The sequence below is a fragment of the Phoenix dactylifera genome, chromosome 13, assembly GCF_009389715.1.
Source record: "Phoenix dactylifera cultivar Barhee BC4 chromosome 13, palm_55x_up_171113_PBpolish2nd_filt_p, whole genome shotgun sequence".
NCBI classification, from domain to species: Eukaryota; Viridiplantae; Streptophyta; class Magnoliopsida; order Arecales; family Arecaceae; genus Phoenix; species Phoenix dactylifera.
Window position 1 is genome coordinate 3,913,303 of NC_052404.1, and position 72,089 is coordinate 3,985,391.

The window sequence follows — 72,089 nt, forward strand, 5'->3', positions numbered from 1 at the left end:
TCTATTGGGGAAGTCCTCACAACAGGGCTTCCTCCTCCCTCTATTGATTAAATCCCAAACTATGCATCAGAATCAGTGGGATCCTAGTACAATATACTTCAGATCTCCTCAGAAGTTTCTTTATAAAAGGTTTTATGAAAGAATTGCTTTTTCTTATGGTGTTAAAAGTAGAGATGTTCAAACAAATAATATGCCCCAAGTCCATCCTAGAGAGTGCTGACCACCATCTCAACAAGCTTCTGGCACCAAGGGAATCCGGAAGAATTCTTTGTGGGATATGATATTATATTTTTTATGATCAGACTCGTTGGCCCGGCAGAAAAGGAAGGATGATGATCAATAAAGTGATACCTCACAGTGTTTCTTCTACTGTAGCCAGTTTGGGTCAGGAACAAGCTTTTATAATTTTTCAAAGTTTTTTCATACATGATCTTCTGTACTCCATCCCTTCTCTTATTTTCTGTGTCAGAAACTAGTCCTAGATAAGTTAAGTTGCACTGAGGGTAGGGATAATTAGTAGCTAGAATGCTAAAAGGATACAATCCAAGGGATAATCATGAGACATGCTTCATGTCTCAACTCTCAACACATGGTTTGTAGAGCCTACAAGCATGATTTCAAAGGACCATCGTTCCATGCAGCAAGCGATTTGTGGATAGATTGCGAAGTGCAAGGGAGTAAAGTTTATAATTGATCGCATCTTAAAAAACTTGGATATCATATCACAAATGATCATATTGTTTCAATTTTATTAATTTTCTTGTTCTCGTTGCAATCTTCCATATTTGGACATTGTCACAACTAAGATCTTAGCTAAAAAAAGCTAGCCAGAAGATATCATTTAGATTCTTTGGCCCTATATAAGTACTCAAGATCTATCCAGTGCTTAGTTGATGCTGGTCTAGACACACGCCCGCATGAGTCCTTATATATATATAGATTGCTAGGCTAAAATCAATTACAAGCATCATGATCTACCCGTGGTCAGCCTTAATGGGCCCATGCTACAATATCTCTTAATCCACATAAGCTATAAACCAAGTTTGTTTTGATAGTCGGAAGGTATTTTTTAAGTTTTTTAGCCCTATAAAAATATCTAAGATTTTTTTAATATAGCCGATGTGGAACTAAACACACGCTCCTACGATTCTCACAGACATTCTTCATTGGAGACATGATTGAAGCCTTTGGATAACCCATTAGTCTGCCTTCCTTTTGCGTGGGTATGATCAAAGAAGACAAGCAAAAAGAATATGGTGGAAGAGGACTCGCAGACAGTTGTCTCCTGGATGCTTTTCAATGCTTAGCAATACTACTTGTTATCCTTGTTTGACGGATCTGATGACTCTTGGATGTTTACTAGTTCTCTGTGCTTATCATCCCTGTTTGTTGGCTGCGAAAGGTCTCAAAGGAGCCGGCTGACTAGCTTTAGTGCCTCATCTATGCGAAGAAATTAGCCTGCTGATTGTTTAGCAAGCCATGAAGTCTGGAAATTTTCCCCTTGGAATATTACTTTCCCTTCTGTCTTCCTTAAAGAAGAATAACTTGGGATATGGCAAGCTTCTTACAGCAACAGCTGTTTTATCCAAGCTAGACAATGCCATGATATGTTGGCCGAGCCATTACTACTGAGGATTCAACCCAAAACCTCCTTTTCTTGGCATTAGAGGGAAGTGTCAGATAGACGCCATATGCAATCATAAAAGTTTTCTCAAACTGATAGGTATAAGCTAAAGAGCCTGCAATTAAAAGTGATGAGATTAGCTAATGAGGAAATTAAATTGAAGGGAAGAATGGGAAAGACATAAACATTAGTAAGTCAGTATGCTATTCAAACTTCTGTATGCATGAAATTAACTCTACTATTCATGCTCCTCTCAGAAAAAAAAGAAAAGGAAAGAAAATAAAAAGAACACTATGATTTTACACCTAATTTTTTTAACACATACAAAACCTCTTCCACCATTTCTCCTTGCATTTGTTGCCATTGTTGTTGTTGCTTGCAGTTTATGTCTTAAGTCTTTCAATGATGCAAGGATCTGAAATTACAAAGTCTATCAGATTGCCCATAGATCGAATGTGTTCTAAATTTCAGCTGTCATAGTTACAATTCTTCTAGATTAGTTGGATTGTATTAGATTCCCACATTTGTACCTGTATTAACCCTGCTTGTAAAGGTTTTGACCTGACATCCATGGTGTGTGTACTGTCTGTGGAAGCATTTGTTTAAACTAGCCTAAAACCGTTCTTTAAGTTTGCATTGTGGAAGCTAAAAGTCTACGATGCACCGAGGGGCTGCAAATCATTGAAATTGAGCTTGGATTTAGATTGATCTTGTCGATCTATGTTGCTGTTATTTCTCTTTTATTTCTAATTTATATTCAATTTTACTGAGTCCAGAGTTTGTAGTGCCGAGATTCAATGATCTCAAAAGTCATATTAAGAGTTAAATAAACTAATGATGTGTTATCACTTGAATTAAAAGTCCTCATCAGCTAAACTAATTAAGTTCTCTTTTCCTTTGAGGGAGTTAATCTCCCTCTCTAGCTTACACGCTTGCATTCTCTTTTCCTTCTTATATCCCTTCTCCCTCAGATCTTCGGTCCACCGTGTTGTTCATTGCTACTGTTGTCAAGAGATGCCTATTGGCACTCTCTCTTTGTACCCCCATGGACTGCATTGCCACTCTATTTCCATCCAACAGGAATCAGTGTTAATGTAGAGATGTTCATTGCTACTGCAGGCTGCTTCTAATGCAAGTTTCTCGGTCATTTGGTGTGCACTGGAATTTCAGGGTAATTGTAAGGTCATTCCAGTCATGCTACAGAGCACTTGGAATATCTATCTACTCCAAAGCTGCTTCTGGGTATTTATGAATATAAACCTAATCCAGTTTGTAATTCTATGATTTTGCTGGCTGTATTGGTCCAACTTATGAATCTTATAGGATTTTCAACCCAATCATCTAAACAAGCCCTAAAAATGAATAGGGATGCACCAGTTGTAAAAATCAAGCTTGTTTGTGAGGTAAAAGGTTATTATGCTGGAAAAAAATGTGCAAAACCTTTGTAATTGGCAAAATGATTTCTCTAGTTATGCTTAGGTTTATAAATGATGTCATCAAAATTAGTTGATTGTTCATCAATATTATGATTTGTTTATAGTTTACTCATGACCTATTCAAGAAAGTTATTTGCTTACCCATGATATTTTATTTTTGAGTTCGGAGAAATTGAACATAGATATCAACACGCCAGACCAGTGGGCCTAATTTTCCAGCTTTGGATTGGGCATTTGGATTGGGCCTCTATTCTTCTGTTTTTAAGTGCATACCCAGACTTGGCCCATTGGCATCCATTGACCACTAGTGAATTATAGATCTGTAAATCATGTATATAGGTTTTGAACCAACCTAACCAGGAGAATTTGCATTCTGCACCATGTGCACCATGTCAATCAGACCGTCTCATTCGTGTAAACCTCATTCATCCTACGCTCATCTTGGTGATTTGGCCCATGAGATTTAGATGACCTAATTGGCACGGTGCACAACCACATTGGCATGCAATATAGGATATAATTTGCCTCTAACCAGAGGTGGAAGACAATATAGGCATAAAACGGCCTAATAAAAATGCTAAACCAAAATGATCAACAGTTCTCACAGAACCTTAAAGGGTAAACTAATCGGGGAATTTGGGGTGATCCTCTCATGTTCATTGAGTGATAATTGTCATATTATAATCAGTGTCTCTTTACTTTAAATTTTAATATAAAATAAAAATTAGATTTCCCTAGCCATACATTGAGGTTCCAACGTACTATATCCCAAAATTTCAATCGAAAAAAAAAAGATCAATGAAGAGGGTGAATCTTGCTTCAAGACATCTGGACGATGGTGAGAAAAGAAATGGTCTTTCAGATTAAATATATATTCAGAGAGACTAATGGAGTTGTGAATTAGGTGGCTGTTTATGTGGCCAGCCACTCTGAAAGCACTCTGTAAGTAAGTTAGAGAGGAAGAATTTTTTTGGACACTTTATAATTTATTATTTTTTAATTTTATTGGTTGTATTTATATTCATGTTGTATAGAATATTTGTATGATTAAATAAATAATAATAATAATAATAATAATAATAATAATAATAATAATAAAAGAGATGGAACCTTGCCGTGAACGAGGGCAACAAATTACTGTCGGTATTAAAGTAGTTATTAACTATCACAGTGTAAAGACGCCTGTCACGGTACTAAACAGCTCTTTTTCATATACAGTTCACCACCTTCTAGGTTCTTAGCATTAAATGGACCAAATGCCTCAAAAAATGCAACGATCTCTCCCTGTCGCAGTGAGTCAGACATTTTGTCGACCATTAATGTTTCATGCCTGCTGACGGGAAAAACCTCGCCCTTTCAGGGTGAGAGTATTTAACCCTAGCTTTTTGGTCAGAAAAACTTCGCCAGTTCTGTAATAAAGCAAAGCATGAAAACAATTTGTTGGTTCTCAAGGACCTATACACCCAAAAGTTAGCCACCGTCCCTCGTAATGATATGGTAACTCAGGAAGATATAGATTTTATGATTTTTTTTTTGATAAAGTCATATATGTCGTCATGCGGTCTACACCCTTATCAATTTTACTATATATATGTGCCACCTCTCTATGCCAGTAATTTAGATATGAAACTAAAGTGAACAAGTCCTACTTTTAATTCCTCTTGTATTTCAGCAAACTTTGAGTTTAAATTAAATGCTAACCGCTAAGAGTACTTGGGAGAGGAAATTAGGATCCCACCCTGTAGATTGTTTGTCATTTTACCTTAGCACTGACTAGGCATTATTATATCCTGGCCTTTGGTTTAGATGGTCATTTTAGTTCAGTCCATGGTTCGTCTATAAAAGACCAAATAACAAAAAGTCATTAAATTGTGTAATCAAACAGAGGGCCGAGTTTAGGTTTCTTTGCTTGGAATTGCTTGGTAGCCCTTATCTATATCTTATTAGAGAAGAAACTTGCCCTTAATAAGAAAAGTACAAATTAGGCTCTAGCAATTTTCTTCTCTATTGTCATTGCATTTAATATAATATATATATATATATATATATATATATATAAAACATATTTGATTTTTTTAGAATAATATATGCTCATTGCTTCCTTTGTAGTTGTTGAAAAATAAGAATAAGAGAAGAAAATTGTATTTTTGTGTGTGTGTCTTACAATGTACAGGAATAATCTTTATGTAATACTAGGAGGCTGACGAAGTTTGGTAAGCTCGACTAAGTTTGGCACAATCAATCATCAATTAATTAAGATGAAGTTTGGTAAGGCTGACTAAATTTGGCATAATCAGCCTTTATGAAGGCCGACTATATTTGGTACAATCAATCACCAATCAACCAATGGTCGTACAATGATTCTAACAGTGAAAAGCCTGACCTGTTTTTGTCACGATTAGTTACTCAGAAAAAAGAGTAAATTACGCTGACTCCCATCGAGGTTTGGGGTAACTATAGATTCCCATCCAATATTTTGAAAATATATATCCCACTGCCTAACTTTGGCTATATGCCTAACACATAATCTCATATGGTTATCTTTATGTTAAATAAGTTAACAAGCCTTGCTAATGTCATCATTGTCTAATCTCCTTGGGTCTTAAAATATCTTAGCTGATTTAGGGCAAAGTTAAAAAGGTTAGGTTAGTTTCAAAAAGACTAAGATTAAGTTAGTTGATTTGGGATACTTTAGGCTTTATAACCTTGTCGAAAATCAGCTAAGATATTTTAAGACTTAAATAAGTTTGAGAGCGGTGACTCTATTAGCTTATTGAATAGAAAGATAAGGGCAGCAGATTTTGTGCTGTACACAAAATAAAAGTTAGGTAGTGGAATGTATATTTCTGAAATGTTAGATGGAAATATTATAAGAGTATGTGGTTAGTTGTAGTCATCCTGAACACACTAGTGTATTGAAATCTATCATATGGACTTTTTGTGCCCATGGTCTTACAATTAGGAAACATGAGCATATGTTTATGCTCTCTTAATTAAGAAAGCTTTCTAAAACCCCATCTAATAGAGATAGCGATTGGACTCGGATCATCAGAGCCATGTGTGCAATGACTTGTTGCCTCATGAGCAAAATGCTCAATTCCGGCTTCAGCAAGTAATCAGATTTCTTTGTCCTTATTACGAGTTGGCAATAAAAACTATTGGTGACTTGATGCGCTGGGATATAAGGAGGCATAGCTTAATTTAAACTATTTTAGTTTAAAATTATTAATTTGAGTTGGACCAAAACTAGATGATGAAAATAGTTGGCTCATTAGATTTACTCAATATTCACGGCCTGTAACCTATGAGGAATTTGGGTGCCCTTGCCCTTGAACAATCTGGTAAAAATAGTTTTTTTTTTTTTTTGATACCTAGAAAATCCTCATAGTGCAAAAGCTTTGACAACTTCTATTAGAAGATTGCTAACTTGGTCATGATAGCTCCCCACTATGGATTTCTGTTCAAATTTTGTGACTTTTCAAACTAGGGACTATTGTTCTCATGGAGATAATGGTTATGCATATTTCGAGCATTCGCAATTCTATGATAACACGCCATTGCAGCTAAAAGCTTTGAGATTAGCGCAATTGAATGTACTGTCATATTCATTGGAAAATGAAGAACATCAAAGTATCTTTTGGCATGCTCAGCTTAACAAACTAATGAGTAATGCTAAATTTGTTTTGGAGCCGCATCAAAATTATAGATGTCATTCTAGCTAAAAATTTTGACATCAACGTAATTGAACATATCTATAGTCATCGAAAAATGAAGAACGCTAAAGTATTTTTTTGGCATACTTGATTTAACAACCTAATGCGTAATGCCAGATTTATTCTAGAGTCGCATTACGATTGTAGATGTCATTGGAGCTAAAAGCTTCGAGATTAGCGTAATCGAACATAATGTCATCATATTCATTGAAAAATGAAGAACACCGAAGGATCTTTTGGCATACTTGACTTAGCAAACTAATGAGCAGTGCTAGATTTGTGTTAGAGCCACATCACAATTATAGATATCATTGGAGCTAAAAGCTTCGAGATTAGCGTAATCGAACATAATGCCATCATATTCATTGAAAATGAAGAACACCAAAGTATCTTTTGGCATACTTGGCTTAGCAAACTAATGAGCAATGCTAGATTTGTTGTAGAGCCACATCAAAATTGCAGGAGGGTGACTCTTTCCTGTTGCTCAACAGTTACATCCCTAGCTCGACAAAGTACAGGCCATCCAGTCTCATCAAAAAAAAAAAAAAAAAAGATCCATCGCATGGCGAGGACCAGATGGAAAACGATGCTTCCATTCCGTCAATTGGCATGCACCGAGTGAAGTTCTCCATTCCAACACGAAGAGATGGACTCCTGTCATTATTCTATAAGAATAAGGTGGAAGGTGGTAGGAATTCTGCTATCTTAATTTTAATGCGGACATAAACCACTATATCTGCTAGAGGAAGTAATAAGATCTAGATGAAGTGAGTACTTTTGTAATCCACTATAATAGTTGATAACTTCCTGCATAGAGCTCTACCTTAGCTATTGCACAGTGCCCACCAATCATTATCATTTTAGTCTTTTCTTTTCTTTTCTTTTCTTTCTTTTTTTTTTCCTGCAGAGCCCATTACTGTATTATCTTGGATTTCGTGCTAATTTAGCAAATTTGATAATCTTCTTATTCAGTGATCATCTTTTGGTAACTTGAGACTGTTGATGCAATGCATCCCTGCTAGCAAAGAGGACATCGGGGTCGGATTTTACAAACTACATGTGGGAGAAGTCCTAGGGTTGGGGAGTTAGCTCGGGATGCTCCTGATATGGTGCAAATATTGACTTCGATACGCATCTTTTCATTAGATGTCCTTTTGTAAGAATCATTTGGTCGTCTTTGAAGATGCAACTCAAGTTCTCTAGGTTGCCATCCGATCTCGAAGATCTCAGACTTTATGACAATGGTGCCATAGAAAAATCAAAGCTCCTTCGAAAAGAGCTTGGCCTAGGGCCAGCATCGCTATTGCGATGCATAGATAGATTTGGTTAGAACGAAATGCTAGAATTCTTCTCGATAATAATAATAATAATAAAAATATCTCCTTCTACGGTCCTTCATAAGTCAATCCTTGCTTTCCAACTTTGAGGAAACCTTTGTAATGGCAAAGAAAAAAAGAATCATGATCAGTTTACGAGTGTCATTGCTCCATTATTCTCACACTCATCTTGATACGCTGAAACATCTGCTCTTTTCCTGTTGTACAGTCTTTTATTCTTTTCTTCATAAAGTTGAGAGGAAGCAATTGGCTTCCCCTCTTTACCCTCAAAAAAAGAGGACTAGGAAAGAGGAATGCGTTGTTAATACAAAATTCTAGCAAGGAAAGTTAGGTACCTTAAAGTCATGAAATTTTCTTATTGCTCCATAACATGACTAGATGTAAGGTTTCAATTGAAACAGGAGTAACAAGAAAAGTAGACATCAGATATTGAAGTTTTTTGTTTTTTAATGCTAAATTTCCATGATGCAGCAGTGCTTTTTAAGATAGAAGCACCATGAAGTAGGGGCCCTTCCAAAAAGCAATACACCGAGCCAAAATTGATAGGCACCATTCATCCTTCTCCTTTTTTTCTTCGTCTCTTCACTATCGTTCGTCCGTGAATGAGTGGGTGAAAAGGATGGTTGACAAAATGGATCGACACTAGATCTGATGTGCTGTTTGTTCCACCACCCTGAGAATGACATTGTCCACAATATACCACGCCTACATATAGTTAATCAAAATGCGATAGCAAGATACTTAGCTCAAGCAAATTTGCATTGAAATATAATTTGTCCAACATTGAACAATTCTTTTCATTTTATTAGTAGAATTTTTCAACACATTAAAGATATGTTTGCATGATTGGACTGAAAATTCTATAAGATTCATGAGCTCGGTCGGTACAACCAGCAAAATTATAGATGAGGTCTTTTCTTTTTCTTTTTATAGAATTCGAGCTGGCCTACTCTAATGCTATTTCTGAATATTTATGAATATGGACCTAGCCCATTCTATAATCTTATAATTTTGCTGTTTGTACTGATCCAACCCACGAATCTCATATAATTTTAAATTCAATCATCCATGCCCTAACAAATTTTCTATTTCGTGGGTTACAAGCCTGAACTTATAGCTCTAGAGGCGATGTGGCATGATCTCATGTCTCATGGTTTTGGATAAGAAGTATGGTGATATTGTAAGAAAATATAAAATATATAAATAAATCTACCTCATCTTATCAACTTAAACTTTTAGGATAAGTAATGATTTTAACATAGTATCAGAGTAGAGGTGCTGAGTTCAAACTCTATCTCCGGACTCTTTAACCCCACTTTATCTTTTGGTTTTAGGTGGTACACCAAGGGATGTAAGGAAGGGAGGGAGAGAGAGAGAGAGAGAGAGAGAGGGGGAAAAGAGACAGAGAAATGTAGGAAGGATGAGGGGGGGAAAATGGGTCTAGTTGCTTTAATACTTAGAGAGAGTAAAGAAAAGCAGGGTGCAAGGCCTTCACTTTTTTGAAGTTGAAACCAATTAATCACAATTGCTCTACAGTTGAGCTAGAACCCGTGAGCCAGCCAACATAGTTGTCCAATTCATTTCACCAAGTTCAGAATCTTGGCAGGGGATATGGTGATGATGGAGATAAAAAGAGCCTATTTCTTTCTTTCTTTTTTGAAAAAAATGAAAAGCACTTCAAGTTTAAATAATTAATGGTGTATAAATATTAATATATAGTTGCTGTAATGGTTCCGGCCACTTCATTAATGGTTATAATAGGGTCATCGCTTCAATACCCAACCCTGACCTAGACTCAATGAACTTTGCAAAGCGTAAATTGTTTTAGCTCCTCAAACTTCGTCAACATACAATATTAGATACTTGCGATCGGCAATTTCAACATATCCATACTTTTTTCCAAATTTTCTTGTCCTCCATCTCAAACGAGAGATCCAGCCCTTTGATCCGGAAGAATTAAATCGTTGACTCCTGCCATGTTTGAGCGCCGAAAAGTTCTCATCTAAAAAGCCGAAACAACGTTTTTTTTATCTTTTTTATTTTTTTTTACAACAGCCTCTCATACAGCTCCATAAGTGTAACCAATAATATCAAGAGAGTACTCACCCACGAGCTGTATAGGATGCCGTTGTATTAAAAAAAAAAAAGTGTCAAGAAAAAGGAGTTGACGTAGAAGTGAAAGAACAGCTACATGACATGTCCAAAAAAATCTCTTCCAAATACTGAGCAGCAAAAGAGGCAATTCAATCCACGGCTCTATTCGTCTCTCGGTATACATGAACATTCTGAAATAAGCCACAGTCTCTCAACAATCTAAGGCTGTCACTGAGCAGCAGATGTCCATCCCCATATCGATTTTTGTACCGTATCCATTTGTTCAGCATAGAATTTTTTTTTTTTGGGTGGTGGTTCGGCTGCTCAAACTGCCCTAACATGAGCATAGCCAGCTACATCACTAACAAGAATACTAGTAAAAGCAGAAGGAACTAAAGACTGCTGGGTCCATAGAAACTCTCCTGAATGTTGAGCAGCGAAGAAGACGACCCAATCAGCAGCTTGGTTCGCCTCCCGAAGGACGTGCCTGACCTGAATAGCCCAACATTCTCGTAGCATCCATCGCATGTCACACACAAGTGGGTGCTCCACCACCTCCTGTCTCTCCACCCGAAGGCGATCAATCAAGACAGCAGAGTCCCCCTCCAGAATGATCCCATCCGCCTCCAGCACATATCTCGCATGCGATAACTCCATCCATACAGCTCTAAGCTCTGTCCCGAATGTCGAGGCCTTAAAGAAACGACATCCCTCCACAGTAATCAGTCTAGCGTTGTGGTCTCTAATCACAAAAGTCACTCCTGCCCAATCTCTGCTAGCAGACATACTTCCATCGAAATTCATCTTAAGATGGCAAGGGAGTGGGAGTTCACAAGAGACAAGAATAAATCTAGACGCTATGGTAGCGAAGAGGGTTCAAGATATCCGAAAAAATTCTTTTCAAGGTAAATGTTTTCCTATCTTTTCAAAAGCATTTGTCTTCTATCGTCATCATCATTATTATCTGTTGCTGGAATTTGGACCCGGAGGCGGCCACTGGCTAAAAAAGGGGGAGCTCCGGTGCTTGTGGTACGTCGGCGGGCTGCGTCCTTCGGAGGACCTGCAAAAAGCCGGTGGCCGGGGGTTCCGGCGCCGGCCCTCCGATGCTTAAGTTAGAGGGAGGCTTAATTTGGAGAAGGAGATGAGCTGTATATCGGAGTCTAAAAGTCAAAATCCAGAAGAAGAAATCCCTCTTTAAAGATGAAGAAGTTTCTCTTTTATAGGATGGATACAGGGTTACCTGTGATGTGACCGGACGAATTAAATGAGTTACCGTCATGATTGAATGTGGTTATCTGAATTAATGCATTCCTGTGGAGGACGGAACTAAAGCCAATGAGTTGTTGGGGGTGACCGGACGTAGTTGAGTGAGTCAATGAGTTGCTATGGATAGCCAGAGATTTTGAGTAAGCCGGAGATCTGTGGAGACCATGTGCATTAATTGTTGACAGTCGTAGTAGGGTATGGCCCCTGGTTGATGTGTCATGACATGGCCGGCAAACAAAGCATGGTACGGTGAGACTGGTGCAGGGTGTGGCCGCAGCATGCAGACGACGAGCTCGATTTTCTGAGCTCGGCCTTCTGGGCTCGGTCTACATGAGCTCGATCTTCTGAGCTTGGCCTGCATGAGCTCGGCTTGCGTGAGCTCGGCCTGCATGAGCTCGGTCTTCGTGAGCTCGGCCTGCATGAGCTCGGTCTTCTGAGCTCGATCTGCATGAGCTCGGTCTTCTGAGCTCAGCCTGCATGAGCTCAGCCTTCTGGGCTCAGCCTGCATGAGCTTGGCCTGCGTGAGCTCGGCCTACATGAGCTCGGTCATCTGAGCTCGATCTGCATGAGCTCGGCCTGCATGAGCTCGGCCTGCATGAGCTCGATCTGCATGAGCTCGGCCTTCTGAGCTCGGTCTTCATGAGCTCGGCTTGCATGAGCTCGATCTGCATGAGCTCGATCTTCGTGAGCTCGGCCTGTATGAGCTCGGTCTGCATTAGCTCGATCTGCATGAGCTCGGCCTGCATGAGCTCGGCCTTCTGAGCTCGATCTTCGTGAGCTCGGCCTGCATAAGCTCGGCCTCTATGAGATCAGGCTTGCTATCGGATTTGGATGTTTTAATTGTACTTGTAGGATGATCCATTTTTTCCCCAACATTATCATTATTATATATATATATACATATATATATATATATATATATATACATATATATATATACATATATATATGTATATATATACATATATACATGTATATATATACATATATACATGTATATATATACATATATACATGTATATATATACATATATACATGTATATATATACATATATACATGTATATATATACATATATACATGTATATATATACATATATACATGTATATATACATATACATATATATACATATATATGTATATATATACATATATACATATATATACATATATATATGTATATATATACATATATACATATATACATATATATACATATATACATATATACATATATATACATATATATATATATATATATATATATATATATATATATATATATATATATATATATATATTACTTAGCCTTGGTTTCCGGTTTAAGGGATGGACAGACCGTGTCGGAAGTATCCAAAGTGCGGGGCCGAGTTCCTTTTGGTTGTTTTTGCTTTAAGAAACAACACCACCCACCGAACGAGGGCTGCTCTTGGCCAGCTCTTCCTCCTCCTTTCCCTCCCGTTGCTCGGCTCGAGGACGCCTGCCTCTCTAACTCCTCCCGCGTTCACCGTTCGATCGCCGCCACGAACACCACGGTCTTTTTCTCTCTTTTTTTTTTGTCTTTTTATTTCTTTTGGGATCCCCCACCCTCATTGTGTTATATACATTAATGTTGTTGGTACGTAACATTATATGATGATAAAAGGCAGCCGCTTTCCACTTTGGGCCCAGCAACCAGTAACCCTTCCGACTTTTCCCTCCGTACCCTTCTCACGTCCCCACCCTCTTATCTCCTCCTTTCCCTCGCCATTGCCTGTATTTCTCTCCTACTTTATTCCTCCTCAATCTTAATCAAGAGTTTATAAATATAACTTTGTTATAAGTCTTATAATTCTATTTTATTATAACAAATCTTTATTAAAACTGTTATAACTCAAGATCCAATTCATCTCGGCTCATGACAATCTTGGGATATTAGGCCTGTGAGAGGCCCTTTTTTTTTTTTTTTTTTTTGATACAACCGCGGTAGATTTGAGTACAACCAATAGAAATAGAGGTGAGAGGCTATTTGATCGTGTAAACAGGGCACCCCAATTTGTATTGTTAGCTCTAAATAGGAAAAACATATTTATAAACTCAATAGATTTTAAAAAATATTTATAAGAATATGTGTGACCATGGTAAACTCAAATCCTAAAATATTTTAATAAGATAATAAATAACAAAAAAAATATAAAAATAAAAATTTTGATATTCTAATGACCCATGCTAAATATTGGAACACCTAGTCCTTAACTGATGATGCCAGGTCTATCCAAACTTAAATAATTTAGAATTATTTAATATAGATCTAATGAATGTCATAATAATCATCATAGTGATATTGCATCACAAGATAACAAATAATATGCAAAAATAATATCATGGTTATCCAAAGAAGTTTTGACTCAGCAAAAATTATTTTGAAGTGGTTTGATCTGTAAAAAAAAAAAGTTTGAAATTTAAATTTTATAAAAAATATTATTTTATCTTGGCCAACAATGGGAACAACAAATAACAGGAAGACGATAATGGTCAAACAATGGGCACTTAATTAAATAATTGCTGTTTTTTAAACCATAACTTTTTAAGTTGCTATACAAGTTATGGTAGCTCTTATAGGGCTAAAATATGATCAGATATTAGCATATTCATATTCACATTTATTTTGTTTGACGAATATAGATATGTATATGTATGTTAGTCGAATGCAAAAAATTTATATTTGTATTTATTTTAAATGGATACTGGGGGGGGGGGGGGGGTAAAATGAATCGTCTAGTCCACAGCTAAAAGGATGCCTAGTTTTGGCCCAATAAACGCAAACACCGTCCAGTTGAATCCTCGGTTCGGCCCAAAATCAGCTCAGCCTCGGACTTCGGCAAAAGCTCTATCAGTCTCGGATATTCGCCGACTCTCCCGACCAAGTTCGGGGTGTCTCCGACCCACCCTGACCAAGCTCGGGGCGCCTACTTCAGTAATGCGCCTCGACCCTCGAGCTCGGGACGCTCCACCGAGCACACCTCGGAACTCGAGGAGCCGGAGCTGAGCTACCCTCAGCACCCATGTAGCCGACCTCGCCAAACGCATAACGCGACATCTCAATGGGCTCGGTCTTGCCAATAACCGCACCCATGTGTGTGCCTATGCCCTCCTACATGACTGTACATTACAACACCATCGTGCCACACTTTTATAGCTGGCGCTCGACAGTCAAAGGACGGCACCATGACTACTCCGGCCATACCCTGCTGTGACTGTCAACACCTTACCGTTCTCGAGAACGGACAACACCACACGCCACCAACCAACCTTAGCTACGCGCCATTCGGTTCAGAGCCACGCCCCCTCATGATGAAGGCGGACAATGCCTCTGCCACCTGGGCCTCTCCACCGGGACTATAAATAGCCCGGTCAGATAACTTTTAAAGAACTTTTTGGCTGGACTAAATTTATCCCACTCTAACTTGATCATTGGAGGGCTCTCACCGGAAACACCGGTGAGGCTTTGTGTAGGTCTGCCGCCGTCGCGCAGGAGGTGGCCTCCGTCTTCTTCTTCCAACCACCAGCGGCTCCCTCAACTCCTCTGTCGTGGTCACCCTCGGGCCAAATTTGAACCACAATAGATACGGATATAAATCGAATACCGAAAGTATGGATACCAATATGGATATAAATCGAATAATTAAACTTTATGACCATAGAATCAAAAATATTATCAAGTGAATGATAAATCAAGTTAATAGCATGTTAATATGGGAACTATATAAAATTAAATAGAGTTATAAATGAAATCAGATATCGGATAGTTGTCCATCCATATTTATATTTAATTTTTTTGACAATATAGATATAGACACGAATATTTTTTAGATGCTCAAATTTTTTATTTATATTTGAATATAAAAATAAATTTAAATGGGTATTGTCCCATCCAACTTTTATCTTAAGTGCCTTAGGAGGGTATGTACTTTGGGTACCATTGGGAATTTTTGCCATATTCTAGCTTACCTAGCAAGTATGAAGCAACGCTTATCTGTCTGTAAAAGAAAGTTTAACTGCTACACATGCTTGCCGTTTGAAGCACACAGGCAATGATGCATTAATGCCACAACACCATTCGAACCTCGTTGGCATGCAACCTCGTATTGTTCTTCCTATATAATTCTAAAAACTATTTATTTAAAATTAATTATGGAAAAAAATAAATTTTAGCATATTTATTTGGTCGAAAAATTACTCCTAAATATAGCACCAAAATAAATTATTATATTTAATTGAAAATAATCTTATATGGAAATATTACTAATTTTTTAATAATGCTCTTGAATAAATAATTCCAATTATTTTCTTTTTTCAATTCATTTGTTGGCTATTTGTAGCTCACTTACCTAAAGAGCGTCAATATATATAAAGCAATTCGAATATTAAAATATATTACAAGAGTTAATAAATATTTCTAAATTAATTATAAATATATTACAAAATATATTTTAGTAAATTTTTGGTATGTTAATAAATATATTAATCAAAAAATTTATAAATATATGTATTAATAAATAAAATGAGTTAATTATTAATAAATCTCATGTCAGATTTATTAATAATTCATAAATACTTATATTTATTTATTAACAATTCATATTTATGGATAACTATAAATATATTAGTTATGTTATTAATATAATAATTAATTATTTACTAATTAAATAAGCCATAAACATATTAGTTACAATAAATAATATAATATTTAATATTTTTATTAAAATACTATATTTACTAATATATTAATGATTAATCTATTTATTATTAAACTATAATTAATATGCTAATTACATATAGAAATAATTAATATAAATATATAATTAGAATATATGAATTATATACTATAAATATGTATATTATTAATATAAATAATATATTCAATCATATAAATATTTATTATAACTGATGTATATTAATATAATATGAATATAATAAAAATTAATTTACTATAAATAATATGCATATTAATATTATTTAATATAATACTAATTTAATATAAATAGGGGTATTTCAATCAAGAAAATTTTTATATTACCTACACTCGGTAATGTGGCGTGGAAAAAATACCACTTTTTTGGTGATATTTATTTTACCTTTCTCTTTCAATAAAATAGGTGTGGGATCTACCATTTATTTTATCATATCTTTTATTCTATTTTCATACCAAATATGACAATCTAACATGGAATTTATTTTCTCATACTAGATTACCCCCAATCAAACAAATCTCAAGGGTAGTCAACTAGCTCCCTTTCTAGGTATAACTAATTATTTGGACAGATACAATTGCATGTCTTATAATTTAACATAGAGAAGGTAGTCCACTTGATGCAGTTAAATGTGCTTGAAGTTACAATCCTCCAGCCTGAAACCTAGTTTGGAAATGGTATAATCAAAACTGGAATAAGTCATTGTTATCCTCCATATGTGTATGTAATTCTATGATAAGGTAAAATATGGTGGATAATTCTGTTTTTATCGTATTGAATAGATTTGGATGGAAAAACAAAATTATTCTTGATTTTGTAGCTACTTTTTTTAATTCCGATTAACTAACTGTTAGTGATCAGCAATTCTACGAGTTAAAATTTCTTGTTTGCCTATTATCTACCTCTTATAACTCTGTTATCCCACCTCTTATTCACTTGGCACACTTGGCGTCGGAGATTTGCAATACCAAATTGATTGCAATTGAATATATAAGTCGCTCAATATGGACAACCAAATTTTTGTTATCTCACCCCATTCTTTGTCGGGCTTCACTATACCTAGATTTCCTTGAAAAAAAATAAGTACATATTTTTTTATTTGTTAAACTTCCAATGATACGCCCAACTATGTTAGGTTATCCAAATTCTGATAAAAATCTAAAATATGCGACTAAGCTAGAATGATCGATGGCTCTAATACCAACTATAAATTATGTTATATGAATGGAGAAAATTTGACCTACATCCATCGAGGATCACTAATATCTCAGCGACGCTGATGACTGAGCGACTGGTGCTGAGATGCACGTAGATATTGATTAACTTGGTCAATATATCAAAAGCTGCCAATATAATCAAATCTACATTAACTATCATATTATGTATCACAGCAATAGCTATAGTTGGGAGGGGCAATGGACAAGAGAAAAAGTAAGAATGTGAGAGGAAGTATTAATGGTTGTGATTCTCTTTCTAATATTTTTTTTTTCATGTTTATTTGATGCATTTTCTAAGATAAAACTAAACCGGTAAAGCTATATATATATTTCTAAAATGAGGGTGTGCGTGTGTTAGAAGGCCTCTTGGATGATGAAGAACCATAGTAATATAAGAAACATTGCATAAAGTAAATTATTATTCTATAATTGACATAATAAAATAAAAAACAAAAATATTTTGATGACATGAAGGTTGGAAATTTTAACAACCAATATTGATGATTCTTTTGGAACAACTGTAAGAGTGAGATGATAATTAAATGAAAGCTATTATTCAAAGTATCCATTGCACATGCCTGTGATTGAGGCCAGATATATTGTTATCAGGCCCAAACCAAGTACGAATGTAGTGCAATTCATGGAGGATTTGCGAGAAAGGGATGGGCTTTTTTTTGGGAGTGGCTATTCGTTGGAATCGACCGCTCGGCTGATGGACCAATCCAACTGCGAAGCAACATGCATAATATGGAAGGAAAAGGAAAAGTATGTAATACATGCACAGTTTGTATGTGTTGCTTCACGGTTGCACAGGTGGACTTGGTCCAGCTAAAAATTACACTATTTTAGAAGAGCTACACTAGATAGATGACAATTCGATAAGGATGGTGTGTCCTTTAGGGTTTTCCTTCATAGAAAAGATATTGTTTTAGAAAATTATGTTTCATTCGGCAGTAAAAAGGTCAGGTTAATGAGGTTAAGCTGTGTAAAATAGAAGTTAAAAGTAGTTCACCTTTTCAAACGGTAAGTCACGAAGTAAATGACTTGGTGAAGAGAAAAAAGAAACATTTGTTTTTGATCAATTTTTCCAAGACGACTTATATTCTTGCAGAAAAGTCTTGATACTCAGTCGTTGTGTGTCGGGATCCTCTCTAGTTTGGAGTTGGTTTAGAGAGATGTAATCTATCATATCTCATAAGTTATGATTGTTGTAAATTTTATATAATAGAGGATGGGCCGTGGTGCAATAAGAAGATTGCTACGATATAATTTAGATATTATGAATTTGAAGCATGGAAATAATCTCTCGCACATGAAGGTAAGATCGTGTGCATCTGAACCTCGTGATTCATGGGCCACCCCTGTTTTCAATACAATACATTACCAACACGATTCAATAATGAACAGGATTAATGCCAAGTTGTCAAGTTGAAAAGAAAGACAAACCATTAAATAGTTGTTGTGCCAAATACAATAGAATAGATGGACTAAGATGATCTTACTCCACTTTCTTAACCTTGATTTCGTCTTGGAAGTATAGTGTGTTTGGAGGTGAGGAGACCATCATTCAAAGAAAGGCACCTGTTTTGAAGGCCATACAAAATTGTTCAACAAAATCAGGGGGCACAGATCATTCAGTTAACTTCTTATAATTATCCTTTTCCGTGTTATTATTTCTTCAATTAACTAGTCTTTGATGGTAGAATAAAAATTCTCCGTCACACACACTAGAGAATACCATATGAAGCGGTTTTCTATTCTGTCATGTTTTCTCTAATGTCTATCTTAAACAAAAAGGCCAAAAATCAAATCATGACAAGGTTCGTCCTACTGACAGAGTCCGTCAATTTTGTGACTTAAAAAAATAAAATAAAAAGAAAGAAATCGTGCATGCGAAGAGATGCAGTTAGGAGTGGCAAAATATAACCCGATCCGCCAACCCGACCCGTATTCGACCCGCCATAAATAGGTTTGGATTTGGCCTAAACAGGTTCGGATCGTAAACAGGTCGACCCGTTTAACCTGTTTATTAATTGGGTCGGATACGGATTTTAGATGTCTGACCCGTTTAAACCGTTTAACCCGTTTAACTGTTGGGCAGGTTAAACAGGTCTAAACAGGTTAAACGGGTTAAACAGGTTAAACGGGTTAAACAGAATAAACAGGTCTAAACAGGTTAAACGGGTCTAAACAGGTCTAAACAGGTCGGGTTGGGCAGGTTAAATAGGTTGGGTTGAACAGATTAAACAGGTCTAAACAGGTTAAACGGGTCAGGTTGGGCAAACAGGTTAAACAGGTCAGGTCGGATTGGGTAAACAGGTTACCTGTTTATTAAACAGGTTAAACGGGTCGGGTCGGATTACCTGTTTAATAAACAGGTCAGGTTCAGGTTTGCAATTCCTGACCCGTTTAATAAACAGGTCGGGTTCAGATTTATAGTTTTCTGATCCGACCTGTATTTGACCCAACCTGTTTATGCCTGACCCGACCCGATTGCCACCCCTAGATGCAGTCTTCCTGCATTCTCTCTTTCTCCTCTTGAGGTTTTTATTCTCATCCCCTAAGTTTTTTTCTCCTCCAACATATTTTTTTTCATAAAAGCATTAGAACATAGATGCTTTGCAAAATAGTCATCCAACATCCTATCATACATCTCTAGATAAATCGTTATGTAGTTTCGAGAACATTGTGTTCATTATTACATGTTACACAGCTATGTGATACACACCTACCAAAATAGTCATTTAGCATTCCAATACACATTTTTAAACAAATCAATATACAATTTTCAGAATATAATATTCATCAATATATATAGTATATGACTAGATCATGCATATTCATCGACTTCTTAGTATATATTATAAGTTTTTCTATATTAAAAAAAGAGAGAAATTTGGACAAGGGATTTAAAAAGAAAAGAGATAACTCCACGAGAAAAAGATGGATAGAAAGAAGGGAGGAGACGTGGGCGGGTGGCTTTTTTATTTTTTTGTTCTTTTTCATGTGTGCAATATTTTTTAATTTTTATTTCAAAGTCATGGGACGGAGGAAGATTCATCTGGAGAACAGGGGAGGCATGATTGATCCTTGCCACCCGTCACCCATTTGCATACATTACGTCTGTCTGACCCTCCCAAAGTTCCAGATCACCCACAAATTATTCCAATCTTCTCTCCCCCGGTTCGGTGCCTACCTCCCCCTTCCTCCTTGTCTTCTTTAATTCACACCGTCTTATTCCATTCCCCCTCGTTCACCACGCCAACAACACCTCATCACCTTTCTCGCTCTCTCTCTTGGAAGACTCTCTCAAATACTTGGGCTCTTCATCTATCTCGTTCTTTTCTTTTTGTTTTGGGTAAGAGGAAAGGGGTGGGCAATCCATCTCGTATTTTAGTGAGTGCTTTGCATGCGTTGCGTGCAGTGGGAAAGGACGGTGCCACACGGATTTGAGCACGAAATGGTCCCCCAATTCCGTTCACTTCGGCTGTTTGTGGCTTGTGAGCAGTCCACACACGCTTCCAAAGTAAAACAGCTGGCCTTCAATTTAATTACTTTGCCCACCTCGTAATGTGGCCATGGCTAATCATCCGTTTCACGAACACTGCTGTAGACTCTGACAATATTTTTAAGCCAGTGAAGGAGATCTTTCTCCTCCTCCTCCTCCTCCTCCTCCTCTTTCTTCTTCTGATGATCTGTCAAATAATAATAATAGTCGGTGTTGCTGTCTCAGGAAACCAGCTTGATTCCCGAGACAACAACGTGAACTTCTCTTCTTGCTCTTTTTCTGGTCTCCAACTACGCTTGCATGTCGATTTGTCTAATAATAGAGTTGGTATATTGTTGACCCAGGAATCCAGCTTTCCGAGGCAACAACGTGAACTTCTCCTCCTCTTTGCTTGTATCTTTGTTTCTCTCCTTTTTTTTTTTTTTTTGTGTGCGCGAGAGGAATCTTGCTTGTATCATTGTTATCCTGAATAATATATATGTTTTGAGGGATACAAGGTCACGTTCCAAGGTTTCCAAAGGTCAATATAAGCAGATCACTTGATTCCTTGAAAAATGTTTCCATTTCTCAGTTTTTGAGGTTAAAAAAATGCAAACAAAGCTATCGTCCCGTGCTCTAAAGAAGTTTGTGTACATCTGTTTGTAAAGTGATCGAGCTCCGAGAAGATATTACACGTGTCGTGTTTCCCAACACTTTGACTTCAACACGTGTAAGCTGATACAAGCATGAGCAATAACCATTAGTTATATTTTGGGTTTTTTTTTTTTTTTTGCATGAAGCCATGAACTCTCTCATAAATATTGAAGTTTGCATATATATTCTCGTAAAACACTTGTTTTGCTATTTTATCTTTTTTTTTATCCTTATATTTGCATATGTACCTACGCCATTTAACGCCAAAAAATTAATTATTTCAAATTCAAATGACTAAAATATTTTTAATGGATAGATGTGCAAAAAGAAATATTTATAAGGCAATCGTAATAAAGGATAAAATAATAATGTCAAAATTTTGTTTTATTTTTAATTAAAATAACTATAGTTTTTTATTAACGGTAGTAGAAGAACCGTTATACAAAAAATATTTATGCAAAAACAACATCTTATGAGTGTACATACATAAATATAAATTTTAAGAGAATATTCACACAAATTTAAATTTTGAAAAGGATATTCATGTAAAAAAAAACCTTATATTTTTAATGTAGACAAACATGATCTATCATTCACTTCAAATGTGGGAGATTCCAACTATATGGATAATGCTAAACCTCTCCAGAGATGAGAGGATCTAAATTTTTGCTGGATTTTGCTTATGCCATTTAGATAGTTTGATAACTTTGCTAAACATGAAAGAAAGTGAAAGATTGGTAGTTAATTGTGCCTCAAATTACTGAGCATCAGATTTTTGGAAAGAAGACTTTTTGCAGTACAGACTACAGAGAAATGTTCAAAAGAGTAAGAAGTCAGGAATCATAATTCATAACTGAATCACCTGAAAAATAAATCATGATAAAATTGCATCCAATTATGCCATAATTACGATAATGAGACATAATCTAGTATAAATTATAAAAATAAATTTGATTAAGCAATGTTGCACCATTTCTTATGCCAATTATCGTAAAAGAGAGAAAAACTGCTGCCTCAAAAGCAAGGAAGAAGAGAACCATCATCTTCTTTTAAGACAGAGAGGGGAAAACTCAAGGGAAATAAGTTTCAAAATATTGTGATCAGTGTCCCGATACACAGCCTATCACTCCATATTTATACGACTCTAATTTACAAAAAGTAGTAAAATGACCTAAAATTGGAAAATTCAACAAAATCGTTCCTACTTCTCAAATTACATCTCCTGATTCCCTGTTGAAATCAGATTCCCAAAACCTACCAAAATAAAAGTTTCCCTAAATGGCAAACATTAGCTTTGACAGACCAAAAATAGCAGGGGAATTTGATGCTTGACCAGATGGATGCTTTGATAGGGGTTGGCAATTGCATTTGGTCATAAGTTATTGTTGTTGTTTGCTAAAATTGATGGTTTAAATGCTTCTAGGATCACCAACATTGAACCTACTACTTGAAAGTTATGTTTGTTAATGTGAAGTCGGCACATTTTGACTCAGAACATCTGAACCAGCTTGCAACCAGTTCGATTTAGCTTCTCTAAGTAATCCAGAGCCACTTGATCTACATCGCAAACAATATATATTATAAATTATTTTGGTATTTCTGTGAAGACAAGTCTTTTATGATATCTGGCATGTATACATGGAATGCAATCAGGATAGTAGAAGGTACTTGGACTCAAGTTTTAGCACAAAATGTTTCATAGCTAATCTTTTCTTTTTTGTGCAGGTGCTAATCTTTTGTATTAAGCCCGAGTAAATCAAGACTCCATCCAATAACTTTGTTGCATTATAACTTTATTTGGAAGATGTAATAAAATTTAGTTACCAATTAAGATAGGTTAAATATAGTCTTGTATTTTTCACATTAAATCACATTGTTTTGATAATTTATTAAGCATTGCTTCAATGAAATTATCTTAGTCGATCCATACCAGGTAAAGAAAAGCAGATATAGAGGATTCTTGACTAAGCTTTACCCATTTATTAACAAAATTACATCAATTAGTAGCATGTCCCTTGCATGTGGAGTATTTTAACTGGTGAAATCTAAAGTATGGTCATTTTATCATTTGATAGCATGAGCGACATACAAGTCCACCCTGCTTTTACCCCGAACTTCATAATGGTACTAATATTTTCTTCACAAATATCGCCTAATGCAATGCAAATATTTAGAGTGACTGAAAGAAATCATGTGCATATGTTTCATAAATTCCAATTCTTTTCAGCTAGTTATAAAACTGAAAAAAAAAAAACAAATTTTGCTAATAATCACAAAATAGAAATGGAGTTTTAGATTGAAAAGCATTTGTTCACAGGTTTAGCTAGCACCTTGCAGGGCTAGTCATCATTTAGTTTTTAGCACTGATCCTACTGTTTTAATCTATATATAGGATACGTAGAAAATCTAATATGTTGTAGAACAGTTAATATATAAGTTCTGAAAAATCTTGAAGGTTGACCTGAGAGTCCACCAATATATTAGATATCTGTGAGTACCGATATAATCATGGCTTTAAATTGCTAAAAACTTAAATCCCACAAAGGAGCTTTTGACGTGAAGCCATGCCCATAAACATAGAGATAGGACCTGAAAAAATGTGGTTACTCTATTTCGTTTAGAGAAAAAAAATTAATGATTGAAGTAAAATTTCATAAAAAGTCATCTTAACTTATGTGTTTGCATGCATGCATGCGTGCAGCATTAGCAATAATATATTTAAGATTAAGATCCCATTGTTAAGTATTTGCGAACACTTATATAAATCCTCCAACACTTGAAAGGGAGATACCCAAAACTCAGTGAAGCTTCGCTTTCAGGTGCTTCGTGGTTATTCTATCCTTTCACTTATTTAAAATTTATTTTAGTATCTATCATTTTGATTTTGTGGTTGCTATCATGGCTAAAGCAACAGAATCAAGCTTTTAAAGAAAGGACATGCGTGTCTTCATCGAGAAACATGCATAATAAATTACGGGACAAAAGAGCATTTTGCAATCCCAACATAATAAATTTCAAGAAAGGCACCAACGCTTGATTTGAGGAATCTTATCTAATGAATTGTTACTTGGAAAGCTAGAGATGCCACCTTTCATACAAGTAAAAGAACCTCCATTCTTGCTTCATTTGGTTCTTTACCATCAAAATGTAATTCTTGGTAGTGCTCATGCCACCTTCTGTGCTTCACTTTAAAAGGAAAGGAATCTAGAGATAAAAGTGGACCAAATAATATCTATATAGATTTATTTTTGTATCTGGATATAGTTAGAATTTGAGTTTCTAACCAATATTTGTATCTGCATTCATAAAAAAAAAAAAGAATATGATCCCGTAATTGTGTGTCACACCCTTAACCCAGAACATAACAGACGCCCCATACCTATAGAACGGACCATACAAGCATGCAAGGCTACAAATCAAATCATAATAATCTCAAAGCAATAATAATAATTTTTCGATCCTTGAAATTATTTTAATTAAGATCTAAATAAATCGTTCTCATAATCAATTATCCTAAAGTAACATAATTCAAAATATGCTAACTAGTTATTATTATTCAAATCGAATAAAATGATCAAACTAAACTAAATTATTCTAACTAAGCTAAACTAGAATTCCAAATAATCATGAATATCTTCAGAAGATAGCACACTCCTTCTAATCCTGAGCAATCATGAAAAATAGAAAAAGAAAGAATAACGAGCTACACCAGTCCAATAAGCAACATAACATATCAAAATGAGGTCTACACATGCGAAGCAAATAATCAAATAGCATGATACAAATTGAAAATAAATAAAATCTCAAATAATATATATATTTCATTTAAAATTTATTTTTCATAAACTGATACTAAATCCAATATTAGGCTATGGCCATGTAACCTAGCGGCATGGGTCAGATAGCATATACAAAATGCACAAAGTGCCCGATAACAGATACTACTATTCTAATTACAAGTGGCTTAGTGTCGAAACCAGTTTCTTAGATTACAAGTTGATAGAGCCAATGAATAATCTTCATTGGCATAGCCAGATTATAGCCATGCTGAGAATACATATATAAAATAAATTTTATAATTTATCCAATCATATTTTTCAAATTTCAACTTTTAGGAATATCATAATAATAACACATTTTAAAACAATTACGACTATAATAATAAATAGAGATCACAATCAAATTTAATAAACTAATTATAATTTTATCAAAGGTCAGAAAATATGCTTTGAAACATTAGGTTACTTACTTCTTCTCGTTTCAAAATCACACTTCAGTTAGACCAGTCAGGTTCACCTGTTTTAATATCATTAAAATATAATTAATTTCATCATTATCTCAGAAGACAAGTAAAGTTAAAAAGATTTAACATACTATTGGAGATACGACCTCATGTCCAAAGCAGAATGGTGGAAAGGCAAGGTCAGATAGACGGTGGTACCCGACTGCATAAATCGATTTGAACAAGATGAAGTAAACTTATCAAGATGAGCTATGATTTAAGAGACTCAATAAAGGTCAATAATAACTAAGTTTTAAGGATACTTGCAAGGCTGGAGTATTGGGCCAGGGTACCAAGATAATTTAGGGCCTCCACCATGAGGTCAACTTGGATCTGAGCGAAAGAAGATAGAGCTCTAAACTAAGATCCCTAGGTCTTGCTTAAAGAGAGAAAGAGGGAGAAGAGAGAGACAGCTTTATTCTAGATTCAATCAAGGGTCTGGGTTCAGTTATCAATAACATAAATTATCTCAACATCTAGTCCACGTGGCAGAAAAGAGGAATTAACAACTAGAGAAGAAAAATAGGATTTCTTTTTTTTTGAAATTAATAAAGAAAGAAATAAAAATAAAAATGTGAAGGAAAATGAGAACTTAAAGGAGGAAGAAGAAAAAATTGGAAAAGAGGAAGAGAGGGAAGAGAAGGAAAAGAAGAGAGGGAAAGAGGGGGTGGTGGTCTGACAGTGGCATGACGAGCTCGTCGGGGGTCGGTAGCAAGCAGTTGTGACGGCGGTGCCAACTGGGGATTGTAATGCCGGGTGAACAGAAGAAACTGAAAAAAGGAGGAATGGAGCAGTGCCCCCTAGCTGCCATGGAGTAGGTTTCTCGACCAAGAAAGAAGCAAGAGGAAATGGGCCTCACAGGTGAGTAGTGATGGCGGCAATTTTTTGTCGACGACAATGAGTTTTGTCAGGTTTTGTGGCGACGATGCTCTGAATAAAGGAAAGACAATAGAGTAGTCGGGTTTAGAGAGAGAAAAAAGAGGTTTTGGGGATGACAGAGCTCGGCTGCGATGACCTGATGGCCGCCAGTGGTGAGGAAGAATGGATGAGGGAGGTTCAGTTACGATCAACCACAGTGGAATGGGGAATTAGAGAAATTTTTTTTGAAATATGATAAAATCAACTCAATGGAGAGATAAGGATGATCGTTTGTCGGTTGGCAGCGGCCCCAACAGTCAGTGCCCCCTCTATACTGGCCTCTGGTGGCACGATTACGATGGCCTTATCCAATCGGTAGAGGCACGGGGCGGAGAATGGCCATTACGTCCTCTATTCTGCCATTGTTTTTTTTTTAAATTTTTGAATTGAAGTCGGTTGGGCATGGCAACTTTAAACCAAAATAAGCCTAATAGGTCAGTTTTACAGGATATGAATAAAAAACTATCTGATCCATATCCGAAGATTCGATTCGATCGTAACACTATTTAATTTTATATAACACTCATCAACTTTTTAGAAAAATATATAACTACATTTATGCTATTAACTTGATTTATCATCCACTTAGTAATATCTTTAATTCTGTGGTCATAAAATTTAACTATACCTGTATATATATCCATACTTGCAGTATTTGATTTGTACCATATCTATTTAAAACAAATATGAATATGAATTTTTATATTTTACTAATATCTATATTCGTATCTGTATTCGTCAAATATAGTAAATATAAATATATATATCTCGATATCTGATCCGGTTCAGCCCTAGAGGAATGTATACCGCCACCGATAGCAACCTTTACCCACTTGTCTTAAATTTTGACATACGACCTTCTACTGAATCCAACTCTACATATCATATAGTATATGAATGGAATCTTTTCTAATGTTCGTGTATTAAATTCAAAAACAATATGATATAGGATAATATAAAGCAAAAGAATAGATTGTTAGTGACACCAGTAAGATCACAGTCCAATTATTTACTATCGTATCCATACTTTAGAATTTGTAGTAAGCAAGCAATAAGTTCACAGCTAACAAATAGGCGGTATATAACTTTATTTCATTGGAAAACAACTTTGCAAGGAAGCAATGTCATAAGCCTCCTCCTCCTTCCATTAGCTAGATGAGTTCCAAAACATACCATCCACCTTATTTCAGAAGGAACCATCATACTCACTTTTTTTGTATGAAATTTATCAAACAACTTAATTATAGATCCAAGGTTAATCAAGAACATGGTAATATTATGGCTTCAATTTGTATCTTGAAACCAATTGTTCAAATCATTATGATCATCAGCTGAACAATGGCATGGATAAGAATATCAAATTAATGGGGAATGATTGGTTATTTCTAGATTCTTTGAGAGACCATTATGCTTCCACAACCAAAAAGAATCTTAACAAATCAAATCATTAAAAAGATCATATTATTCTGTATACCGTATCCCACATGAGCTGCCAAACATTGTTTGCGACCTTGCCTCCATGATATCATATGATCCTAAACGAATGTTAGGGTTATCCTAATTTAGGTTTAATTATTGTGTTGCCCCCATCGCCTGCGATCCTTTACTCCATTTACTCACTACACCGCATACGGCACCGAAGACCTACGGAAGCCTATTGCCATCCCTATCTCCTACCATGGGGACCGCCACTACGAGTCTACGCCAAGCAGGCAATGGATGCCCTAGAGCCGTACGATCGGACAAAGGTGGGCCCCGTGAAGCTCCGATTCGTTGGACGTTTGCGATCAAAACCGTCCAAAATTCTGAGAGCTGGAAAACGGCCTCACGTCACGCGGCGAGGGACGCAGGCTTCGCTGGAAGCAGTAATATTCCATGAAAAAGGTCGCCAGAAATGGAAGAGACGCAGAGAAATAAAAATATATAAAAAAATGTAATTTTAAAAAATAGAAATAAAGAGAAGGCGCGGTGCTCTAGAAGCCGCGGCTCTGAGACAATCCAAGCTAAATTTACGGAGGTGGTGGCGTGCAGGTGGGAGGCCGTACGGACGCGGGGCTCTCTTTAGGGTCGCGGCCCCACTCCCAGCACCAAAACTTCCCTCCTTTCCCACGCCACCCACCTAATACCACCCTCTTCCACCTCTAAACCGTCCTTGGTTTAGAAGAATATTAGAAAACAACTCAGATATACCAAGCCACCTAGTTTATTTTATTTAATAAGTACTCAATATAAAACAGGGGGCTAATTTCCTTTCCCCCTTCCTTCTCTCCTCTTCTCTCCCTTGCCTGGTAGATTTTAACTAATATATTATTCTATTATAACGTACTCAAAAATAAAAAATGGTCAGGACCACTGCAGTGAAAAATAATAGACAATAAACAAAAATGTTATTTTTTAGACCTATAAATTTTTTGAGAAAAATTTTAACAGAAAAGTATGATTTTTGAAAATTTTATTATTTTATTAAAAAAGAAGGGAAGAATAAAAATAATAACTGCTATTTGTATTACACAATCTTTTATAACAAAAATAACAAAAAAAAATAATAGTTATGACATGTTTCATATTATTTATCCCAACAAAGCGGCAGGACCACTGAAATCGCTACAGTAGCCTGACTATGATACTGTTATTTAAATTACAATAGAGCCGATGCAAGAGAGAGTCCTGTGAGCTGAATATGATCAAATTATGTAAGCTACATGTTCTCATCTTGAAACGTGTTCTTCAAAAAGATATATTTTTTTACCAAAAAATTTATTTTAAATATGATCATATAAAATAGAATGAAGGAGGAGAATTCATGTAGCTGATTCTAGCTAGTTTAAGATTGAGACTTGGTTGAGCTATGATGGCTCTAGTTTTGCTAAATATTCATCCTATTTTCTTTGATGAATGCACAAAATTCTGATCTCGCTATTTTGATCCTGCTGTAAGTTATATGATTGAACTAATTTGTTTGCTCACTTCAAGCACTAGCAAACAAATTGAACATGACTTTATTTCTACTACATCAAAAGTTATATATATGCGAACAACACCCGCTATGAGTAAAATAATTCTTACTAGGAATGAATGATCGAAAGCCCTCAGCCAATATCCCCATCTGTCTCATAATCTCACCCTTCTTCCCTAACATACATTGACCATGCCAACATAGGAATTCATATGCATTCCCACACACCCAAACTCACGCACACCTACCCGCACCCACAACTAAAACTCTAACTCCACCAATTATACATTATTATGCACCCACTTTCCATTGGCGCTTGCTTTCTGCTCACCTCTCCTAAGTCATGATTTGCTTAACGCGTTGCTATTTTTTCACACTAGGCGAATGAAACCGAGTGGCTTTTGCAAGTATTAGGTTCATGTTCTAGTTTATTTTAACATATAGAGAAATATGCAAGTGATTGAAGTGCTTTTGTATGTTTTTTTCTTAAATTAGCTGTTTTGCTCTATTAGTCACCCCTCTAAGGTTCTTTTTCAGGTATTAAAGAAAATAAAACAATCAAATTTCTCTGAACAGCTGTTAGTTTGTCCTTTGTCTCTTGACTCAGTAAGCAGTGCTTATGCATGACTAATGTGAATTGCCACCAAAAGTCCGTTAAGATCTTGGAAGTCTAGTTTCCAGTCCATCTCATCACGCGGATGAGCTTATTTGGTGTAAAAAGCTGCCGTGCCCGTTACTTTCAAATGCGAATGCAATCACTATTTGGTACATAATGATAGGAATATTTCTACCACATACCTTATTGGACGCGGCATGTCTCTAATTGCCCTGGAAACAAGAAATTAGGAAGGCGAGAAGAGGAGAGAGAGAGAAGCGGAGGGATTGCACGTCACCATGCTCCTAAAATAGTAACACGAATACCCTCTTGGAGGTCCTTTTACGAGGGATTAAACTAAGCTAACTTAGAGCAAAACCCGTTTATATCCATGTAAAACCTTTCATGGCTGGGCCCTCAACCACGAAAAGTACGGCATATATTCGCTCCCTACCTATTATTTTATCATCAGTGTGCAGCTTGGGAGGGGTAGCAAGGCATGAGGGAGTGGAAAGGAGAAATAAAATAACATCAGAGTGATTGGATTGATGGAGACCAGAGGGGGGGGGAATGGGTGGTCAGTGTTAGGGTGGAGAGGAAGAGAAGGAGAAAAAAATGAAAAGAAAAAAAAAAGCTGAGCCTGAGCTTGACCCTTTTTACGACCTCTGACCCCATGCACCAGAGACCGGAGGGAGCAGCATGCATTCGAGGGTGATCCGGTTGCTCTATCTACACGTGTCTCATTCTTCCAAACACCCTTTTTACCCACCTTGCCTTCCGCCCTTGGCGTCCATCACCCCAATTTAAGGCCTAATTTACCATTGCCGCCTCCTTGTCCTGGCTTTAATATACATCACGTGACTTCAGCGGGTAATAATGCCATGACCCCAGCTAAAAGAAGGGAGAGTTGACGCTGCTTACGCTTCCATTAGAAAAGAAAAAGAAGGCAGAGAGAGAGAGAGAGAGAATGGAGAGGCAATTGAAGGGAAAATGGAGATGAAGGGGTGTGGGGAGGTGAGGGCCGAAAGCTGAGCGCTTAGCTTTTAACAACCGCAGCAGGACAGGCGGCAGCGGCAGCAGCAGCGGCGGCAGGAGCGGAAGCAGTGCAGGGAGCGGCAGTGAGACAGAAGCCTGCGAGGAAAGAAACAAAGATAGAGAGAGAAGGGGGGAGGAGAGTGATCGAGAAGATCTCGATCAGAAGGAATTTCAGAGTCCCCACAGCCAGCCCCAACATCACCTCTCCCCCACCCATAATTAAACCTCACACGCCAAAAGGATAGAGAGAAAATTAAAAAAAAAAAAAGGGTAAAGAAAGAGAAAAGAAAACAACAAACACCCCTAACAAGAAAAACCAAAATTCTAGCCCTACTCATTTGTTAGCTTTAGATTAACACAGGCATATAGATATATAATTAGTGATATATAGATAGAAAAATAGAGAGAGAGAGAGAGAGATAGGAGGAGGGAGACAGAGATAGGGGGAGGGGGTGAGAGAGTGAGGGAGAGGGGTGGGTATATAAGAGGAGAGATAAATATACCTCCAATACTAGCAGGGGTGGCTTCTGGAAGGCGGTTCCCATCCGACACCGGCGCGTTCGCGGACTGGGTGGCGTCCTCCGCCACCGGTCGAGGCGATGATCTCTGCCTCGGATTCAATGCCGGCGGGGGTGGAAGCGGAGGAGGAACCGGAGGAGGAAGCGGCGGAGGAGGATGGGGTTCCAGCTCGTCCGCCTCCGCCCGCCAGGGCCTCAATTATGGCATCGCCGACATGGGGATGGTCGGCCTCCGCGATGTCCTCGTCGTCGCACCAGCGGGATCGTTTCATTCGCAGTACCACGAGCCCTTGCCGTCCTCCGCGGAGCACCCCATCATCCCCCTCCTCACCACCGCCCCCTGCCTCGTAGATGAGGCCCACGACGGCGGACGCCCTAAGCCCGCAGGCGGGATCCACCTCTGGCAAGCCCAGCCCCCTCCGCCGCCCCAGAACCCCAACCCTAACCCTAACCCTAACCTCTCCTACATCAGGAAACCCGTCCCCATGCTCGACGCCGCCGGCATTCTCGGCGGCGCAAGCGGCGTCGGGGGAGGGGGGGTATCCACGTGCCAGGACTGTGGCAACCAGGCCAAGAAGGACTGCAGCCACCGGCGGTGCCGGACCTGCTGCAAGTCCCGCGGCTTCGAGTGCTCCACCCACGTCAAGAGCACCTGGGTACCCGCCGCCCGCCGCCGAGAGCGCCAGATCGCCACCACTACAGCCGCGGCGGCCGCCGGCTCCTCCGCCTCTACCTCCGCCCCCAAGAAACCTCGCCTCATCTCCTCCCAGACCACCACTACCGCCTCCCACACCTCCACCTCCAACACCACCCCTCGTAGCTTCGACACCAGCTCCAGCCACCAAGGTACGGTCCCTCCCTCCTTCCCCTCTTTAATCTAAAATATGACTAAATTTAAATTCCCACACTCCAATCATCCCTCTATGTCGGTTTCTCTCTACACGTGTTTGCTTCTGTTGGTTTCTCTCTCTTCACTCCTCCTACTTCTACCAGATGCTAGCTTCCGCGAGAGCTTGCCCGCGCACGTTCGAGCGCCGGCCGTTTTCAAGTGCGTCCGCGTGACGTCCATCGACGACGGCAGGGACGAGTACGCGTACCAGGCCATGGTCAAGATCGGTGGACACGTCTTCAAGGGCTTCCTCTACGACCAAGGCGTCGACGATGGGCGGGAGGAAGCGAGCACCAGCGATAACGCCATTCCAAACATCTCGGAACTCCACCTCGGGGGTGTCGGCACTTCTGCCGCTGGTGGTAGAAATGGCTCCTCCTCCGCTGCCATGATACCGTCCGACGACTACGGCGGCGGCGGATTGCTTGGAGGTACTACCAACTATGGTAACCCAATAAATTGAGCTCTCCCTTCCGCGTGTAAGCTTCTATTTTTCTTCTTCTTATGCTCGACTCAGCTGTATGAAATCATGAAGTCATTGCATGGTGGTCAGCGAGGAGTGGTTTCAGCTGCTGCTGCTGCTGCTGCTGCTGTAAACTTCCGCATATCTACTAGACTTCTTAGCTTCTTTTTATATGATTATGATTTTCACTATTGTTATTATTATTGTTTCTAATAATCACTTCTTCTCAAGTTGATGATGATAGCCGGATCCTCTCCTACTCTAATCTCTAGCGGACTCGGAGAGGAGAGGGCGAGAGGCTCACGGACAGATTACACTGTTTATGAGGTGATTGCTACTTTATTGAGCTATTTCTTCTTTTCCAGTCTTCTCTACTGTGCTTTCTAAATTTAGGATGGATGGATGGGGGTGGGGGTTTCTACCCTGCTCGACTGCCGTAGGGGTATCATTTCGCGCCCTATTCTTGACTGTTTCGTTTCATGTGAACTTGTGGTTGCGGGGCTCGATGTTTGACCGCTGGGCTTTCCTTTTTTTTTCGCCCTTTTCTCTGCTTTCGTAGCCATCTGATGGTTTTTTATGTAGGTTGGTGTATGTGCTGTAGAGCATCTCATTGGAACTTGAAACTGATTGACGCTTTCTCTAGCGGAACATTGTAAGGCATGTGGTGGAGGAATTTTTTTTCCCAGGCCTTGAAAGATAAGCTTGGTTTCTTAACTTCTTCCTTCCTCTCCCTATATTACGCCCGGAGGTTAATGTACCATCCCGAGCCACGTTGCTGCTTTTCCTTTATTTTTTTCTTTTTCCTTTTGCAATCCATTTATTCTTGCCACTGAAACCCATCACATCCAACCAAATACTGCCTTTCTATTTTTACTATTATTTTCCTGTGCTCTTCCTACGTATGTCTTCGTTTTGATTTGGCTGTCTTGTTTTTTTTTGGTCGTCGAAGAGCTGTCTTTTGTCTTCAGAAAAAGAAAAAGAGCTGTCTGGTTAATTAATGAAGTTTGTCATGAAGTATACCACTGAGTTAAGTTGATTTAGAATGTTTTGTTAAAAGAACGTATTCAAGTATTTGATAAGTTATAATAGGCTTTGAGTTATTGCTTTATTCGTCTGCTGTAGTTCTGTAACCTTCGTTCACGGTCGTATACAGTGAACTGAATATGGATGCTTTCTCTTTGTAAGGACATGTCATACCTATATCTTACGTAACCAAAGTTGGGTACTTTGGATGTTTGAATGTAGCCACTTTTTTCTTTTCGGTGTATCGCTAGCCAGGTGCAAAAGCAATAAATGATGTGTCAAATTGAGTGGAAGATTTATAATGCTGTACATTTTATTCCAAAAAAAATGCACTCCTCAGTCTGCGCCTGTTCATTATATGCTACTGTCTTCATGTACGTCCTTTCTTTCCTTCAAAAGAAATAAGCTGGAAGTGATGATTTGCTCCTTTTTTTCTAGCGAAGGGGACAAGTTGATATGCTTATAAGATTTAGAAACAGTTGTTCTCAAAATCTGTTCAGTGAGATCAGCTGGCATGCATAAAATAGTACAAGATAATAGCAGCTTAGATATTTGAGTTTTTTAAGGAAGCCTAGAATTTGTCCTTTTAGAAGTGGAAGTAACATTGAGGGTAGGTCTAGTTTCATCTGGCACTGCCTTAGATATATTATCAGTCTAGTTTCTTTTTGGACTTTGCCGTTCCTAAAGAATACTTCAAATTTTTAATTAGTTTCTGTTTTTTCCAGGTCATTTAAATTCTATTACTTGAGTTATCTGGAACCAATACAAGTTTTTAGTATGGTGAATGCACTAGTCACTTTTAGTTGCTTCTTGTTATATTTTGACTAAATCAAATTTGGCTATTTGTGGTTTATCTGGATATGATACTTCCTTGCTCAAAACTCTTGATTCATCTTGACATCCAAAACTTTCGTTTTTACTTATTGAACATTTATCTATCTCCTTGCCTTCAGTGTTAACCGGCATATTTTATTCATGCACCTTGTGCAGATCATATCAATAACTTAACAAATTTTGCCACCTTTCTTCTTCTTTTTTTATCTTCAGCGTATTCAATATAGTGTCTCATGGCAAGAATCCTTTCTGGAGCTTCCTCCTAGTTTGATTATCACTGTCCTACTAATGGACAGTAATTTGGTTGGGCCATATCATAATTGCTAGAATAACAGATTTAGTTGACCTGTCACTTGATGACAGCGATGTTATGAGTAAATCTGGGACATTCGTTGTCTACTTATTCTGGGGACATTGCTTTTACTGTTATTAACATGCAGTGTTGTTGCAGTTACAAGGCTATTCCAACATTTAATTCTGAACACCAATCTGAATTTCATCATGATATGGACCCATTGAGTTTATTGATCTATTTGTGACCGGTTATTCGATAATTTTGTCAATGACTAAGATCATGCAATTATTCTAGCATCTTTTCTCAGATTTCTGGCCAGTTATTCACAAATTATTGCTTTTAATGTGTTCTCAAAAATATAGTTAGATATTCATTTAAGTGATTTCAATTCCTTCAAAAGCGCTTTAATCTTTTTAAAGAAATAATTTGTTTTGATTGATGTGGTGGCTTAAAATATAACATGTATAAAACCACTCAAATGTGGCAATTTTCTTGTTCTCATAATCTGACAGTTGCAAGTTGATGCCCATGATTATTAATAATGTCTAAAAGATTGTCATGCATTGACTCAATTTTTATCGAACTCAATAAACTTATGAAATACAGTTGGGTCCATCATATGTTTTAAACCTGTTTTGAAGTTCATTTACATTTTGCATTTTATGATTTAATGCTAGCTCTTCTATGATTAATTATGTGTGCCATTCACACTGAAGACATGCTTGTGAATGCTAGTTTTGTGACATGCTTAGTGATGTCAACTATGTAAACACTATTTGCATTTACTGTTAATCTCAAGTCATTAGATAATTTCCAAGTTCGTTCTAAATCTAATGAAGCTGATACTATACCTAGTGTATCCGATGCTATTCTAGTAGTTAACACATGCATCGTTTTCACTATCTTATGGTAATAAAAATGCCCGAACAGTTCTATAAATATGATTTGACACAAAGAAATAGAGGACAGTTGGAGTGTCTTACCCTCATGGTTGGTAAGGTGATATGCGAAAAATGTTTTATGTAAAGACGTTGAACAACACAATCAACACACGTCAATTTCTGATTGCGAAAAATGTGTTCCATGTTTTTTCTTGTCCAAGTGTTCGGAAGTAGTCAGTCCCAAATTAATAAAAGCTGAGGAATCTGGGTGACATGTCAGCATGCCCAACAAAAGGAGATGTGGTTAAACCTGTTAACATGACAATAGCCAGTGTTGGAGTAGTCATGCCATTGCTGTTGATGCCAAGCAAGATGTAGTCATACTTTTAGAATGAGTCTAGTGATCCATATAGAGAATTCTGAAGAGTTGGGCAAAGAAATAGAATTGCGTGTTATTTTGACTTGGGATTAGTATCATCTCTATATGACCAGCTATCATTTTAGTTTTAAGTGACAGGTGAAAAAAGCTTACGGGATCGGTTTGTAAGGGTTCTACTTAAGGTAGATTGTACGTGATCATGTGTGGGTAGAGCTAAACATGAGCTATGTGATGGAAAAAGAGAGAACCTTAAGAGTATTATGCAGAAGATTTGTTTCTGCATCTTTCCCCATCATATATGCAAACATCTAGATAAGCATGATATTAGCTTAGGTTCTGTAAATTGTTTTCTGCACCGGGTTATTTAGACTGCCAACTTGAATGAAACAGAGGCTAATAATTCATAAGTGAACCTCTTGTACTCAAGATCTTGGGGGTGAAAAGCTTGCCCTTGATGTATGTTTTATTTCTTGAATAAAACATGTTGTCAGAAAGATATCATGATAAGCTAACTTTGTCTTTTTGTACCAAAAAATAAGCTGACTTTGTCTGCTTGAAGTTGGAAAATGGGGTTATATAACCGATAAAAGAAAGGCCTATGCTGGCAATATCCATGTTCCAAACATCAAGAAATGCTCTCATAAAGTTTAACCATGAACCATAGATAGCTTAGTGAAATTCCAGTTTGGGAAAGATATCTAGATGTGATGATTACAAGTTACTTTTTCTTAATTTAACACATTGTATGTTGAGTTTTAATATGAACAGTTCTACAGAGAATCATTTAGAACTTACAGATAGACCTAGAATTTGGTTGTAGAACCTTATTTTTTTAAGGGTTTTTTGCATACACACTCTCCTAAATATTGGAATTTACGTGAATACACTTTCCAAATTGATATTTGCATGTATACCCTCATCGAATATTTATTTTGTACGTATACCCGTGCTATCTAACGCCGTTAATTAAAATGATAAAAATGCCATCAATAGGTAAACATGCAAAAAGAAATGTTTATAAGGATATACATAAAAATAATAATTTTGGAAGGTATTCATGCAATTTCAGAGGGTATACAAGCAAAATTTTTTTAGATTTTTGCATAAATATATTTCTAAATGTTAAAATTTGCACAAATGCCATCCAAATTGATATTTACCTGCCCCCATAAAACAGTATTTTTGTATAAATACTTTTGACATAACGATTCAGCTAACGTAATTAGCCAAAATTATATTTATTAAATTAAAAATTAATTAAAATTATGTTAGTATTTTTTTATTTCTAAAGTGGAAATAGGTTAACAGATCTGACTGAAAATTAAAATAGGTTGAAATAGAAAAAATAAAATTAGATTTGTTTTTGATGTAAACCCTCATAAATATGTAAAATTACATGAATATTCTCACAAAGTATTATTTGCATATATACTCTTATCAAATATATTTTTTTGCACATCTACCGATTAAGGATATTTCAGTCATTTTTAATTTTAAACTGCTAATTTCTTAACGGCGTTAGATAAGATGGGCACATATGTAAGAAAAAAGAAAAATAGAAGGTATACATGCAAAACAAGTATTTTATTACGGTATACATGCAAATATCAATTTTGGAAGGGTATTCATGCAAATTTCAATATTTAGAAGGACACGTGCGCAAAAAACCCTTTTTTTAAAATAAAAGTAAGAAATGGAAGGTCTGAGTAAAATTAGCCGGAGGTAACTGAGCCAAAACAAATTTATATTTTCACAATTTCTACGCCATCTATGTTTTATTTAGGAATTTTAAGTGTTTTTACGTATTCTTGAGTAATTAGGAATGGAAATTGATTTTGAATGAGACTCAGATGACTGACATATCGTATCGTGCATTATATGACTGTGATTACTTTGTTGCTGTGCAGAAAACTGATGGAATGTCTAATACATGTTTGTAAAGATTGCGTTTGTATGTGATCAACATAAAAAGATTGTGCTTGTATTTTTGAAATCTTATAAATATTAACTGGTTTCAGTTTTGTGAACCTCGATAACATCTTTCGTGGTATTGGTGATTGGGAAACTTTGCAAATAGTTTTTGGTTATAGTTCAACAGAGAAAGGGACGGAAACTATAAAGAGTTTCTGGTCTGATATAATATGTTTAGCCATCTTCAGGCTTGTATATTAGATACTTTTTTTTTGAACCAATGAATTGGGGGACTTCAGTTCTTGAAAAGGTTATTCACTTAGAACTAGGGACATCACAGTTGTCTTTTGAAATATTTTGTGATGGATTCCTCAGATATAAGTTTTTAAGGATATTCCTTAGGAATCAAATCACCAAAGCAATTGCTATATTGTCAAGAAGATTGTAGTGTTCTTAAACCTACATAGTATCAGATTTGCTCTTAGAGATATTGCATAGCAGGGAGAGTTTGGGAAAAAAAGAACTTACTGTTGGTGAGGGGCCTGCTTTTCTTTCTTTAAGCTTTGAGAAGAGGGTCTAGGTTGCAGAATTTAATGGATTATCTTGGTGAGTTAGGACCCTATTCATTTGACATTTGCGATTGTTGAAATCTTGCTTAAAACAAATCTATTCAGCTGCAATTGAAGAGATGAATGGCTTGTCTAAGGAGGTAACTGATTTGGATTATGTGCCTGAGAATTAGGGATATTGTCATTTTCCTTTTTCTGCTTGTTCAGACATTGTTTCAATTGTTGAATGTCTTTTATGCCTAAATTTCACCTATTGAGGGAAAAATAAGAAACAAATACAAAGTATCTTTTGGTAAAAGTGCACTTAGAATACAGAGATATCATGTCGTTTCTTTTGAAGTGTTGTCATTTGGTAGCATTACTCATATATGTTCTTATCAATTTGATAGAAGGCATACTAGAAAAACATGAACAGTATTGGGAGTGAAAGAAAGAAATAAATTAAAAAAAGAGAGAATGGTGTGGCAAAGCAGAAGTAGAATTACTTAAGATACATACTCTATAGCTGTTTTCTTGCACATTATCAGTCATTTCTACCCCTGCACTGTTGTTGTAGCTCATCTACCACTTTGAACTCTCTTTGTTGAAATATTTGCGGAAGAAGAGGAAAACAAGAGGAAAAGAGAGAGAGAAAAGTGATTTTATTTTTCTGTTTTTTTATATTCGGAACATCTCAGAGGTTATATATACTCGTGTACAGACTTTATACATGAAAAATAATATAAGTTGATATAAGATCTCACTAATAATGAAAAATATTATACGTGATATAGATTATCATGTGATTTCTAAAATCATTCTAACAAGATTATGCTAACAAAGAAAACTAATATAGGTTGACATAGAATTATGCTGATAAAGAAAAATATTATGAGTGATGCATGTTGTTACTTGGTCCCTAAAATTATTCTAATATGTTTTTTTAGTCTTAGAGTCTTATTATTTTTGTTATCGCTGTTGCTCTTTGTGCGATGGTTGTGTTAGTTATCTTGAAATCCAAAGAAGAATATTTGGTATTTTTGTGTAACATAATTTCTAAGAAAATAGACTATATTTTATGGATTGTTTAGATTTCAGTGCTGCATGGAACTGCTGAGGGGCATTATTTTGTTCATAGGTTTCCTGCCTGCTTTTCTATCTCGGTTTCAATTATGTAGGATGTGATGATGTCTGTACTTTCCTTGGATGTCTTTGGTATTTAGCTACCTGTTTAAAGTTGTCTAGTTCTTCTAGATTTTAGGATTACCACTAGTTTAGTATAGCCTGAATGTGCTAGACCTAGGAGTCTTAGGATTCCAGCTGTTATATTAGATGAGAGTATCCTTCGCTATTATCTTCTGGAATCAATTGTTTCTTTTTTATAACTTGGTTTACTATTAATGAGGGTTTGGTAGGTTTTGAGCAATATTCCTACTTCTAATCAAACAAAAAGGTGGCCTACACCCTTCGCAGCTTGTGTTTCGTGGGTCAACGTGGGTGATCTACATTTCAACCTGCTGTGTAACATGTTTTTTTTTTCTTTTTCTTATATGCAGTTTGTGTCTAGAAGATGTTGCAGTTTTCTCAATATAATTCTAGGCTTGTTTCTTTCCTCAAACGTGCCTCTCCTTTTTCTCTTGGAACATTTATCTGCTTGCATTATTTCATGAAAGCCGACCGTTTAGGGTTCTTGTGAGGATGCAGCTGTTTTTTTTTTTTTTTGTTCTCTCTTTTTGGCATTCCCATGAAAATTTTTTCTGTTTGATTTAAATGACCTTTTGCATTGCCATGAGCACAATGTTTTTGTGGAGGAAAAATTAATCCTACCACCAAAAAAATTAAGTGTTTAATGTAGTGCTTTGAAAGTGATACGTTAATGCGATGAAATGGAAGGAAAAAAACTGGTCCTGTTCTATCTTTTGAAATGTCTGGGTTCCAGGCCTACTGATATGAAACAAGTAGGTCTGTGAAAGAATACGTGACCCCTGATCGCCTCATCATGATTTTGTTTGTTCTTTTCTATCTTGATGTCGTATAGTCTTTTGGATTTAGCATTTAGTGGACCTGTTTATAGGAATGATGATGCTATCTTATTTGCGTGGTGGTGGGTTCTATCTCATGATCATTAATTAGAAACTTTGGCAACTTAATACGACGTTCCTTTAAATTAATAATATGTCCTCAGGCAACCCACAGTTTCTGTTATACTGAACTTTGGTCCCCTCTGTCTTTAATTCCTTCCCTACTCTTTTCTTTTCCTTTTCTTTCATCTCTCTGCGCGTTTCATTGTATTGATGAGAAGCGTGGCCGGGCGTCCACTATTTTGCTCAAAAATAATAATATACAAAAAAGCAGCTGCCAAAGAAAATTTAGCAGCAAACAGCCAGGTTGTGTGTAGAAGATTTTTTTTTCCTGTTGCTTTCATCTCTAATGCTGATCTAAACATATCCGATCTCTTGTTTGATAGGTGTAAGCATCCGTTGGTTCCTTATTGTTGTTGTCTTCTATCCTCTAGTCATTGTCAGCCATTTCAGTGAGATCATATGGAGCAATCTTGGAGGTTTCATCTTCACTAAAAGGTGCTTCCATCCACTGTTAGAGCATTCGTGGACATCATTTTCATGATTTGCATTGATGGAGCCATGGGGGCATAGGAAAGGTGCTTCCATCCACTGTTAGAAAATGTGAAAAATTATGAGTGGGTATTTTAGCCAATCCACGAGAGTGGTCGGAAGGGCTAAGGAGGCATCAGGCTATGAGGGTCTTAGTAGCATGTCGTAGCACAAAACAAAGCGTCTCAGTAGCATATCTTGGGCGGTTTTTTTTTTTTCTGTGGGGGCTTCGTCCCTAAGTTCAATTTATTTGCTACGTGTTATTCTAGTGCTCTGAACAGCAGAATAGGCTAAGAAGTGGCATGGTGAAAGAGGAACAGCACAAACAAATGACTAGTAACTGCACAAAAATTGAAGCCGGCAAACTCTTTTGGACCTCTAAATGCTAACAAATTTGTACGACTATTTTGAGAAGGTATTAGATAATTATCAAACTTTTATTTTTGCGTGTGTATGTGTGCGTGTGTGTGTGTGTGAGAGAGAGAGAGAGAGAGGGAGAGGGAACCTATCGCACCCTAATTTTTTTTTTTTCTGGGAGACAGAGAAACCTGAGATAAAAGACTAAGAAAAGAAACTCTGAATGTGTCTGCCAAAACTATACATTAAGATCTGGAGGTAACTGCTAGTTCTGATTATCATCCTCTGTGTAGAATAGGCTTCCTCGGCTTCCCTGAAGACATAGCAGTATGAAGAAAAGTTTTGCTATAGCTGAATCTGTTAAGAGTTTTAATTAAAAAAAATTTAAATTTTCATATCTCCCAAAGATTAGTTGTTTTAAACAAAAATTTTGTGAGACGTCACGTAGGAGGCAAATCACGTTAACAAGTTATTTTTAATCTTTTATAATACTTCTATAAAATAAAAGTATAATTATTTCTAGATAAAATATTTTCAACATAAACGCTCTTCAAGAATGATTCTATCCGAATGTGAGTTTTGGAGTGTAGCTCTCAGTCTATACCAAGCGGGAATTGCAGCAGACAACAGAATCTGTACAAGGTGGCCTGCCTGCTTGGAGCAGGATGGGCCCCAAGATGTTGGGCCCACATTGGGTCCAATCGTTGCCATAAAAAGCTTGGACACAGCCAAGTTATGCAAGTCAGAAACCTCACCAATTTTTAGGAAGTAGTTTTGTTATTTCAAAATGACAAGTTGCAAGTTTAGATCATTGAGGATCCCAGATTATGAGATCAGAAGGTCTTGTATTCGATTGACCCCAGTTCAGTCCAAATCTAAGATAATTATAAGAAATTAAAAGGAAAGCAAAAATAACAAGGGGTTGTTTGCTTGCCTATAGCCAGCAGTACCCAGAGACCAACACTCCTCTTATGGCATCCCCTCCCATCTTTCCCACCCAAGTTAGGCTGGGTTCTCTCCCCTCCATCTTTCATGCATGCGTGCTCGCCATCCAATAGCACAAGGCTCGACCTGATGCTAAAAGTACTCACCTTAGCCATCATGACTCGAAGCCACTGCCCATTGAGTCACTGCCCTCTCTTTTGCCTCAACCCTACCTGTCTCCTTTATACTTGGTAGGGAGCTTTGCCATCAGCGAAGCTTCCAAGATAGACACTTTGTCTCTCCTCCCACATTACTTTCTTGATGCTCCCTAACTCGATCACGAGCCTCGAGGACGAACCGGTCTCCTAGTGGCACTATAGAGAGAAGATGATGTTGAGATTCATTACCAAGTTCTAATCTTATTATGATTCTTGTTTAGTTAGGTCATTAGTTTTAACGACTATAAAATTCTATTCTTAGTTTTTTTTCGACAAGAATTTTTATCCTTTAGTAGTGATAAATCCTATCCTTATTCTTTAGTAGTGATAAGTCTTATCCTTATCATTTAGTGGTAATAAGTCCGATAAGTCTTATCCTTTAGTGGGTGTTGAATTTGAGTAGAAATTAAACATCCTATACATGAGAAAAAAAAAGAGTGACTTGAGAAAAGAAGTATCGCGAGAAATTTTTCTCTCTCCTAATTATTTTTCTTATGAGGATATTTTGGAAAAGCCGGTGGGGAGTCCAAGGATGGCTGAGATGATGGATGAAATCACCTTAAAAGGAATTGAAGGAATCTGGTCTCATCGGGAATGCGAGCTGTGGAAAAATTTCTGACCGGTTCTCACTTGAACCTCTACCATTCATGCATAGGTAGGTTCTCATATATACTGCAAACCGTTTGGGGTATCCATATGGACCATGGAGTGTGTAGAAAGAACTGCCACATATCCCTTAATATATTCACTTTTTCACAGGTTCATAAGTTCAAACTTTATACAAAGACTGCAAAGACCCTGTCAATTAGGGTCCTTAGATAAACAATCATGTTGAAGTTCCTAAATAGACTTCCTAAATATTTCGAAATGCGACCGTGACAACGAACCTGTCGCACCAGAGAATTCCTCTGGTTCATCTTCTCGCACCATGAGTGTGCTCCAGGAGAGGTATGCTATGGCACAAAGGTGCGCACAGGGCATGTCGCTGCGAAGATGAAGGCTGCCCGGTGGAGCCGAATCTATAATAAAAGTCATAGGATGATAAGCATTTTCATGGAGCACGGCATCATCACCTAACAATTGTCGAGGAGGACTGTTTAGTTTAGACCTTGAGATGGCTGGCCTCATGAATGTTGCACACTGATCATGATAGATTGGTATCTGTGCTGCATACCCATTTACCCAAGGATGAGTTGGTCTGTCTTTATTGGAGCAATGCAATGAAATCCATTCCATGGACAGTGGCATATAGAGTCTGATACCAATATACAAATGAGGTATAAAAGGGAACGTAAAAGTTGTCCAGGATGCCATCACAACCTTAACATGAGTTTGGCAATCAGCCTTTTGGAGTTGCTGAAAAGCCCTTTGCTGCGTTTAACTCCCTATGGGTGAGAATGGAGGGCACTCAGGCCCTTGTCTCCCAAACCAAAGTTTTCCAGATAACAAACATCATTTGGGGAAGGATATCACATGCACTGTAGTTTCAAGCATCCAAACACATGCGGAAGTATGCAGAGAAGATTATCCCAGCCTCAGGTTTCAAGCTTCAAAATGCTGATCTTTGAATTGCAAAAGATGTTAAGAGTGAAACTCCACTGTGTACCAAGTGCAGCATCTCTACCAACAATGACAAGATTCTACTTTACAAAACTCCATTGAAGAATACTCACTAACAAAATCTAAAAACGCACCGGCAATCAATGGTAGCCTCAATATGATAGGAGAGTTCCTTATTTTGAAACTCATCAAATACGTCAGGTTTTGGTTTTCATCTTCTATAAACAAAGCATTTAACCTGTGATCTGTATGTATTCTCTTCCGAGGATTCTGTGTTTGATGGAAATTGTCCAAACTACTAATTCCTTAAACTGCGCCTCTCTCAGAATATCACTATCTTCCGCTGTCCCACCCAGGAGTGTTCGCAGTAGCCTCGTTCACCATCCTTACGAGCGTAACCTGCACAAATGAAATCGTCAAATGTATGAATAGAGCCGGTATTCAGATGAGGTACATTTAGTATCTTGATTAGCCAAAGGACAAAACTATTTTCTGGACATGCATTTCTCTGCACAAGCAACTGCCATGCACCTTGCCCTGCGAAGCCACCCAGTCCACCCATGCATGGTGTCACAACGAGGCTTTGGTGCAGCACCATTCATTGGCTAGTAGGGTGTGCTTGAAAGGCAAAGGAATGGCAAATTCAGGGTCACATATAAATGCTTATGCTGGCAAAAAAGCATTTTCCTTGGTAAATAGCAAAAGTCGATATGGAACCACAGAAAGTCACCACTGTTAATCAAATAAGAAAAAAATGATTAAATTTTCTGAAAAGAAAAGCCGCATTAATTAAAACTTTCTTCCGACAACTGCAACAAATCCAATCCTCTCTCTGCAAGAAACTCCCTTATGTGGATGGCCATCCACAAGACAGGCAGTGTAAAACTTTTACAGATTAATTATGTGGCTGGTTGGCACCCCTCTCCACTTCCAACAGGTCCTGGTTTCAATAGATCTCTCTTAACCATTCCTTTTTCTTGTGTGAAATAGATCTCCTTTTGAGTGAACTATTAAGGGTGTTGGGACCATATAACTAGGGGTGGAAGTCAGGTCGGGTCAGATACGGGTCGGGTCAAAAATTAATCAACCCAAATCTGACTTGTTTATTAAATAGGTCAAAATTTCAAATCTGAATTCGACCTATTTATTAAATAGTTAACCTGACCCGACCCACAAAACCTATTTATTAAATAGGTTAAATGGGTTAAACGGGTTAGACGAGTTTTTAAAAAGGTTAAATTGATTTAAATAGGTTAAACAGTTAAACGGATTAAGTAGGTTGGGTTAAACATGTCAAAAATAGGTTAAGCAGGTTTCAAACAAGTTAAACAGATTTTAAACAGGGTAAACGGGTCCAATCATAACCCGACTCAATTATTAAATGGGTCAAAACGGGTTATGGGTCAAAAGTTCAAATTTGAAGCCAACTCATTTAATAAATAGGTTTAGACGGGTTGACCCATTTACGATCTAAACTTGTTTTTCGCCGTACCGGTGCCGCACTAGTATAGGCGTACCGAGTGTCGGTACGCAATACGCCAGGCGTACTGACATTGGCGTACCGATACCGGTACCCATCGGTACGGGTATGGTACGCTCGGTACCAACCAGTACCAACGGGTACAGCATACCATGCCTGTTTATATCAAACCCAAACCTGCTTAAAGCGGATCGTTCGTGGGTCAGATTGACAGGTCGTGTCAAAAATTGCCACCCCTACATATAACCAGCCAGTCACATATCTACTCGCTCTTTTTCTACCAGACCTTCCTTGCTTGTAAATTTAGGATTCATAATCCAAGACATCCTAACTCTACTGAAGGAAAAATAGGTCATCCCTTCTTTTTTCCTTTATTTTATTTTCATTTCTTTGTTCCTTGTTTTCTTCTTTGCTTTCCATAAAAATTATTGCTGCATACATATCACTCACTAGACACTTACTTCGCTTTATTTTATTTTATTATTATTATTATTATTTTTTTGAGAGCTATCTCGCTAGTCGAACACTTGCTCCCGATACCATGTAAAAAAGTAGATAAATAGAAAAATAACATGTGACCATGAAACAATTAGATTCACCAATCTTAATAAACAGACTTTCTCCATCAGGATGAAGAAAAATATGAAATCAGGCCTTAAGCACAAATTAAACCAAGTCTTTGGCTCCATACGCTACATGGCAGCAGATGATAAAGAGATGAGAACACGAAGGAGGAGAAGATAAGTACCACAACAATCTATTTCCATTTAGTCAAGCACGAAACTATAATGCACCCAAACTCCCCTTATTATAAAAGGGTTGGCTTCTGTAAGTCACCTAGCTATGGTCATTTGAGGCTCTACGTATATAAAGAAAGCAAACAAATAAACATCATCAAAAGATCTGCAATGTCTTTGACTAATGTCCTCCATGTCTTTCGTATCACCTTGAATAATTTTATCCAAATCTTTAAAAATGTGGATAAAGAAAAGTAAATAAATCTAAGTGAACTTTTATTTCTCCACCTGCTATTAATCACGCAGCTTGTCTTTGTTCATTTGCTTATTTATGGCCACCTTTTAAATCCCTTGAGGCCCTTTTTATTGGTTTGACTTTTTAAGCCATGTCCACAGCTACTGATGAAAGTTTGCATCATTTTGCAATCACATTCTGAATAGAATCGTCGCACTGCTTCCACACTTCAGTTATCAAATAATTCATTTCTAATTAGTTCCTAATTCAGGTTTAAATAAAATTGGATCTATTAACAGTACTTTCATCCATCCTATTATGTGGATGGTTACATAAGATGTATTGCCTATGTTCTCTTCCCAAATGTAATGCTGATGCACAAGAGTACGTATAATTCTGCAGTCTCTGTTTGCAATTCAGGGAAAAGTTGGCAATTACATGTAGCATCAGAGTTGGTTTTGTACGTAGCTTTCTACATAATTCATACCAAAACATTCCATGTGGACAATGAAGAAAGTATTGTCAAGACTATTTTCATGAGGTTCGCATTCAAAGAGTATCCAGAAAGGTAAAAGGTGCAAAATTCAGCAAAACACGAGTGAGAAGACAGAAGTCTAATGCACGTAAAAAAGAACAAAGTTTGACAGGATAAATGAAGGAATACAAAGAAACAAAATGGAAATTTTAAAAGAACAAATCACAGGGAATTTCATGCTTGTTAAAAAAATGCATAGTATTCAGTAGGAAATGCTACAGTTAGGATGGAAAAACTTTCTTTTAAAAAAACAAAAAGTTTAAAACGTTCAAGGTTTTCCTAGTTATTTTAAAGGAATTTGGATGTTACAAACATACCACACTTTCAGGAACTCCTGGAGGGGGTAAGGAAAGGTTTCTTGGTGGTGGGCCACGAAGATATGATCTTTTGTCAAATCGCCATTCCCCAATCTTTCCATAAGTTAGTTGACCCTGAGTTAAAATAAATCAAGTAAGCAGACCCATCCGTACAAGTTCATGAACACATACCAATGCAAAAGCTGGTATTACCATTAAAAAATGATGAAAATACATTAATGAAAATAAATTCAATGATTCTAGATGTAAGCAGGAAATATTACTATAACACTACCACAAAAAAGCACTTGCATACAGATGAAGGATGTGGTTACCTTTAATGAATAGTCACATCCATAAGTATAGTGGATGATATATGTCTTTCCCACCTTTAAGTCCCAAGGAGGCTGTACTCAAACATTTTCAGAAAACATCAAGCAGAATTTTTTGGAGCAATAACAGGAATATCTGAATCCAATGAAGAATTAGCTTAAAGTAACCAACTAAAATAAGCAATACCAAATACCTGTATCATAAAATCTTTAAAAAGAATATGTTGCACTCCGTGCAATGCACTGGCAATAGCATATGCATACCTGTGGTAGCAGCAAAAACTAATAAGCAACACCCAGGTTCACTTCTAGACTTGAAACAAAATGAGAGCATAGTATGTGAGATATTAATCCTCACATTTCTAACACCCATCCAAAAGCTTTGTCGGTCTCTGGATCGTTTTTCATTTTTATAGAGACATTCATCCAAGTAGGAGCAATTTTCTCCAGCTGAGACTGAAGTGTGTTCAATTTAACAGCATGCAGATTAGCATCAAGCAACACTATTATATCACAACAGAAAAATTGGAAAAACTATGGCCTAATAAGAGTAAATAATTACAGCAAAGAGATTATTAGATATAAGAGAATAAAATTATCAACCTAGCATGCTTAAACAGCAACAAGCTTCTAGAACCTGGCACAGGTGATTCAATCTACCTTTTGAATAATTACAGGAGAATTGCCAATTGGGTCAACTTTTGTTACTGGACCTTTTTCTTCTGGATAGAACTTCCTTACTATCTTTTCATGTTCAGATGGTTTAATGTAGAAGAATGGGAATGCTGCTGGGTATTTGCCATGAGACAAGTTTGGCAGAGGCTTCACAAAGATATGATCTGGTTCAGCCATTAGTATATACCTGCAGTTTTTCTCATCAAGCAACACAAGCTAATCAGGTTATTAGCACAAAAATAAACAAAAGAAATAATGCAACTTCTGAATGTATGTAACTCACTCTTCCTCAATTTTTGCTTTTTCCAGCCATTGCACAAAGGCCCAAGGCCTGTTCAAGACGATGTAACCCTGGCACCAGCATTTCAGAAACAATGTGAAACATGGTGTCAATAACATATTAAAGAGTGATTAGCATGTTTGGAATTACTTGCAATAAGGACTGATACTTCTTGAGAGAAAGATGTGACTGGCAGTTCTCAATAGAAAATGCTTATCACATAAGCAAAGGCGAAAAGGTTGCTTTTAAGAAAAGCCAGAACATCTGGCTCATGGATTTTGCTTATATAGAGCACCCATTTATTTTCCATGAGTTTCCCTTGTTTAAGGGAAAGATACATTGAAGATGGAAATGGCTTAGATAAACTTAATATTTAGTAGGCACATCAGGGAACCAACCTAAACCAAAATATGATTCTATGGGCCATCTAAAAGCCCTTAATCTAAATTAGATCACAACAAAGAAACTGGAGTACGATCCAAACATACTGAAAAAAAGTGCTTCTACATGATGCATTACTCATCAGCAAATAAGTGAAGAAATTATTATCTTCTAAAGCATTTTCATTGACATGCTTTATAGAAAGCCCATTTAAAAAGGCCGAAGCTTCAATTCCATCACCATAACCAAGTCCAATCTAAAAGATTAACTAGGTGTACATACATCATAATCATCTTTTATCGATTAACCATGAATAAAGTCTACACAATCAAAGAAAAGCAACTAAAACAAAGATTAATATCTATTAGCATGATGGCAGTCTTTTACAGTATTATTCATGCTCATTCCGCAATACATTCTTCATAATTTGTTCTCTTAAATGCCTTAACTATTCTTTTCAACAGAACAAATACATAAACAGTTAAGTTTATAGCAAACTGAGCAAGAAAATTGCAGCAAACATCACCATGTCTCTGCCATCTGGTATAATATTTAAGCAGATGATCATACGACTATGTCGTGCCACTCAAACATGGGATAAATTCAATAAGATTGCTGCAATGGTTAATTTTATTTGCAAGTAAAGTCCTTTTCTATAAGAATGCAATTTAAATGCAAATTCAAGAAACACCACCACTGAAAGAACAGACAAATTCAGGAAACTTAAGAATCCTCACCCGATCCATACCAGCCGGGAGTGGGTCGACAACAAAGGTAGGGATCTCCTCCATCAGATCATCAGCACTCCCAGAATGCAGCACCCTTGTGAACCCTCCCATCTCCGACCCCTCCCTGTCCTTCATCTTCTTGTACCAGTAGTACATTATCCGGCACTGCCACTTGCTGTAAGGCGCATCCGTCGCCGTGAGAGCCACATGGAAGGCCCGCTTCGGTCCCATCGATTTCTTCAACTCATCAGGCATCTGAACAACGGGATCCTGGGACCTCACCTCGATTAACTCTCTCGATGACTCCCTTCTCTGGTTTTGGATTACCGTCGTTACAAGGTTGTAGGTTGCGAGGAAAAACCCCAGGGAAATCAGAACCAAAAATACTGGTGCAGCCTTTGCCATGTTCTTCCTTCCAATCATCCACAGATTCTCACTGCCTCACTGATATTTTCCCCATACGAAACATCAAAACCAACAGCATTAACGACAATTAGGCATCTAGTAGGCGAAAATTTTACATCAATTCTATCTCCAGTATTAAAATTCGATTCAAATTAACGATCAAAAACTACGCTGCGCTATCAAAATCACATTTTTTTTTAACATAAAACGCGTAAAAATCCAAACTTGATGATTTGTTCGTCAAACACTCCCCCCCATCAGCAAACCAAATGGAGAAGTACCGGCCTAGAAAGTCTAAGTGATCGAACGGAGAAAAAAGTCGTCTAAAATCGCACAACGTTTCGTCCAAGTAAGCATCTTTTCGCTCACTAATCACAACACTGCCGTTCCGCAAACAAATCAAAAGAAAAAGAAAAGTAAGAAGGCCAGATCAAAAGAAATGAGAGAGAGAGAGAGAGAGAAAGACATACCTGCAAGTCAGAGAGAAGGGTTTGTGGTGGGATCGGAGACGTGGTGGGGGAGGGAATTTGAATAAGAGGAAGGGGGACGCCGGGGACCGCGAGAGAGAAGTGGGAGGAGTGGAAGACCTTTTATTTTTCCATATTTTGTCTTCATTCTATTTTGTTATACACCATAGAGAGGAAACGTACGCGTCGGGCATTAGGAGAAGAAATTAAAAAACGAGAGAGAGAGAGAGAGAGAGAGAGAGAGAGAGAGTTACAAGAAGAAAAGCCAAGATCGAGGCTTTGGAAATGGACGGAGGACGGAGAGTCAGCGACGCGGACGCCGAGGGAGGACCGGCGAAGAGCGAACGCACCGCCGTTTGGGGAGAGAGAAGGAGAGGGCGCGGGGCCCGTAGACTGGAGTCGAAAGGAAGGAAGAAATCAGGAACAGAAAGATCGACCGTGTGAAAGACCACACGAAGGAAGGGATATTTCGATCTGGGATATAAAATAGATTTTGTGGCCTTTTTAAGCAACAAAACGTATAATTTATATATTTAGTGGGATATAAAATTATGCATCAAAGTGACGACGTGTAAACCGGGGAAGTGAGCTTGATCCATGTCGCGCAAACAAAAATCTATGTCTGAGGTGGATCCCTGTAGGTGGTCCAGCTCTCGTTATCGGACTTGACCACGTGGATCTCACCAATTGCAACATGCCACGTTGGGTCGACAAGATTTGGAAATTTCATTGCAGCTGCCTGCACAAATATTCAAAGGACGGTAAAACTGTCCCCTTTTAAGATCTTTTAAGTAAATGCGTCGACTCTCTCGTTACCCCCCGCCGCCTCAAGACCAATGCGCCTCCGGGGACATTTTAGGCCTTTGGTTCACGAAAGAATTTTTTCTCTAAATTAAAAAAAAACTAATGTTGGGATATATGGTACTAAAAAAAATAATTTTAAAAATTTTATTTAGGAGGACTTTTAAAGGGCAAAAATGTACTTTTTGATCCTTCAAAAGTATTTTTTTGGAGGAAAAAGAATATTTGTAGTACTTTTATTTTTATGAAAATATTATTTTTTGTTTTTTTTTGGAAAACTCTAACCAAATATGTGATTTTTTTTTTATTGACCATATTTTTTTCTCCTTCTCTTTCTAAGAACCACATGAGTTTTTATATATTTGCCAGTATTATGCTGACTAGAGGATTTGTATCTTTAATCATGCATATTCGATTGTTAGCCTGATTTTTGTTTCTCCCTGTCAAATTATGTCAATTTGATGAATATTCACCAATATGATATATTCATATATATATATATATATATATATATATATATATATATATACCCCTACCTACCATACGTAATAGAAATTCTTCAAATGAGGCATGCAGAACTGGGTTGAAAAATGAAGCCTTTGAATTTTGCAACTATGACAAAAGAAAATATTTAAAAAATAAATATTTCGTATACGTACATAACTAAGTGAGAAAGAGAGAAATTTGATGCATGAAAACTCACTTTTTCTTCTTCTTCATTGCTCAGTATTCTCTTTTTTTAAAACAAAAAAAGTGCACAACGGGCACAATTCCAGTAAAATGCCAATGCTCATCATCTCAATCAACACAGACCAAAATATCTAAAAATAGTAGATGTTCTCCACCTACATGCAATATGAACCACACTCTATATCCCAAACAAATTTCTCTATGCATATTGAACACAAGGGCACAAATTAGGATGTGGCTTTTCATGATCTAAGCAAAAATATGCATGTGGCCTTTGCATGCTGAGGGTTTATAAATTTAACATGTAATATATTAGTTAAGACACAATAAATTTTCCTTCCAATTTTAACTAGGAATTTTAATTACCTCTAAAGTGAAGCCTTTTTTTTTCTTGATAAAAACTGCATTTCATATAGCTCTTACATGGGTACAACCTGCCAAGTCAGAAAAAATAAAATGATACAAGGTAGGAGGAAGCTCATCGGCACAAGCCCAAAAAAACTTTCTGGCATGCCGAGCAACATAGGAGGCAACCCAGTCTGCCGCTCTATTTGTCTTTTGATACACGTGCTGCTTGAAAGGATACCATCTTCCTAGCCAGTCTGCGAGTCTCACGAATCAGTGGGTATCCATCCTCATACTATCCAATAAATCACTATGGAGGAGTCCCCCTCGAAATGTACCCTATCGGCACTAAGTATCCTTCTCGCATAAGAGATACCCTCCCACGCTGCCCAAAGCTCTGCCTCAATGACAGTAGAGCCGGGAGTATGCTGACCACCTGCCACAACCAGTCTGCCATAGTGGTCTTTGATGATAAATCCCACACCTCCATATGCTCCATCAGCCAACATGCTGCCATCGAAGTTAACTTTGAGATGGTCAAGGGGTGGAGCACCCAAGAAAAGAAGGCAAATTTGGGCGCTATAATAGCGGAACAGGAGTCCCAAATTTTCATAGCCATCTCAGAGGAACCCGACGCAACTGCCGTGGTGATCTCCGCAGCATGACGAAAGGCTCTGTCGACTACTGTCCTCGAAGCCGACACTCTACCTTCGAAGAGGCGGGTATTCCTATCCAACCATATATGGTAGGCCAAGTATGCCCTCCTAATCCCCTCCTCGGCTATGCTCGGTCTCCTCATGGACTCTCTCAAATAATTTAGCAGGTCCTCTACTGACTCCAATGCCTGTAGAAGGGGGATCGAGGACCCCTCCCAAATCTGTATTGCTCTGGGGCATCTAAGGATGACATGAGTGATGGTCTCCTCAATGTTCGGACATGTCTCATAATACAGGGTAATCCGAACCTCTCGCCCTGCTAACATCCTTTTGGTCGATAGACAGCCCTACACTACCTTCCATATGAAAAGGGTCACCCGCGGGTGTATCCGCATCCTCCAGATCCAACCTCCCTCAATCTGTCGATCCGGCTCTCCCCTAAACAGCGCATAGAGGTCCCTGGCATGCACCATGGATTGTCCCATTGGCTTTCATACTAATCTGTCAAGCTCCTCCTGGGATGGAATAGGAAGGGCTAAGATCCGCTCTCCTAAATGCTCCCCAAATACCTTCCAGATTAGTCCCTCACTCCAACTGCCTCCCTCAGGTACAAGCAGGTCACAAATCCACTGTCCAGCTAGCCTAACTGTATCCACCATGGTCGGCAATCGACTACTAGGCAACTCCATCACCCAGTTATCCTCTAGTACATCAACAGACCGCCTATCGCTGACGGCCCATCTGATCGCCGGGACCACCAACAGGGCTCTGACACAGATCTCCCTCCAAATAGGCGAATACTGGCATTGTGATCGGATGCTCTCCATCGTCGGAATGGCCCCATACTTGGCCTTCAACATTGAGGCCCATAGACCCTCACGCTTCAATAGAAATCGGGCTGCAAGTCTTGTTGTAAGGGCCTCCCTCATAGCCACTAATGATGGCACCCCCAATTCACCAATCCTAGTCAGCTGACACAGTACCTCCCAAGCTATTAGGTGAATACTTCCTCTGCCATCTCGCCTCCCCCAGATTAAGTTCCTGATGCCGCACAATAGTCTCGAAGGATCCTCCTAATGGTACGGCCAGCCTATCTTGTCGCTCGAGCTAGCAACAAGCAATCATCCTCAAAGAATAAGTGGGAGACCGGGGTGGCCTCCTGTACTGGCCTGTAAACCTCCAACGTCTGGGAGTCAACTGCCCGCCTAAGTGCTCTGGACAAAGCATCTGCACAAATAATAAAGAGCAGTAGAGATAGGGGGCACCCCTAGCATAGCCCGCCAGAGGACTCAAAGAAATGTGAGGGCGTACCGTTCACCAAGATGGCGAAAGATGGAGCCATAACACACCCCAGCACCCATCTAATCCATGTCTCATAAAATTCAAAGTCCTGTAGAGCACGCCTCACGAAATCCCAACACATTCTGTCATAGGCCCTCTCCATGTCAAGCTTTATCCCCATCATACTCTTTCTAATCGGGGCCCTATTGAAATCAAACATGAACTCCTGAGTAATGAGAATATTATCAGAATTGCTTTGTCCACCCACAAATGCCCCCTGCTCTAGACTGATAAGCTTTGGCAGGATGTCTCTCAATCTGACTACCAGTATCTTCATCGTAGCCTTGTACAGTGTGGTGCATAGACTAATCAGACGAAAATGGCACAGCTCCATGGCATCCTATCGTTTCGGGATCAGGGTGACAAAAGTTCTCTTCTAGTCTGCCGACATCACTCCTAAGCTTAAAAACTGCTGAATAACCTCCGTCACATCCTGCCCGATGAGCCTCCAAAACATCTTGAAGACTACTAGTGGAAAACCATCCGATCCTGGTGCCTTATCCACCTTAAGGGACCACACTGCCTCCTGAATCTCCCTCTCCGATACTAGACTAGTCAGTGTTGCATTCTCCTCCTCAGACACCACAATCGAAGGCGAGGTAGATCAGGCGCACTCCCACACCCTATCTGCTCAATCCATCTAGCTCTGAAAAACTGCTCCAGTATTGCGCTGATCGTATTAGGGTCCTCTGACATCTGACATCTGACCATCGCTCCCCCTAATAGCTCTGATCTTGTTCCGCTACCTTCGGATAATTATCGATTGATGAAAAAACTTGGTATTTCGATCCTCCTCTAAAATCTACTGTACCCTCGACTTCTGTCTCCAAAATATCTCCTGCTGTCATAACAAAGAATCATGCAAAGACAGAAGCATTCTGAGCTCCTCCATCTCCTGCCGATAAACCTCCCCTACTGACCTCCTTAGATTGTAACCTGGCAATGGCCTCCTCCACCTCCTCTATCTTCCTAAAGATATTTCCCACCTCTTTCCAGTTCCATCTCTGCAACCGCCTCCTAATCAGCTCTAACCTACAGGACACTCTGTTCACAGCATCTTCCCTCACCGGTACATCCCACGCCTCCCGCACCACCTCCCTTCAATCTAACAAATCTGCAACCTTATTAACTTCACAGAAATGTGGATGGCAAACAAAATATTTCAAGTTGCAAAACACTGCCATATATCCAACAAAGTGGGATGATAAGGGATTTTATCCTTATCTCTAGAGTTGATCCATGAGACAAAAGTAGAATTGAAGCAATAGCTTTACCGAGTGCTGCCATAATTCCTCCCATTGTTGCAGCACAAAGCTCCAAGCTTGCATCTTAGCGAGTATAAACCAATATATCAGCTCGTCTTGATGTCTGGATGAGATTTTTACCTTTAAGAATGTTGGTTGCATGCCTGCTTGTGAGGTTATCATTCACATGCAGCCATGCAGGTGAGGCTTAAGACTCTTTACCTGAAATTTTTGCATGCTTTTCTACTACATGAAAATCTGCAACCTTATTAACTTCAGAATTGCAATATTCTCGGTCTTCGACCTCCATGTTTTATGGTATCACAACACCATGTTTTTTTCAATAAACTCCCTTGGAAAATGTTTTGGGGCACCTGTATGTACACTTGCTTTGGCCTGCTATAACTTGGCTAGCAATTTAACAATGATATTCTTCGTATATGTGCAACATAAACTTTAGTAGCATTACTCGACAAAGGCAGATCCAAGGAGGTGGGCAAGCACGTAGCCCGTCCAATGATTGAGAAAATCTTTTAGGGCTTGCTTGGAAAATCCAGCTAGATCCTCATGATTGGAAACAGGATTTCTAATATAACATAATATAAAACATAGCCCAGAAAAAGACCTGTTGGATTCGGGCCAGCCCGCTCTGAAGTATTTCTGTGAATTTCGTGAATATAGGTCTAGTCTAGTTTATTGTCCTGTGAATTTTGCTAGATTGCACAGGATTATCTAGATAGACCCTTATGATATTGTATGTGGGCTCCTCTTTCTTTCAGTTCTCTGTTAATTTTCAAACTTTCTTTCTAATTTGAGATTATGCAAATACCATGTCAGAGTTTTACTTTGAAATAAGCTTTCATTGTTATGTTCGATGGGTTGGTTTGCATCCCCATCTTTGAACTTGTTAGCTACTTCTTCAAAAGATATAATTAGTGGGCCTCGCCCACTTTTTTTGGCAGGTTGCTCAACTTATGAACATCTTGACTTGAAAAATAGAAAGAAAGAAACAAAAGACATCACCAAACTAATGTTCCTCTCTAATTTAGGTTAATAGAGGTTGCAATTGTCTTCATGATAGAGAGGATTAATTTCCTTTCAATTTTTATTTCATGCATATTTCTAATATTGCTCAAAGAGGTACTTCTCTGAAGCAATGAAAGTCCATATACAAATTTGGTAGCACAGGATTCGGCACAAACATGCTCACTCTTCCGGTATCCTCTCCATCTTCCATGGTTATGAGGATCTATGCCGGCACGAGTTTAGTCCTATAAGATTTTTGTGCTAGGAGATTCTGGATACTTATAAGTACATTTTGGATTGTCCTTTTAGATAAGGTCCTAGGTCATGTACAAATAGTATTAAAGTAGATCTGGTATATGATCATTGTGAACTAGGAAACACTGCAACACTGGTATTTTGGAGATGATTACGAGCTAATCATAGTATTTATGATTAGATCTGATTAAATTTAGACCTCTTAGGCTCTGTTTGGGGGAGCTGTTAGTAATAGAGCTTTTGGAAGTAGAGCTGTTGGAAATAGAGCTGTCTGAAGCAGAGCGTTTATAAACAGCTGTTTGCTGCTTGGTAACTATATTTCTAAAGTGCTGTGGCACTTTAACATGTGTTTGGTAAACAAACTGAAAAAGTACTTTTGTGTGACAAAATGACCATAAAGGACATTACCAGTATTATACAACAGAGCATAATAAAATATAATATGTATTAATACATAAATATATGATATAGCATAATATTAATATAATGTAATATAATATTATTTTAATATAGTACTATAACATTATGTATTATAGAATAATAATTTAATATAATATTAAATTATTTAATATAACATATCAATGTATTGTGATATAATGTAATATTATATTATATTTATAGTATAATACAATAATAAATATATAAAATATTATAATTATTAGTGTAAATTAATTTTTCATCCTTCTAATGACCATATATCTCTCTAACAAATTTTCTAGCTAGGTGATAAAATTGGTTAAATAATTACTAATATTTTTATTTATTTATTTATTTATTTATTTAGACCAGATTATTTGCCACTCACTCATTATTTTTCTTTTTATTTTATTTATTTATTTATTTATTATTTTATTTCATTGAAATATAGAGGGGTCACCGGCCATGGGTGGTGGCCGGCATGGTGGCTGCCACCGTGGGCAGCCACGAGCTCGCAAAACAAAAAAAAGAAAAAAAAAAGAAGAGGAAGAAGGAACAGAGGCGGCGGCATTGAGAGGAAGAAGAAGATAGAGAGGGAGAAAGGATGGGTGAGAGAGGAAGAGGCGGGATGAGAATTTTGGGGGAAAAAAGTGCGATTTAAATGGGGTATTTTGGTCCAAAAAACAGCTTCCCGACAAAGCTGAAAACAACGTTTTCGGAAAGCTCCAAATTGGAGCTTCTCCCCAAAAGCTGTTTTCAGCTTCCCGCAAAAGCTGAAACAGCTTTTCGAAAATTTTACCAAACATCATTTTTTATCTAAAAGTACTTTTAGAGGGCCAGAAAGTACTTTTTGGTTCTCCAAAAGCTCCCCAACAGGGCCTTAGTAAGGTAAGGATATCGGAGCTTAAACATAGAGAATATATAAGGACTCATGCATGTATATGTTTAGTTCCACATAAATTATATGTTAAGAAAATTTGGGTACCTATGTAGAACCAAGAAATTCAAATAGCATATTATGGCTAGTCTTTTTAGATGAGGTCCTCGATTTTCTGGACCATAACTATCATCTCCATAATATATTTACCCTCGCTTTCTACCTGCCACCTTGCTCTCCTCAAGCATGTAGACAAGCATCGGCATGGCGACTTGCAGTATTCTATCAGTCTAATCTGCATGTCCATCTGCTCTGGTAGCATGCTGCCCTAAGTCGAAGTCTTTGAGGCCAACCAGTTTCACCTCCATGTACCTGGGCTTCTTGCTTGCAATGGAGATTTCCTATTCTTTGCTTCTCTGTCATGGGGATGGTTGAGCTCTTGGCCATGACTGCAAGCAAGAAGCCCAGTGGAAGTCCTTTTACCATGTTGACATTAGTGCTAGTGGCCTCATTCAAACAAAGGAATGTGGCAAGACCTCTGGAGACCCTGGTCTACTCTATGGAAAATACTGAGCACACAACCAGCTAGTGTAAGCAATTGAACACTGACTTTTATAGAAGATAGAAGCTCAATTTCTTTGCATAAGAGAAAAGATAATGTGCATTCGTATATGAAATTTACTCATTTTAATTGGATCTTATATAGAAAATTCTTAAATCAGAATTGTGTGAATTATGCACTCTAGCTATGAAAACTAAGTGAAGGAAATTACTGAACATTCATAATATCATATAAACTCCCATAATTTTATAATCATATCCTGATATTAGTGCAAATGACAATATGTTAATCTTGTTATGCATTTTTTTTGTTGAATTGATGTACTAAAATATTGATAAATTATTTGTTATATATACCATATAAAGTTTAGCTTTTCTTGAAAAAAAACTCAAAAATAATACTTTTGAAATAAGTGGAAATTAGTGGGGAAAATGGTGGAAAACTAATAGTGAATAAGGGTGATGGAGAAATTACAAGTGGAAAGAAGGAATACCTGGACTTTAATAAGGGTCCAACTAAGTCCCATCTAGAATCCAATAGATGGCCCATTTAAGGTTGAAATAAGTTCTTGGGGGTTGCTAGTTACAACGGGCTAATAAAACCTCTTGGTAGAGCTGATCATGGGCCAAATTTCGTCACAAAATATTAAATAGGCCCAATCTGAAGCCCGACTAAAAATAAATAAACTTTAAACCTGAGACTCGCCCATTATCAGCTCTACAGTGCCAAGTGAGTAGCTAATCCTATAACACCCTTCGTAACTCCCCCGGTTAAGTCGAAAATAAATCAAAGTCAAGTCTTGCAAACGAGGAAAGCATAGCAGCCCAAAAAGAGTGAGACGGCCCACGCCGAGCATGCATACGCATGCCCATTTAGGACTACAGTGTGCTAGTTTGGGGAAAGGTTAAATGCAACTTGTATTAAATCTTCCAATGCATTGATGGTTTTAATGAATAAGTTCGAAAATAGTCAAACTTTTCCTACCAAAATCTGAAAAATAATTTAAATTATTTTAAAATTAAATATCATAAAACATTCTCCTAAATAACTTCAAGCGCTAAATCTATAAAATTAGTAAATATCATTTCTTCCAAGCAACTTATATTGTGAAATAGATAACATATCTATCGAACATGAACCTCACTTAATATCGACTATATAGATTTGAAGGAGCTATGGTGGACTAAATCTTGAACTAGATCTTTTATGCTCAGATTTCAACACATCATGCATGCAGTAGAGATCAGCTGGCTCTTAAAGTGGATGGACACTATTGATAGTCTTATGTTGGTAACTTATTTTTTATGAGAGTGGATAGCATTAGCCAAACTCATAGTTGCGGCCTTCATGACCTCTCCCATATAGGTTAGTCTCTTAAGGGTACTTGTGATTCAGTACTATGATGATAACCGATCTCAAATCTGTAAGAATATATCTTAGCCTTAAAAAATCTATCATACCTAATACAAGCAGTACTCATCACAGTAGGATTATGAGGAGACACCTGGTATATATATATGTACACAGCATGGTGGTCTAAGTAATTACTTATTCAATTTTATTTCTACCACAACCAGTCACTAAGCTCAGGTATCCAGTGTCAATGACCACATAATGGGCTTAAGCGCTATTCGCTTCGATGATTTTAGGACTTCGCTTCTACATAGACCTTCCATCAATTTGTCTGCCAATTTTTTTATTATATAACAAACTCTAATGATTTCACTAAAACTGGAATCATTGCCCTTTCCTCATTCAACATTGTAGCCCCCCCCCCCCAAGAGGATCCAAACTTTCTTCTTGCTCTATCACCGTAAATTTCTTTATATCTTTATTTGAAATAGATTAAATTATTTTACTATTCAAATTGAACTGATCTCGCACTATAATCATATGAATCTTTCAGTTCCTTTGACTTTTTATATCGAGATGAAAATAGTAGAAGTTACTGTTAAGAATTCGAGATTCTAATCTAAACTAGCAAAACAACTGCTACTCATTCAGGACGGGGCTAGGGCTTCTATGCCTCCGCATCACAACAGAACTTTTCTATGCTAATTTGGCATGCGCGAAGGGGAAGTACTGTCGTAGTCTGTGCGGTTTGCCGACTATATATTGTTGTTTCTTTCTTTGCTAAATTTTTAATTTTTTTATTTTTCTCAGTCGTTTCCTATTTCTTCAAATTCTCTCCTTTTTATTAAACTTTGTTTTTTCTTTTTATTTTATCGTGTTAGTTTGCTTGTACGGTCTAAATTTCAAAAAGGTGAATCCTCGTCATCGTTCCTTAGAGTATGTGTCCGTTGACCGTTGGATGAGGCCTTCGTTCGCATTCTGCTAAGCCTGATAAGACCCCAACCTTGTTAGTTTTTTCTTTGCAATATATATTTTTTTAAATGTATCTCTACAGGGCTATTACGAATATTAATTTCTTTTTAAAATTTTGAGCATTACCGTGATGCACCAGCCTAGCTATTTTGACCACAAAATCTTTTGCATAAAATATTCCTACTTAATTCATATAACCATTACCTACCCACATGTCATATATCGACACCCCACAACATTTTGAAAGTTGAATAATCTGGTTGTAATGAAATGAAGTTCAGAATAAAAAATCTCTAAAAAAATTTAAAATGTCCAGCATAATTATTAAAGTTGTGAATCCAATATCGTATATACTATAATATATAAGATTGATCTAAATTATCATATCGAAATTATATATACAATATGTGGCAATTGAGATATCATACCAAGATATACACGTATCCCGTCTCTTTTCGACACTTTTTATTCGGGATGAAAAAGAGGGATTTCTCACCCAGGAGCAAAGATCGAGAACACTATGGAGCGATGAGGGCTACAAAACCAATGTTTGGTTCAGTCTTTAGATTTCCTACGGTATAAGCAGCCCATAAAAGAAGCTATCATGTCCATTCGAAAACCAATGGTCACTTAATTGCTAAATTGCCGGTAAAAGCTGGTTGTCCCGAGGCTTGGGTGTCCTAACGAATGCATATAAGTTTCTTTCCGCCGGTTGTCTATATACATACCTGCACGTGGAATTTCGAGAGGTTTGCAGACAAACTAAGAATGCAATATATGGCAGCTGTGAATCCAATATCGTATATACTATAATATACGAGATTGTGCATGATTCTAAACTGTAATAATAATTAAGCTATTATATAATAACAGAACCTTGTTAGGGACATAAACTGATTCACCACTGCTGCGCACAGAGGATTAGTACTCTAATGAGGGAGCAGGATGGCAGTTTCTATGGGATACCAATACAAGCATGAGACCAAGAAACAACAGGTCTCTCATGCGAGCATTCCAACTTGGTGCCGGTCTTCTCTGCAAGTCAATAACAAGGTAAAGATCAGGATATTTATCTCGTATCGGATAACCATGACACAAGCTGAGTGCTGCCCAGCCAACTTTTATATGCGGTACGTCCAACTAGAGAGGGCTCCACAGCGAACGTGTGCACCCAGTCTCCACACCCTTTAATTACTGCCAAAAGGTTTGCCCTAAAATTTCGCACCACTTGGGACCAGTTTGTTCCTGCCCGGTTGATTGTTCTTACTTCTCCTGCATGGAATTGTAGTAGTTAAAGCCACTGTTTGGAAGAAGACACAAATAAGCTCCAAAGTTACCTCTCGTCTTCACCACCTTTTTGGATGAAGCAGCTAAAAACAGCGAGATCTAGATCTGAACCGCTCTGCAGGAAGTAGAACAACGAGGTTGGCTCCTCTTCGCAGCAGACAAAATAATATAGTCTTCTGTGTTTCATTGTAATACACGTTGATATGGGGGCCCTCTCTCTGCCTTGGATTCTCCGGGAGTCAAGGTTCATCCCAAGTTCAGTGTGTACCCCTTTTTCCCTGTGAATCTGGTGATCAAATCTGTGCTGAGTACAAACGTCTCCCTTTTTGCAGAGTTAAGAGTTCTCGTGAATGGAGATTTGCTTTAGCTTTCCCCCCCTTTGATCACGCATGACACAAAGTGAATGGGTCACAATGATGCGGGTTGGATAGTTTATTATATATAAAGCAGTGAGTAGGGGTGCAAATGGGTCGAGTCGGACCGGATCATAAGTGACCTCGTCCGAACCTGATTCCTTGTTTGAGTTTTAAAGTTGGACATAAACCCAATCCAATAAAAGCTCGGGTTGGGGCGGATCGGGTCCATTGCTAAAATTTCTAACCCAATAGGTCATGCGGGTCGGATCGGGTCCATCTATAATCCGGTCCCAACCTAAAAAAATTCGGAACCAAGTCGGATCCCAACCCAAAATTACGTTATTTATTTTGATAACTTAATTTGTTCTACAATCTATTAGCCATAATTAGAAAAAAGGAGAAATAATTTTAGTATATAAGACTAAAATGAGGATATGTGCAGAGTGGTACTGCTTGTGGTTATGCAAAACTCTATAATATGTAGAAATATTGTCGATTTTGCAAGAAGGGATTCGGTTACGGCCGTGCCCTCCGTGGCCACATGCGAGCCCACGAGCGAATGGAATGACAAGTTCAATCCTCTCGGTGGCCACAGGCACATGTACACCCTCCGCACCAACCCCAACCGCCTCAAGTGCTGTCGCATTAGCGAGAAATGCGGCAAGGAGTTCCTCTCCTAGAAGTCCTTCCTCGAACACAGCAAATGCAGCTCCGAGGAGGACACGAACATCGACTCCCTCGCCTCCTCCCCTTAATCCGATGCTGACGTCGACAACCCCGTCCGAGGGTGCATCGACTGGTTGAAAGTTAAGCAGTCGCGCTAGGCCAAGGCGGTCATGCCTGTCTGCTCGCCCAGCGAGGAGGACCTTGCCAATTGTCTCGTGATGCTGTCAGCCACTCATGTTGACCCGATGGTCATCGTCGAAACCGATCTCGATCACTGCCACCACTTGCAGGGCTAGAGTTAGGGTGGGAGATGTCTCTCGGGTCCTCCAGCAGGGATCAGAGCTGGGCAGGGACTGTGGCTGGGTCTGGAGATTTGGACTACACCAGAGGGTTGCACTCTTTCTCTGGAAGGTGGCCTGGGACTGTCTGCCGACGAGCTGGGCGCTGAGCCGACGTGGTGTTAGCATCCCCTCCGTGTGTCTGTCTTGTGAGATGGATGAGTCAGTGGATCATGCACTATTCCAGTGCATTTGGGCGAGGCGGACTTGGAGGCTGTCCGGGATCCCGGAGGGTTCCTAGAGCCGGAGGGACTGTTTTTTGGAGGAGGTTCGGCGGTGGTCTAGCTCCTCTCAGATGCGCCTTGTGGCTATTCGAGCGTTCTGCACAGCGTACCAGGTATGGCTGGCTAGGAACGCCCGAGTTTTTGGCGAGCTCCGTCCGTCCCCATGGTTTGTGATGGAGCAGGCTCGGACATAGGCAGCAGAGCTTCTTCATGTAGGGTTGGATGATAGACCTTTGATAGCTCGGGACATCTGGAGCCCCCATACTGCTTCGGCAGCTCACACACGGTGTTTTTCACCTGGGAGCCCCCACCCCTGAGTTTTCTCAAGGTCAATTTTAATGGTTCGGTCCTGGATGGAGGCAGGAGAGGAGGGGCAGGTTTTGTTATCAGGGGACCGAGCTCTACCATGGTGGCAGCGGGGGGGTGTCAGATCTTTGACACCTCGGTCCTAGGGGCAGAGCTGCGAGCGGCTTGGCTGGGATTGCAATATGCGCGACGAGTACTTCGGGCGAGCTCTATCCTCCTGGAGGGCGACTCGTCCACGATGATCAGCTGGGCCCAGCAAGGCCTTCACAGTGGTGGAGGAGGAGTGCATCCTTTGCTTCGTGATATAGGGTCGATAGTAGGGGAGGGGATCACCTTTCGAGCTATACATATATATCGGGAGACCAATGGGGCTGCGGACTAGGTGGCGGCGTATGTAGCTAGCCACTCGGGAGACACCCTATGGGTTGGTGAGGATGACCTGCTTGGTGCACTCCGGAACATTTTGTTTGCAGATTCGTCTGGGTGTATTCGTACCCGACTTGTATGAAACACCGGTTTTAGCAAAAAAAAAAAGAGTCTTGAGCCGGGCCTTAAGCACCCAGCTCCAGTTGACCTATTTGGCTTGCACCCCTGTAGTCCGCGGGCCCAAATAATTTTGCAATTTCGAGTCATGTTAGATCGGGGTAAGTTGTAAGATCGGAAATCCAAAATTACTCAAATTTCAAATAAATCGAGTCGGATCAGGTCGGAATAGAATTTAGAAAATCCAAACCCAGCTTCGAAAATAGAACGGATTCAATTTTAGAATCCAACCCAACTCTATGGGTCCTTTAAAATATATTGGATCGAATTTAATTGGATCGGATCATGGGTCAACCCAACCTATATGCACCCCAAGCGGCGAGAATTGAGTGCTTTTAGAGAATTTAACTGTCGAACACAAAAGAACACACTTTTGGCTGGTCTTCCGGTCAAAGGATAGGGTTGGCATCGTAAAATTCTTTGCCCTCCCGTCACACCTCTATCTTTATTTTTTGTTCTTTCTTCACCGACAGATTTGTTCCAGTTCTATTATTATTTTTCTTCTGACTATTGTAATTTCTCCTCTCCTTCCTACTTCTACCATTGGTCTTTTCTTCTGTCATTGAACTCGCTCGTCCGACATTGTTTTGTGACTTTTGTCGTCAAAGCTATTGACGTCAATGGAGGCTTGCAATGGAGAGAAAAGCGTAACCATGCCTTCTTCGAATGATTTACCTTCCTTCATGAGAATCCAGATTGTGCAAACGTCACTTTGAGATTTATACAAGCCGGTGAATGAGAGAGTTTGAAATACTTTGAGAGCTATGTGTGGTGCGATCCAACAAATGAAACATAATGCTTTTGAACGGCGATAATGCTTTGACCCTCCTTTATAGGATCTTTTGATTCAAGGCCAATCTTTCAGTAAGTTTTTAATCATGTCCTAAGTAACAACAGATGAAAAATAAGGGACACAGCCAAAGGCGATATCAATGTCTTTAGCTGAAGGCATCAATTGCCTTGCCATATTTTTTGTGATTTAGCTTTGAATTTTTTTTCTTTCTTCTACATTTCATCGTATACAGAGTTGAAAAATCCATTCATTTACAAGTTGTCATAATAACAATTCGACAGAACTCGAAAACCCTAGTTCTAGCCATAATTTTCTCCCCAACCTTTATGAATATCTGAAATGCATTGGTATCATGCACTCACTAGTGCGAGGTCTTGTATTATGTCTAGCTGATATATGGATGTTCTAATATCAAACAATGATGCATTATGGCCCCCTTTTTAAGAAATATCTCTTCTATGTATTTTTAAGTACTAATATTACAACTAATTAATCTATAAACTACAAAAATGACATTCTTACTTTTAGTATATATAGATATTACCAATATCTTGGCTGTCATACTCAGCAGCTGAGATAAAGCAAAATTCCTAATTCCATCCATGCTGTTGCTCGGCCACAAAGACATGCAAAACCCTGGTTCCAAGAACAGGCTAGCCAACCTCGAACAACGAGGTGTGTGAGAGATTCTGATGAGAAAGTCAGAAGGAGATCAGATAGGCAAGTCTCTGCACCATGTTTTGGTGTGCCATTCAACCTATTCATGGCTTTTAGGTCCGGAACCTCTTCACGTAACCTCCATCCCAAGGAATCCAAAGCACCTGTTATCCTATTATCAAACGATTATTCCAAGTATATGCACACTATAACTATCTCAACATGCACGAGATATACTCATGGAAGGGCCAAAACAAACCCAAGCAGACATCCTCAATAAAGTCGCTCAACTTCATACTTCAAAAGCTCCCGCGCTTCAAGCATTACTCTAAAGCCAGATCCGACCAAGATCCACTCCTTAAAAATAAAATATTGTTCCAGTCCTGTACCTCTCATCGGCCTTATTCCTTTCTTTTATTCCATTGGAATATCTTGCATCCACCGACTCTTAAACAAAACCGGAAAAAAAAAAAAAAAGCTTGAAGGCTGAAGAAACTTCATCAAAACATAAAAAATCGAAGACGGGAATATGGGGATAATGGGACTAAGTATAACTGCAGTGGTAAGTGTTACCATACAAACTCCAGAGCACCAATACAACCAATAGAGACAAGTTATTTAGCTGTATATATGCATGCATGGGTTTCACTCATTATTCCTAGCTGGAATGATATGTTTGAAGCCACACGCAAAGAACTAGTTTCCAACCCTCCCCCCTCCCATCCCACACTTAATTATGACTTACCCGGCCCATCAGGTAAAACAAAATGGGACAGACTGTTCATCAACACACACCCATGAGGACCCATCTCTCTCTCTCTCTCTCTGCACATTTCCTCCCTCTTTCTCTCTTTATATAAACCCCTTCTAAACCTCCACTTGTACTCCGTGCCCCATCATCCAACCTGCACTCTCTCTCTCGTCCTTTTTTACCTCATGGCCATGGCTGGTCCGCCCCTACTACTGCTGCTGCTGCTACTAGTGGCAGCTGTTGCGGCCTCCGGCGGTGCCACCGCGACCCCGGCAGGTTGCGCCGCCCCGGCTGACGGTGGCTCGACGCTGCGCGTTCTCCACGCCTTCGGCCCCTGCTCCCCCTTCCACCCCTCCACCTCCTGGGAAGACACCGTCCTCGATCTCCTCTCCCGCGACGACTCCCGCCTCATCTACCTCGCATCCCTTGCCACCGCCCGCCGATCCTTTGTCCCCATCGCCCCCGGCCGTCAGGTCCTCCAGACCCCTACCTACGTCGTCCGCGCCCGCCTCGGCACCCCGCCCCAGCCCCTCCTCCTCGCCCTCGACACCAGCAGCGACGTCGCCTGGCTCCCTTGCTCCGGCTGCACCGGCTGCCCCTACTCCGCCGTCGCTCCGCTCTTTGATACCTCCCGCTCCACCACCCACCGTCCCGTCCCTTGCGGCGCTCCGCCGTGCTGGCAAGTCCCCAACCCCTCCTGCCCCTTCGGATCCGCCGCCTGCGGCTTCAACCTCACCTATGGCTCTTCCTCCCTCGTCGCCTCCCTCGCCCAGGACTCCCTCTCCGTTGCCTCCGACGTCGTCCCCGGCTACACCTTCGGCTGCCTCCAGAAGACCACCGGCCCCTCCGTTCCACCCCAGGGCCTCCTCGGCCTCGGCCGCGGCCCCCTCTCCTTCCTCTCCCAAACTAAGAACCTCTACGCCTCCACCTTCTCCTACTGCCTCCCTAGCTTCAAGTCCCTCAACTTCTCCGGCACTCTCCGCCTCGGCCCTGTCGGCCAGCCCTACCGTATTAAAACCACTCCGCTCCGCTCCAACCCCCACCGCTCTTCTCTCTACTACGTCGACATGGTCGGAATCCGCGTCGGCCGCAAGGTGGTCGACATCCCGCCGGCGGCTCTGGCCTTCGACGCCGCCACCGGCGGAGGGACGATCTTCGACTCCGGGACGATGTTCACCCGCCTGGTGGCGCCGGCGTACGTGGCGGTGAGGGACGAGTTCCGGCGCCGGGTGCGGGGCAAAGTGACGTCGCTCGGCGGATTCGACACGTGTTACAACGGCCCCTTTGTGGCGCCGGCGATAACGTTTATGTTCGTCGGGATGAACGTGACGCTGCCGGCGGACAACTACTTGATTCACAGCACGGCGGGATCGATCACTTGCCTGGCCATGGCGGCGACGCCGGACAACGTGAACTCGGTACTCAACGTGATTGCCAACATGCAGCAGATGAACCACCGGGTGCTCTTCGACGTTCCCAACGGCAGGCTGGGTGTCGCCCGTGAGCGTTGCTCCTTTTAAAAGATTGGATTCCCTTTCTCGCCACCCGGAGGGCGTTATTATTATATTTAGGAATTTGGTTTTCAATTTTTTTTTAAGGACCTCTCTCTACTGCTCGTCGTCGTCGTCGTTGTTGTACTTCCTGGCTTCTACTCATCTTGTAGTGTTGTACGTAGCGTAGTTTGGGTCTGATTCCATGCTAAAGAGCCGGGCTGTTACTGTGTCGGTAGATCATCAAAGGTGTCAGTTCTTTTTCTCCCATCCGTTGTTTTACGTTTTGTCGTTCGGTTGACAGGAGCGGGGTAAGAAAAATATAAAATATATAAATAAATTTACCTCACTCTACCTATTTAAGTTTTTGAATTTTAACATAGTATCAACTGTCTCTGTGCTCTTTAACTCTCCCCGAAATTAATTCCATACCTTTCGAAAGACCCTGGTATAACAAAAAGTCTCCATTAGCCTGTCCTAAAATCTTCAGTCTAATAACTCCACCAAGTTTAATTTTTGATCCTTGAGAGTTTTTTATTTTTTAATAAAATGCCAAAAATGCCTTCGCCCCTCCTGATCTTCCATTCCCGCCGAAGAAGAAAAAGAAGAAAAAGGAGGTCGTAACAGCCAACTGCGGCCGCTGCCGGCCACGGCTCGACCCCCTCCCGAGCCCCTTCCCGCAGCCGCCACGGCACCTCCCTACCATGGGGGCGGGGGCATTCTCGGCGGCCTTCCGCATCCTGCGGCCGGTGCCGACCACGGCCCGGCCCCCTCCCGCGTCCCCCACGACCGGTGCCGGCCGCGACCCGGCCCCTTTCCGGCGCTGCTGGCCTCACGGAAGGAGAAGACTTCTCCATTGGCCAGCCGCAGCCTGGCCCCCTCCCGCGGCCGCCACTTCCGGCGTCGCTGGCCTCGCGGAAGGAGAAGAAAGAAGAGGAAGGAGAGAAGAGAAAAAAAAAAAAAGAAAAGAAAAGGAAAAGAAAAAAAAAGAAAAGGAAAAAAAAAGAAGAAAAGAAACGAAAAAGAAAAAAATAAAGAAAAAAAATGAAGAAAAATAAATAAATAAATAAATGCATAAATATAAATATATAAATGAACAAATAAATAAATAAATAAGATAATAAATAAATATATTTTAATAAAATAAAATAATAAATAAATGAAGAAGGGAGGTCGGGCTGCGGCCGCCGCAGGCGCCACCGTCCACGGCCCGGCCCCCTCCCAAGCCCTCTCCCATGGCCGCCACGGCTTTACCCCCTTTCGGCGTCGCCGGCCTCGCGGGAGGAGAAGAAAGGAGAAAGAAGAAGAAGAGAAGGAGAGAAGAAAAAATAAAAGAAAAAGAAAAAAAGAAAACAAAAAAAAGAAGAAAAGAAAAGAAAAAGGAATAAATAAATAAATAAATGCATATATATATATATATATGAATGAATAAATAAATAAATTTCAATGAAATAAAATAATAAATTAAATAAATTAATAAATAAAAAGAAAACTAATGAGTGACTGGCAAATAATCTGTTATTTATGATATTGATAGGTAAAGTGGATTTGTCACCATTCCAATTAGTTAAGTAAGCTTGGGACTCGGTTCATATAGCCTCGAACACAGTTAACTTAACATTGCAATTAGGTCAGTAAGCTTGGTACACAAGTGATATAGCATGGACACATTTAAATAAGCTTGGTACGCAGTTAATTAATGTTGAACACTTAATCTAGCCTGGTGCGCACAGTTAAGTCTTCTAGACACACAGTAAGTAAGCTTGGAACACACTTAATTTAGCATAGTACAAAATCTTAGAATACACTTAATTCAGCCCGAAACACCCTTAAATCTTTTCTGTACATAGTTAAGTCTTCTTTGTAATTAGGTTAGTAAGCTTAGGTAATATAGCATGGCACACATTTAAGTAAGCTTGGCATGCAGTTAATCAATTTTTAAACACTTAAGCTAGCCCGGCACACAGTTAAGTAATCCTGGAACACACTTAATTTAGCATGGCACAAAGTTAAGAAATCTTGGAACACACTTAATTTAGCTCGAAACACACTTAAATTTTCTCTACACACAGTAAAGTCTTCTCCGTACATAGTTAAATTTTCTTTGCACACAGTTAAGTTAAAAGTTAACTACTCAAAAAATAATTAATTGATTTCAAACCTTTTGCAACATTGAGCCATCTTAACTTAATTGTATGCAGAAAAGATTTAACTGTGCTCCAAGATGATTTAACTGTATGCCGGGCTAAATTAAGTGTGTTCCAAGCTTACTTAACTATGTGTCGAGAAGATTTAACTGTGTGCCAGACTAGATTAAGTATTCAAATATTGATTAATTGCATACCAAGCTTACTTACATGTGTGCCATGCTATATTACCTGTGTACCAAGCTTACTAACCTAATTGCAATGGTGAGTTAACTGTATTCGAGACTATATAAATTGAGTTCCAAACTTACTTAACTAATTGCAATGAAAACAAATCCATTGTACCTATCAACATCATAAAGATCAGATTATTTGCCACTCACTCATTATTTTATTTTCTTTCTTTTTTTTCTTTTCTTCTATTTTCTCCTCCTGTCAGGTCGGCGATGCCAGAAGGGGGCCGGGCCGTGGCGGCCGCGGCTACCTTTTTATTTATTATTTCATTTATTTATTTGTTTATTTTATTTCATTACAATATATTTATTTATTTATTTATTTATTTGTTCATTCATATATATATATATATATATATATATATGTATGTATGTATTTATTTATTTCTTTTTTTCTTTTTTTTTCTTCTTTTCTTTTTTTATTTTCTTTTATTTTTTTCTTTTTCTT

General features: G+C 38.6%; 3 protein-coding genes across 4 annotated transcripts; 2 read left to right on the plus strand and 1 right to left on the minus strand.

Annotated features, from left to right (window-relative positions):
- Positions 1 to 31,238: 31,238 nt before the first annotated feature.
- On the plus strand, positions 31,239 to 33,582 carry LOC103701650 (protein LATERAL ROOT PRIMORDIUM 1). 2 transcript variants are annotated; one of them, XM_008783796.4, is made up of 3 exons: positions 31,239 to 32,712; positions 32,860 to 33,186; positions 33,273 to 33,582. In XM_008783796.4, exons 1-3 carry the CDS (start codon positions 32,082 to 32,084, stop codon positions 33,278 to 33,280), a joined length of 966 nt encoding a protein of 321 aa, XP_008782018.1. In that variant the 5' UTR covers positions 31,239 to 32,081; the 3' UTR covers positions 33,281 to 33,582. The 2 variants fall into 2 exon arrangements, with proteins under 2 accessions (XP_008782018.1, XP_008782017.1); XM_008783795.3 differs by having other exon boundaries at positions 32,860 to 33,582.
- A 10,821-nt stretch (positions 33,583 to 44,403) lies between these two features.
- LOC103701651 (hydroxyproline O-arabinosyltransferase RDN2-like) lies at positions 44,404 to 51,782 on the minus strand. Its single transcript, XM_008783798.4, has 10 exons — positions 51,566 to 51,782; positions 51,315 to 51,460; positions 50,449 to 50,883; positions 49,334 to 49,401; positions 49,036 to 49,237; positions 48,734 to 48,831; positions 48,570 to 48,639; positions 48,379 to 48,450; positions 48,065 to 48,178; positions 44,404 to 45,159 (listed from the first exon to the last, which is right to left on the minus strand). Exons 3-10 carry the CDS (start codon positions 50,860 to 50,862, stop codon positions 45,094 to 45,096), a joined length of 1,104 nt encoding a protein of 367 aa, XP_008782020.2. The 5' UTR covers positions 50,863 to 50,883; positions 51,315 to 51,460; positions 51,566 to 51,782; the 3' UTR covers positions 44,404 to 45,093.
- A 16,113-nt stretch (positions 51,783 to 67,895) lies between these two features.
- LOC103701652 (aspartyl protease AED3-like) lies at positions 67,896 to 69,624 on the plus strand. Its single transcript, XM_008783799.4, has one exon. The coding sequence runs from the start codon at positions 67,957 to 67,959 to the stop codon at positions 69,289 to 69,291; it is 1,335 nt and encodes a 444-aa protein (XP_008782021.1). The 5' UTR covers positions 67,896 to 67,956; the 3' UTR covers positions 69,292 to 69,624.
- Positions 69,625 to 72,089: the final 2,465 nt, after the last annotated feature.

Excerpts from the sequence above, each read along its gene's own strand:
- LOC103701650 (XM_008783795.3), top strand. The coding sequence starts at position 32,082 with ATGGGGATGGTCGGCCTCCGCGATGTCCTCGTCGTCGCACCAGCGGGA. Across the intron at positions 32,713-32,859 it reads CACCAGCTCCAGCCACCAAG|ATGCTAGCTTCCGCGAGAGC; the intron begins GTACGGTCCCTC and ends TACTTCTACCAG.
- LOC103701651 (XM_008783798.4), bottom strand. The coding sequence starts at position 50,862 with ATGATTGGAAGGAAGAACATGGCAAAGGCTGCACCAGTATTTTTGGTT. Across the intron at positions 48,640-48,733 it reads TTTGGATGGGTGTTAGAAAT|GTATGCATATGCTATTGCCA; the intron begins GTGAGGATTAAT and ends CTGCTACCACAG. Across the intron at positions 48,451-48,569 it reads TTAAAGATTTTATGATACAG|CCTCCTTGGGACTTAAAGGT; the intron begins GTATTTGGTATT and ends GTTTGAGTACAG.
- LOC103701652 (XM_008783799.4), top strand. The coding sequence starts at position 67,957 with ATGGCCATGGCTGGTCCGCCCCTACTACTGCTGCTGCTGCTACTAGTG.